Below are 65,011 nucleotides of genomic sequence, written 5' to 3' on the forward strand. Positions count from 1 at the left end.
AATAACGGTATTCTTCCCCTGTAACTCTAATACCTGCCATTAATACTTAATAGGGTGCATTTTGTGTTCCACATCACTGGGTGAGGAAAGCCATCCCTCTTAGAAGAATTCAAGAGAATGGATATAACCTAAAAAATTTCCTTAGAATTTTATTATTTAGACTCTACAGGAAGTTAGTGTACTCTGTGGCCAGAAATTCCTGTTCCTCATTAATAAAATTTCAAATCAAACTTTTACAATATAGCTAGCCAACTCATGCCTTTATCAGTCACGATCAAATCCCAAATTTACCAGCAATAGGCTTAAAAAAATAATAATACATACTCAAGGTGTTTTTAAAGGTTTCCTTCACAGAGGATTAACCTAAGATTAAACTGAAGGCATTTTAAAATGATACTGGTAACAACGTTCTTCAACTTTATACCAGGTTTAAGTGAAAACATTCCTATGAAAAAAGGTTTGCCATAATCTGGGAAATACTAATAGCTTATTTATGAAAATTTTTGCTTTCTAAATGTTATCAAATGAAGATACTGAACTTTCTCTTCTACAGCTTGCTACAGCCAACAATGTCGGACCTATGAAAAAAAGCTATCACTGACAGGAAACAATTAGGGATTCCAATACACACACGTTTTCTGTTGCTTGCTGTTAGTTAACAGTTGCAATTAAACAAAAGTGGGTAATTAGTAAAGGCCAATATTAAACTGCAGAAATAAACTGGCGAGGATTTTTTGTGCATGTCACATTAAGAAAATGTTAACTGCCTTTCAGAGATACACCATGAAATTTTGATATATCCCTTAAACACATTCAGACCTAAGAGTTCCAAAGAGAATTCCTATTAAGTTCTCGTTTTTCTTAAAATTAAAAATGTTTTTTGACAATAGGTAAATCCCTTACACCAAGAACCCTGAAAGATTTTGAAAAGCTGGTAGAACTAATTCTTGATATTCCATGTTATTTCCAATTTTATTATTTGATACTTAGACAGGTCTAAACATGAGCTTTTGCCATTTCTTCACCCTTAGCGTTTTAACCTCCAAAGGTTTTTAAAGACCACGAATAGCCCGATTTTTATGTAACAGGAACAAGAAATCCACCAGCACCAAAAACTTTAAAACTCAGATCTTTAGTAGCAGTCTTTAGAACACTCTAGATTAAAAATGTAATAATTTGTTAAAGCATGCAAAAAAGTGTAACAGTGAATAAAAACCACAACTGACAAAAATATTGGTTAACATTCCAAACATGTATAACCAATGAACATGGCCTAGGTTTTTTTTTATTGGTATTCACTTCAGAAACTTGAATCCACAGATATAAGCAGTATATTACCAGAAAGTTACAAGTAAACACAGATTATACATGCAAATTTCTGTTCACAAAGGTCACATGTGCAGGTATATGAATTAGAAGCGTGCGTCTAGATTATGGCCAAACTGTTTTTAAAATGCAGAAATGTAAAATTACATCTTGAAATATGAAGAGATGGTCTACACACTTCAAAAATCAAATGTTGCTTATACCAGATGTATGACAGCTACAGGATTCAAGTGACAAGCAATAAGATCTCAAGAAATTAATACTGCTCAAAGAGAACGGGAATATTTTTACATTTCACTGAAAATACATTGACTACTAGAATACGAAATCTAGCAGGAACTTAGGGGAAAAAATTACAAAAATCTAAAGCCAATTACTTAGTATTTCTTATTACCTAAACAACAGCATGACATTAAAAGAAAACTGCACCTGCTTTTTAATTGCCAATCTCATATTAATGAAGATCTCCAAATAAAAAGCAACCCAAAAAGCTTCACACTCCAAATGAAAAGTCTGCAAGGCTCAGATTAAAATGTGGAATGTTTCAGATGAAAGTAATAAAAATACAATTGGTTTTGTTCTTTATTGAATGGAATCAAAAGTTTTGACATTTCTTTGAAGCTTGGAACTAAATTTCATTTCTCTGAATGGATTCTACATCTTTTTTCTTAGTGGTGCAAGTTGTCTTAAGTAGCGAGTCAGTCTCTACAAAGTACTTCGGTCTGTTACCATTCTGATAAAACAAAAACAATTCTTCATTAACTTAACCGTATATGTATTTTTGCTGTAACACTTAACACATGAACAGACATCTATTATTTTTCCACTAAAACAAAAGAGTACAATAGTTTTCTTCTAACTATCAGTATTGTATTTAAAAAAGGTTAACATTAAAAACAAAGAACCATTATTTTCTTTGAAATCGTTAAGCTTCTTGCCCATCTTAAGCTTCCTTCTTCTGCCTGCGTTCTTCTGCCAATTTATTCAGAAATTTCTGAAAAGAAAAAAAAATTACAAGGATTAAGTCACCTAAGAAAAACTAAATGGATGAACTCCAAAATAAAATATTCTATCCAAGTTTATGAATTTGAATGTAATTTAACTGTAACATTATCAGTTGTTTGTAAAGATTCAGTTATTCTTAAGTCAGTATACAAAACTAGATCACAGTACATAAGACATAAAAAAATGGTAAAATGTGAAAAGATTATTTCAACTTAAAATTAACATTAATTTACAGAGATAAGAAAACAAAGATCATACTTGCATAGAAGAACTGCCACTGCTCCAAGAAAATTACATGCGTTAAAATAACATGTGTTTATTCAAATAGTGCATCTTCCATTAAAGTGGGGAAACATTTTCTTAAAGGTAGTAAATATTTTGTCTGTGGGCCATTCTTTATTTCAACTACTCAATTCTGTTACAGCAATAAAGGCAGCCATAAACAATACTTAAATGAATGACTACGGCTATGTTCCAAAAAAACCCCCACCTCACCTACAAAAGCAGTGACCCCTGTATTCCACCTGTAATTTCTAGAGTTCTTGGACATATTAAGACATTAATAAGTAACCCTCCCCCCCAAATCTAAAACACCCGAAGTTTCTTTACTTCTGGGTAGAATTTCTCAACTCTATAGTTACTCCCAATTGATGAGAGGGTTAAAAGGCATTGGAAAAAACACTCAGTAAAGTATCAAGTTATTTATCATTAGCAAAATATTATATTGCATAATACATTTTAGTGAAGTCGACAAAGTTCCTTTAAAATAGGAATAAGTAAGAGAGCCGCCTCCAATAAACAAATGAAAATTAGAATAGCTAGAAAATATTAGATAGCATATCATTTATAAAGTATCAAGCATTAAGAGACAACTTTTGTATTTCAATACTCTTCCATGTAATACACAATTTCTGCTACTAATGGAATTAAACCACCATTTTTTTTTCATATGCTAAATGCAAGATACATCTAGGTAGCAAAGAACACCTTCATTTGATTTCATCGGATTCATCTGATTTCATTTCAAACTAGTGACACAGCCAAGAACTGGCATTATTTCCTAAATTCAAGGCTATCTACCCCCCCCAGGCTATCTTTATCCATCTAAATCAACACACAGAACATGTTTGATAACGGAATACTTCAATAGCTCTCTACTATAAAACAGTGCAAAAAACCAGGTTATTTATAATTAATGAGTTAACTCCTTTCAAGTTTTTCCCTAGTTATCTGTTTTAATACTCAGTCCTTAAAGAAGTCAGTAAAATACCAAATTTCAAAATATCCAACTAGGAATTTGTTATGTTTCATTATGTTTTATTTACTCATTTATCCTTATATCCCACTGGTCATAAAACTCAAAGAATATCATTATTAATACATAATTTAATGGCAATATAAAAATCATTAAGTATGAAGGGACATGGCACTTCACAAAGTTGAAAAAGCTTCTTATTATTCCACTTGGCTTTCAGGCCTCCAGAATCTTCCAAATAAGAGAAATTATATTCCAATACCCATTTGGGAATATTTAGATAACTTTAATTATAACAGAATTTATAACATGGCTAGAAAATTATTCAATTATTTAATTAGAATGTACTATAGAAAAAGGCTCAACAGAAGTTCCTAGAATTCATTAGACTGCTTAAGGCCCATCAACAAAGAAATGAAAGTGTCAGGGGCGCCTGGGTGGCTCAGTTGTTAAGCATCTGCCTTCGGCTCAGGTCGTGATCCCAGGGCCCTGGGATTGAGCCCTGCCTCGGGCTCCCTGCTCTGAGGGAAGGCTGCTTCTCCCTCTCCCACTCCCCCTGCTTGTGTTCCCACCCTCACTGACTGTCTCTGTCAAATAAATAAAATCTTAAAAAAAAATAAAAAATAAAAATAAAAGTATCATCTCCAGGATAAGGCATTGTGATGGGTCTACAGAAGGTACCATACACATTTTACTTTGCATAAATACACACGATCTATTTTCATAAAGGGACTCTCCTCTTTCGATTCAGCCTTACCTTTAATTTCTGATAATGAGGAAGGCTGCTGCAATGAGTATTCTTTGCAACTTCTTCATTTGTATAAAAGAGTGAACACAGCTTACAGTAAAACCCTGTTTTAGGTATCACATAGTCTATACCTAGAACACAAACATACATTCTTACAAATTTAGTAAATCGAAAATTTTAATTAGTGTTCTCAAATCTTTTTTCCGTCATTATTATGTGAATGAGATAATATTTGTGAGAAGTCCAATATAACCTAAGCTAAAACAAAACAAAAACCGTATCATTAGTTAATTGTACTTAACTGATGTTTAAGGTCCCACCTAACTGTACTCTTAAAAGGCAAAAATATAAAAGATTAAAAAAAAAAAACAATGTGAAATACTCAGAAACCTTTATGTGGAGAAAGAACATATTGTGAAATGGTAACAAAAGATAATACAAAATGAGGAGAGCTGGTTAAGTGGAAAAGAAAGAATATATCAATTAAGATTTACAAATTGTTCTGCAGAGAAATAAAATTTAAAACGGTATCAGAGTTTATGTAAGACCAAGTACTAAGAACTTGGGAAGGGTGAGAGGGGAAGAACAAAGCCTTAAATCTCACCAACAGGAACATTGGGCTGATATGGTCCAATTCTATACTCATCTGGGATTGTATAGTCCTCCTTGTTTTCATCACTTTGGCCATCTGCATTTTCACTTGTATCTTTGTTGGGATCATCAGCATTCTCAGCAGGTTCACCGCCTGGTTCTGTATTTTCCTCATTTTTAATTCCATTTTCCAACGCTGCTTCGTTTTCTTGATCAAGTTCCTCGATCTTGTCCACCTTAATTTCAACCAAACCATCATCATTTTTGTCACCAGATTTAAATGCCATGCCCGATTTACGAAGTTTCTGAAGTTCCGAATCTTCCTCATCACCAACCTCATCTAGAGTGACAAAACCTTCCATACTCCCTGGGAAACGACGCTGTTAAGAAAGACAAATTTACTCTGCAACAATTATCCTGCAGCATCCCTTCCATCTGCTTTACTTGAAGGGAAAGGGATAGCATCTTTGTCTTTATTCATTCTTTCAAAATACTTTTTCCTTTCTCTCCCAAAATCACTGTCCTTTTTTTTTTTTTTAAACAGCTTTGTTTTAAAACTGTATAATTAAAAGCTTGCCTCACATGAAGAGCAGAAAATAAATAAGGACATTGTATTCTACACTTCTTAAAACTATTAGGCTGCAAGGGACTATATCAAAATGTGATTTGATAAAAGTAGTTCAATGGTATCCTTTGGAAGATAGTATCTTATGATACAACTGTTATTTAGAGAACACTCAGTCTAAAGTATGTAGTGGTTAAAAAAGGAAAAAAAAAAAAAATCAAGCTCTGGAGCATGACTGCCTATGTTTAAATTTTGACTCTGCCGCTTATAAGCAGTATGACCAAGGACAATTTACTGAACTTGTCTATGCCTAAATTTTCTCATTCATGAAACCAGGTTAAGAAAGATAGGTATCTACTGCTTACAGTTACTGCGAGGATTAAGTTTATTAGCATACACAAAGAGCTCATAAAAATGTATAGCATGTAATAAGTATCAGCTCTTAAGAGTGCAAACATATTATACGACAATCATCCACTTCAGCCAGAAAAATAACTTTAAAACCAAGTTATGTCTTGACTAGGCGCCTGGGTGGCTCAGTCGGTTAAGCGTTGGCCTTCGGCTCAGGTCACGATCCCATGGTCCTTGGATCCAGTCCTGCGTCAGGCTCCCTGCTCAGCAGGGAGCTTGATTCTCCCTCTGCCTCTGCCCTTGCCCCCTGCTCGTGCTCGCTAGCTCTCTCTTAAATAAAATCTTTAAAAAAAAAAAAGAAGAAGAAGAAGACTGTTATGTGACCAAGCCATTAAAATCTGGAGGCTAAAAATTCGTCTTCCAATAGTTGAACATTGGTTACAAAGGACCAATGGACCAGGAATACTAAGATCTCATTGAAAGAGCCATTTAACATAAGGAGCTTCAAGGGCATTTTAATGTTCTAATCCTTAACACAGATATCAGTACACCATGGTCTTTTACTATTCTTTATGCTATGTATATAATTTTATATTTGTATTCACCTTATATGCTTATCTGTGACGTGTGTTCTAAGAAAAATGTTTTAAAAGCTACTGAATTATCTAATATAGCTTATGTTTCTTTCTCAAATAGGAAAATTTAAGTTTAACAATTTTTATTTATTTTTTAAAAAGATCTTATTTTGGGGGCGCCTGGGTGGCTCAGTTGTTAAAGCGTCTGCCTTCGGCTCAGGTTGTGATTCCAGGGTCCTGGGATCGAGCCCCTTATCGGGCTCCCTGCTCCGTGGGAGGCCTGCTTCTCCTTCTCCCACTCCCCCTGCTTGTGTTCCCTCTCTCGCTTGCTCTGTCAAAATCTTTAAAAATAAATAGATAGAAAATAAATAAAAAGAAAGATCTTATTTTTAAGTAATCTCTACACCCAACCTGGGGCTCAAACCCACAACCCCAAGATAAGAGTTGCATGCTCCACTGACTGAGCCAGCCAGGTGCCCCAAGTTTAATAATTTTTAAGTGAGTGGCAAAATGTTTTAAGTATCTTGGGTCAATTAACTTATTATAAACTCGTATCTCCCATCTTTTTAAAAACAAGCTGGACTAAAAGGCTGCCTACCTGTACTTATACACTACCACTATAATACACAAATGTAGATTTAGGTCTTCCTCCTTCCTTAGTAAAAATTTCCTTCTGTGAGTTGACACTTTTTAACAACTATTATAAAAAGTCTTATTTAACCTATTTATTGCAGAGTTTACTTTTAAATATTTATATTATGGTTCATGACTGACTTTTTCTAATATAAGTGACTAATTCTCTTTAATCTGACCCTGCTAGTGTAAATAGTATGAAACTTTTATCTGATCTAGTTTTCTATCAACACAGGTCAATATACAATCTTCCTTTACCTTTTTTAGCTTTTTCTTTGCAGCTGCCGAAGCACTGGCATTTCCGTCTTTTTTCACAGCTTTGTCCGAAGGTTCCTTTTTCCCATCAGAAGCCACATCACCTAAATTAGCAAGATCTGTCTCATCTCCCACTGAACTGCCACTTTCTAGCAGTGCTGCTGCTTCTTCTTCATCTACAAGTAGCTCATCTTCAGATTCAAGAAGCATGTTAGGTTCTTGCTCAGCTTGGTCATCCTTTGTATCTTTTTCACCATCTTCACCTGATTTCTCTTCTTGTTCTTTACCTTCAGTTGTACTTTCAGTCTTCTGGGAACCATCAATCTTGGATTTCTTATCGCTTGGAGATTCTTTGCCATCTGGAGAATAAGATCTTTTCCTGAAATCAAAAGGATACCCCCTCAATTAATTCTCCTGAGTTGGAAAACAAAAGGTGAATATACCAGTATATATACACACACAAAATGAAATTACCGAGATTTATCTTTTTTCAGTAAGTCAATGCCTCTGTTGGGAATCTAAAAGACAAAATTTTGTATCAGTTAAATAAATGTATTAGAATATGCTCATGTGCAGATTATATAATTATGCAATTAATTAATAGTTGAGGAACATTCTTTATATCAACTAAGCTTATTCAATCCCAGTAACCATACCTAAGAATGTAAGTAAGCAGTTCATTACAATCAACATTTCAACAGAGCATAGAGCCAGTGGATAGTAAGTATTTTGGTAGCAGAACTCAAGTTCAAATAAAATCTTAAAATAGATAAAAGCAATAAAGGCATTTTTAACGTAACATCATTAAAAAAACAACAACAACAAACTTCTACTGAAGAATACCAGGGGAAAAAAGGTTGCTATCTTTAAATAACCAAATCCTATATTCTTAACAAATAAAAGTATTTAAGAATGTCGTGGCTTGAAATATGTGAAACAAGCTTTATAACGATGACAAATCCATTACTACATACCCTCAGTACCAATTTTTTATATTTTTCAGACAAGTCTACTTTCACACATCTCCCCTGAAACCAAAGGGCCTTTTTCAAACAGTGGTCAACCATTGCCATTGCATCTTCTCTGGTCTCCATCTCAATAAAGGCCTTAAAAAAAAAAAAAAAAAGCAATCAGCTTACAAGGTATTACTTAATACTCTAAGAAAAAATTAACTTAAAAAGTCTGGAAAGATACAAACTCAAAATGCCATATACAAGAGTTAACAACAACAAAATAAAGATGCTTTTTTACTCTGAATTTTTATTTTTATTTATTTTTTATTTTTTATTTTTTTAAAAGATTTTATTTATTTATTTGAGAGAGAGAATGAGAGAGCGAGAGAGAGCACATGAGAGGGGGGAGGGTCAGAGGGAGAAGCAGACTCCCTGCTGAGCAGGGAGCCTGATGCGGGACTCGATCCGTAGACTCCAGGATCATGACCTGAGCCGAAGGCAGTCGCTTAACCAACTGAGCCACCCAGGTGCCCACTCTTGAATTTTTAAAACGAAAAACCACAAGTGATTATAAACTGGTATTTTTTGCAGACCAATTTGGCAGTATCAAAGTAAAGAAAGTATGAGGATACAATATTCTAATTCTGAAATTTATCCTTCAATTACATGATACAAATATGTAAAAATGTATATGTTGCCAAGTCCATAGCACCAATGGTACAGTCCAAAAACCTCTAAATATCCATCAACTCAGGAAGTTAAATTTGTTAGTTTACTCAATGGAATCACATATAAAGTGGAAAGCAACAGTATAATGTAATACCACTTGAGGCAAGGAAGAAACAGTATACCTACATCCACACACGGGGAGATTTTTTTGGATGCAAACTTGGAATACCATCTTTACTTTCCAGTTTATAGTTTCTCAGTATTTACTAACTGTTTTACACACTGAGAATCTACTGTGACTTAAAAAAATATCATTTATCAGTTAGGCAAGGAAAATTTAAAATTTATCTATGAGAAGATAATTATTCTCCCTTTATTAAAAATGAAGATACACACAAAAAACCTTGAAGCACTGAGAAATAATCTTAAAAACTTTTTATTTTTATTTTTTAAGATTTTATTTATTTGAGAGGGAGAGAGTGAGAGAGAGAGAGTGAGAGAGAGAGAGAGAGAGAGCATGAGAGGGGAGAGGGTCAGAGGGAGAAGCAGACTCCCCACTGAGCGGGGAGCCCGATGTGGGACTCGATCCCGGGACTCCAGGATCATGACCTGAGCTGAAGGCAGTCGCTCAACCAACTGAGCCACCCAGGCACCCTCTTAAAAACTTTTTAAAAAATTTTATTTAAATTCAATTAACATATAGTGTATTATTAGTTTCAGAGGCAGAGTTCAGTGATTCATCAGTTGCATATAACACCTAGTGCTCATTACATCTCATGCCCTCCTTAATGCCCATTACCTAATTACCCCATCCCCCACCTCAGCAACCCTCAGTTTGTTTCCTTTAGTTAAAAGTCTTTTATGGTTTGTCTCGCTCGCTCTCTGATTTTGTCTTATTTTATTCTTCCTTCCCTTCCCCCATGATCCTCCTTAAAAACTTCTACATGTGGTATTACCTGACTTTTCATCCTCATCAGTATATAATTTTTTATTTTTCCATAAGGCTCAGCAAGCTTGAGAACTGCACTGTCAGAATAGCCAGAATGAGGTAAATTGCTGAGATGTATCACACGTCCAAGCTCCTGCTTTTGATCAAACTTCTGGTCTGGCTTCCCCTCAGGTTTCTAAATAATAAACAAGCACACAAATAAAAAAAGGCAAATCAAATGGTGACAGGTATGCTATAATTATTTGTTAATAGATAAGGTAATTCTAGTTATTAGCAACAACTTAAAGTAGCTAAAGTTAATAAATATTAAAATGATGTATTAAATGGTTTGTGGTACAAATCTGGAAAAAATCGGTAATTACCTTTATTCTTTTATACTTCTGTGATAAATGAACTCTCACTGGCTTGCCAAATACTAATGCTGGTGTGGTTGTATAATAATCCACTGCAGCTTGAGCATCCTCTGTAGTTGCCATTTCAATAAATGCCTAAAATTGGACAAAATTATCATTTCTGAAACAAAAGAACAATGCCAAGTCTTTCTAGATATATTTAATCATTAGAAAGCATTTTTAAGAGTCTAAAAACAGAACCAACATTGCTAATTTGCTATTATTTATTTATTTAATTATTATGCTATGTTAATCACCATACATTACAGTATTAGTTTTTGTAATTTGCTATTTTTTTAAAAGGTCATCTCAGATTTTACTATCTTCATGCTACTCAAGTGTCATTATGTCTACTGTATTTGAAACAATAATTTGGCACCCATTTTGGTAAAAGTTTAGAATGGCTTCTCAAATAATTATCATCCTTTATAAAAGAGCCCTTAAAATAATATAATGACAATTTTACTGCTTAAGGACCACAATTAATAAATTTACTAAATAATCCATTAGGCTGAGAAATTAATGTTATTGACATACTTCAACTCTGCTTTTTTCTCTATTAAATTCCGTATTAATGATTTAAAATTATATTGAGTTCTTTTTATAATACAAAATCATGTAATTCCTTCAGGAAATATATTAGTAATGAATAAATACTACACTTATTTCAACTCATACCTCATTAATTTTATTTAGAATCAGATGATTTGAAATGACTCCAAACGGTTCCACCAGCTGTAATAGTTGATATCTCAAGTTTTTCCCTCGCTGAAAATCCATGATGTGAACAACTCGGCTTGTTTCCTATCCATTAGGAAAAAATCAAGTCAAGAAGTCTCTTTAGAATCAAGATGAAACAAGTTATATATTAGAAGTTTCAAGTCTAAAGTTAACCACACCAGATTAAGTATTTAAAACTACTCATTAACATTCTAGAGAATTTTAAAACTACACAGGAAATCAGATTCACTGGGATATATCCCAAAGTTTCAGAAAGCCTCTGCAGTTATTTTTAAATAGAATACTGTACACATAAATGGGCAGCAAAATTTGGTACACTCAAGGTGAGATCTCTATACTATGGTTATATGAAAAAAGTCATGTAAAAGCCTGATGGTTTTTAAGCAATAGCAGTCTTTCTATAATAAAGAACTACAATACAGGTTCAATTTATAGAAATCTCGAAGTTAAATTACATTTCCCCAAAAAACAAAGTAAAAGAAAGAGCTGTATTACTGACCACTCTGCCTTTCTGCATGTGTCTTGGTCCTTGCAGGTTCCCATTTCCAGCACCTTTATGGAGAAAAAGTGGTTTTTTTAATCTTATAATAAATATACTTAACAGTTTTTTTTTTTTTTTTTTTTTTAAAGATTTTATTTATTCATTTGAGAGAGAATGAGATAGAGAGAGAGCATGAGAGGGGGGAGGGTCAGAGGGAGAAGCAGACTCCCTGCCGAGCAGGGAGCCCGATGCGGGACTCGATCCCGGAACTCCAGGATCATGACCTGAGCCGAAGGCAGTCGCTTAGCCAACTGAGCCACCCAGGCGCCCTATACTTAACAGTTTTAAGTGAAAAATGAGACATCTTCCTTTTTTAAAGATTTTACAGAGAGAGAGAGAACACACAAGAGTGGGCTGGTGGGGGGGCAGAGGAAGAGAAGCAGACTCTCTGCTGAGTGCAGAGCCTTACAAAGGGCTCCATTTCAGGACACTGAGATCATGAACTGAGCAGAAACCAAAAGTAGGGACACTTAACCAACTGAGCCACACATGCACCCCTCTTTTTCTTTTCTCTATTTAAAAGTAGGTTCTACACCCAGCCAGGAGCCCAATGCGGGGCCAGAACTCACAACCCTGAGATCAAGACCTGAGCTGAGATCAAGAGTCGGACGCTAAACCGACTGAGCCACCCAGGCGCCTCAGGAAAACAGGACATCTTTCTAACACAAATCAGAGGTTACCACAAATATAGTAAGAACCATGTCTTCTCATGTGATACGATGTTATTTTTGGATAGTTTTTCAACAAGCCTTCTTTTACCTCTAATCACTGCATTTCATTTTTATGGTAAAAGCTCTTAGGGAAAGGTAACAAATTTTATAATCACCCAGATTTCCTCTTGGTCCAACTGCTGGTCCCCCAAGATGAAATGAGGGAGGTGGAGGTCCCAGAATTCCTGGTGCTGGGTTTGTAGACTGCTGCAGCATGAATGGATCACCCCTAGTAACGTGAGACATAAAATGTAATGAATGACAAAGAGGTCCATCAGAAATAATTTAAGATTTATTGTTAAAATACCCCTTTAGTGATTATAATTCCAATCGTTGTAGGCATTTATATGTGTGAAGTAACTAGGGAAAAAGCTATAATAACAATAAAATAAAAATCACTAACATAAAAATTAGAATTCTAAAGATTCTTTTACCCACAGTGACTTATACCAAACTCTCATACTTAATGAAGATACTCAGAAAACATTTTTTGTTTATAAATTTTGAAAGTTTAACCTGAATTCCTTATAATGATCTCCTTTATAAACAAGAGCTTAAAAATTTTAACTTACATTGTGTGTCCTGTATCATTGTCAGGATTCCATTCTGGGTAGCTTTAAAGAGACCAGAAAATTAACTTTAAAATAAAACTGTCCTTTTCACAAAATAGCCTTGTTTGGCCTTTAAAACAGAGTTTATTTATTAGTGAAGTTATAGGAGAGTCTAAGTGTTAGAAATATTACAGTTTAAAACATATCATATAGATACTTCCAAAAAAACCTCCAGAACTACAAAATAATCCAAATGAACAAGAATAAACTTGTTCTGTATTGAAAATGTAGGTAATATATGTTGAAGTTTAATTTTTAAATTTATTTGGTAAGTCATAAGGAGGAAAAAGTGCTGCATGGGGAATTGGAAATGTTGAGTATACAGGGAAATAAGGACCAACCACAGATTTTCCTTCTCCAATTGTAATACCAATACCAAAAACAGAGTTGAGTTGTTGACACTAGAAAGAAAAGAAAGCCCCAACAGAGCTAGACATATGTGAAAACTGGCATTCTAGTAAACAATGGGTATGTGTGTTTAGGCAGGGAGATGCTTTATGAATTCAATTCCATTCCAGCAGCTTAAAATCAGAACCAAAGGTAACTCAAAAGCAAAAAATATATATTGACGGATTCTGCTTGACAACTTGTAATTTCTAATGACTTTTCCCCTTTTCTCTATCTTCTATATTTTTAGAGCATGTATTAACTGTTATTGAAAATGCTTGAGTCAGAATATTCTATGTATCAAAGGCCATCTTTAAGTCTATTAAAAATTCTTGCAATTTGTAGAAAAAGAGCCATTGTTTATTTGTCCTACAAGTAATATTAAATAACAAAATACCACTATCACTGAACTTAATATTCCAAAAGAGAGATTCCACATCTAAACATTTTGTTTATAATTGGTAAACTCTGGTCAGTATCAACTATGCAGTGGTAACAATGTGCATATTACAAGCAAATGATGAACTCCCCAAAACCAATCAATGGCTGTTTCTGATTCACGGTACGGATGCTTTAAAGGTATTTCAAACTCCTACATTTCAAGAAGAAGCTGGCATCGACGACTGTGACTTGCTCCATTGATATGTTGACTCCACTCCTGCAGCAAAGTAAATTAGTAGAATTAACAAAAATAAAGCTAAAATATTTTCATTTGAACCAAACTCTAGGAAGTTAATTTATATGCAGTATGACAGATGGTAGAAACACCTGACCATTCACTAGTCACAATGAATTAATTTAAAACCATTTCTCTGAATCCTTGTAGCATGATCCTGCCCTCAAATACGCCATGCACATTCTTGGAAAAACTGGATAACTTGGTTAACATACTAATAGACCTGACAGGGAAGAGATAGAGTTAATAAAGATCAAGAATAATAACTGACCTTGAGATCAGCTAGACATACTATTCTCTGCTGTGGACCAAATTGGATTATATATATTGTATCATTAGAACTGCTTTTATATAACTCTATGGTAAAATATCCATGCTTCTATTTTTCTAGAAATGTTATAAATGTAGTTAAAAATAGACTTTCATCATTTTATCCAGCTTTGAGGCATGTTCCAAGTGTACTACAGCCATGAAAAGCTAAGATTCAACAGGAATGGCTTTTCTAGAAAATGCTCCCCATTTATCAAAAAACTAAGCTCCCATTATATTTCCCAAAAGTAAAAAAGCAAATTTCAGGAATGTCTGTTCCAAATTTTAGGGAGCGGAAACACTATATTCATCGATATTTGTTCTCCTTTGTGGTTATTTTTAATTTAAGGGATTAACTTCTTCCCTATTTTATGCAAATAAGCTTTCCTTTTTAAAAAATGCACATATAAATGATCAATGTTTTAGACAACTGAAGAAAGAGGAGTTAGGAAAAGTAGGCTCTGCAGTCAGACTGCATTCCATTCCCAAGGTGCCACTTAGTAGACATGAATCCTTGGTATGTATTATTGAAATTTACTATGATTCAATACTCTCCTAGGATTTTGTGTAAAGTGAATGACTAAAGGTAAACTGCTTATCAGAACATTGCCAGGCACATAAGAAGTGCTCAAAAAAGAAAAAAAAAAAATGAACTGTCATTACACTGCTTATAAAGCTATCTCGTTTTACAATTCCTGCTTTACAAGTACCGTTGTTTTACAAATTCCCACAAAATGAGGCAAGTTTTGTCACATCCACACTACCTAATACATTGTATTTGGAATATAAAACAGGGTCAGGCAATGTTTTTAAAAGGGGGTCTCACTTAGAGCTGAACTAAAATAAGAAACCAAATTACAAGAGATACCTTCTTGAAAAGCTTCAGAATGGTATTTTATAAACCTAATTAAAAAAAAATGGATTTATATTACAACAGCTTACAAACTTCCTCTGCCCTAAAAGAATTAACTAAAATCCTGTGAAAGAACTATGGAAGCTGTATCTCAAATCTAGATTGTCTTTTAAAAATAATGGCTAATAGCTAAGGAACTTGAAATCTCTCCAGCTGGCTCCACAACCAGTTATTTGGGATATAAAAAGTTTGTACTTGCAAAGCAACAGACCACTGACTTATTGGAGGACACTTTTAAAATGGCTGTTAAGAAGAGGCGCCATAGGTAAAGTTCACAAAATTCGTTAAGAGGGATTAAACAAATATCTTAACTTAGAATTTTCTGAACTAAAAATATTCAGATTTTATTTAAAATGTCCTTGAGAAGCAGTGTGTTGGGAGAGGAGTAAAAGTTACCCTATTAGGCACGTTTCTAATTCATAGGAGATGGAAAGGGTATCTAGTTGAACAGAAAACTATTTATATCCAATCCTCTATGCTCTTTAAAGTTTCAAACTTATGGTAAAAGTGTAGCTGGTCTTTCAAAGTACTAGAAGGAAGGCCAAGATCAAAGAATTATTATGTACCTCCCAAACCAACCCATTCCTAATCTGCACTACACCACACCGGATCTTTGGTTTAAAGTGAGGATTAAGAGTCAAAAGGGTTTTTAAAAAACCTATATCCTTGATTCTACATTGAGGTAGCTTTCACATCAGATTAAGGTAAAAGGATTCACGTTTTGAATGTAGAAGTTCTATAGGAAAACTATATTCACCTTGATGTCTTTGAGATACCTAAATTATATAAAGAAAGGATAATTTTGGAGAAGCACTTCTGGAATGGCAGAATAAAGAATTTAAGGGCTTCTAGAATAATACTAAAAGGAAAAATATGAACCCAAGTGACAAGACATGAAAAGGCTGTAGCGGGCACTTTGCTTTAAAGTGAAAAGAATTTGAGGGAAGTTTGAGGTTGTGGAGAAAAGCAATTTGACATTCTAAAATGACCTAGAAAGAAATAAAAGCAACACCATCACTGAAAGTCACTTAAAATATCAAATAATGATGACAAATTAGATCACGTTTTTCACCTAAAAGTTCCTTATTTCATAGTAAGATGAAGTTTTGCTCATGTAAGCTATTTAACACTACCACTCAGTGAAAAGAACAGATTTTCCAAGTTATGCAGCAATACCAGAGAGCAGGATTAAATGTTTAAAAATTTTCATTATCTACTTTCACCACAGGAATTTTCTCTCAAGTCGTTGTTTCTCTATCAGCTATAAAATGAGAAAGGACCACAACTAAAGGTAAATAATTATTTTTTCAATAACACAGATACCCAGAAAACATGAGCTATGTTAAGGAAACTGGAATACACTGAGAATCCAAGTGCTTAAACTTCTTTAAATTGGCCCAATCTACAAATATAAATTTTGTAAATCAATCAATCAATCAAAGGGCCTCAAGTAATTCTTAAATGTTCCCAATACTGTGGCATAATACCAAAACCAGCTAGGGCTTAAGCATTTTTACAGGTTTAAAATACTTCTTGCACTAGGCAGGGTATCTTACTCTTGAATCCAAAGTTTCATCAGATATTTTAAAACTGTTCTTTTGTTAATTTAGACTCATTTAACTATAGTGATTTATTAATATTATTGTTCAGGAACTAATAGGCAGCAAAATTTGGAGAGAAAAGATTAATCACATATAATACAGAAACTTTTCTCTGATTAAAGCCCTCTTGTGGTTTCCTTTTGTGTTCCTTTAGTGTTTTTCTATGTGCAAACAAGGGTAAATACGGCTCAAAGTCAGAATAAGATTTCCAGCAACAGCTCTTGATGTATGAGGACTCCATTAGCAAAGATTTTAAGTCCCTCAGAATCACTTTCATTTGAGACACTGTAGCTATTTTGCTTGGAATTTAGAGATCCTATCTGAGAACACTGATCATATTGCCAATTCTGCAAAAAGGCAAGAACAGAAAAAACTGAGTCACCAAAGTTTTGTGGACCTTTTCATTATATCAACTCCCAGCAGAGCTAAAACTTTATCCAACATATTTGGAAAAAAGACAACACTAAAGACACCTAGTAAATAAAATTCCTTAACTTTTATGAGTTTGGGGCTACGTCTTCAATAAAAATTAATCTAGGAATTTAAATTTAGCATCCAATGTTAGTTTATTTTATTTGGATTAAAGATTAAAATATTCCTTGTTTGTGCTGTACTTAAACTATTATACACTAATTCAAAAGATTTTTATATTATAGAAACACATAAACTTGGCTAAGAATTAACTTCTTAAAGACATTTTTCAAAGTATTCTGTAAATTCAAATAAAAGAAGTCTCTTAATTATCTGAGGCAAAAATACTGACATTGAAACAGAAAAGGGAGTGACTGGTAATACTTTTAAATAGAATATTAAAAACAAAATCACTCATCATCTATGATTTAGTTTACTCAAAAAAATCAAGTCACTAAAAAATGCATTTTAAAGGGAGAGATATGAAAAAGAAATGACCCTTCCAGATGTTACCTTAAAGAAAAAACCCTGAACAGTAATCATCAAATCAATTTCATGGCAGCAACATGGTAAGTAGAATAACTGTACAGCACATCAGGAAATATGGACGGTCAGAGAGCATAGATCAAGCTATTAGAGTGCTGTTATGTTGACTTTTAAGCCAACTGCACTATATATCGAAAAAAATTCAGTGAGAACGAGTAACATTGAAAACGGAAGAGAAAGGACAATGTATTTATAAGGGCATTTTGAAAAAGCTCCCATTTTGCTAGATGTGATAATTAAAGCAAAGGAGAATTAGATATATATATATATATATATTTTTTTTTTCCTCTCAAATGACTATACCAGAAGTCTAAGCCTAGTCAGAAAAAGAATATGCTTATGAGGAACATAGAGCAGGATACTGCAGTAGTTGATTTTTCCAAGTCTCTAAAGGGACAGATGCAATATGGGATAATAAAAAGTGAGTTTTGAAGTATGTTTAAGAAAGTTGTGGAAAAGGAGAAAAAAAATGATGAAAAATTTCAGTCATAGTATGAGAGTTTGTGTTAAAGGGAAATTAAAAAAGAAGAATGAACTAATCTAAAATATGAAACATACTGAAACAAACACCAGGGCTCTACATTAACTCTTTCCCTGTAGCCACAGATAAGGAAAAAAAGAGAATTGTTCAAGAATACATCTTTACTACATACAAATCAGCAATCAAGACAGATGGAGAGCTGAAATCTAGCATCCTGAATGGCAGAGCACATTGACTGCAAAAAAAAAAAAAAAATACTTAAAACAATTCAACAAAGCAGACAAAAAACCTGCTTAAATATATGGTTAAGAAGAACATATTGATGCCAAAAACCAACAAGATAATCCCAGTGGATGACAGCTTTGTGGCTAGAAGTCATCTAGGCAGATTATATTAATGTAAAGCCCTGGTTTAATGCTCAAAAACAATTACCTTCCAAATAAAGTGTTCTCAAAAGCATAAAAATTCTTGATCAACTCAGTGTCACCAGACTACAGAATTAGAGTAAAAGATATAGGTAAATACAGAATAGTCACTACAATGTAAAAGAAATTAGAAGTATCTGTTGCATTAACTCACCTTATTAGAATGAACTGGCAAATCACATATAGAGCACAGATGGGGATAACCCTTCGGTAAGAGTCCATGGAAGTCTTCAATATTGCTACTTGGAGGAGCGCCCCTCTTTTTCTCAAAGAGAGATCTCTCTTGTAAGGGGCCAGGACCACGTCCCATTCTCTCATACTCACTGTCAAATTTATGATAGTTATGCGAGGTCTCACCAAAAAAAGAATCATCCCTACACCTTTCTCCATCTCTTAATCTGTCATCTTCATAATCCATTCTGTCATAATAACCAGATTCTTGAGAACGACTTCCATGGTCATAATCAAGCACTGGGTTGAGACTAGGACCACGATCATCAAAACTATCTCTTCTAAAGTGCCTTTTTTCTTCCCAATCATCCCTAGGTACTCTGTATGGTGGTTCCCGTGTAGCAGATCTGCCATCTCTACCATAACTCAATGTAGGGCCTTCTTCAGTTCTCCTCCTTTTAAGCTGTAGAAGGATTTGGGGCAAATTCTCAGGAGTAATCTTGTCCTCTGGATAACGACTCAGTTCATCTAAGTCTCTAGCAGACAGACCAAAGCTGGCCAAAATGTTACTGGCCTGGTCTGCATCTCCACGGTGTTGAGAAGACAAAGGGAGTGGACCTCTACTTCCAATGTTAAATATAGACTGCAAATTATGGGAAGAAGTACTAGCAGAAGACAGTGCACTATGAGCTCCTTGTTGATTCAATGAAGAACTCATTCCAAGATTCATTAAACTAGCAAGGCGTGCAGTACCCTGGTTCATCCTTCCAAGAGATGCTGGCATACTTAAAGACTGGGTAGCAGCAGCAAGAAGGCCTATTCCTGCTGCAGACAGGTCACGCCCATGACCCTGCGAATCCCTACCGAGAGATGACTGCTGGAATGACTTGGACATTGTAGAACTATCTCTTGTCTAGTTTATAGACTTAAAAAAAATTTTTTTTTAAAGAAGGCCAAAAAGAAAGCTCAAACTAGCAAACTAGGTTAACTTTGCTTCAAAAAATGGTAACGCCAAGAAAAAGGATCAATAAGGACTGTAGAATCTTCTTCAAGCTGAGAACCAGCAGACAACTCTGTAGAAAAATAAGCAATTTTAGTCATAAATCCCTTTAAGTAGATGCTGTTTTTTTAGAAAAAAAACTTATGCATCATGTTGATTTAAAAAAAAACATTTAAGATCTCAAACTTACAAGGAATTTATTACATATCTTAAACAGATTCCAGATGTATGCAGAGCCTGCATATAGATATTTAAAAAGTAGTCTTTCATGCCAAAGTTTATTAAAGGGAATTCCATACTGAATTTAAAAACATTTCAATTGAAGGATTAGATGTCTGAGTACATCAAAATTTCAATAAAAATATAGATGGGTCTCTTCTTTTGGAAGAATAAAAATACACCCTATAGTATGATGTTTAAGTTCCAGGAGAAGACTAAAAACAAACAAAAAATCAAGGTCAGCAAGTCAGATGAATCAGTTGTATTCTGCTTTAGAAAATGAGACCTATTATTACTATCAGAAAGAACCAAGTAAAATCACAAGTAAATGAAGCTTAGGACCAAGTACCTAGGTATAAGATCTAAGACCAAACACAATAGTCGAGACCTTTATGCAGCAAAATCAATTTGAGGTAAAGACAGATGTGAAGAAAAATAAGTGACTTCCTAGTTTCAGGATTTCTGCACAAATTTAAGCCATACAACTAACTGCCTTCTTACTATCCATCCTGTATCAGGCAGTGCTTATTTCATTTCTAATATTAAAAAGTAAGGAAAACTAAATATGGTCAATATAGAAATAGGAGAACGCCAAAGAAAAAACCCAGGTACAGGAAGTATAAGTGATTTAAAAGAAGTGAAACTCCCCTCTAAGTTAGCATCCATCAAAGCTCATTTAATACTCTGGGCTACAGAACCTTCTAGAGCTCAAAACAGGTAAAAATGAAAATGGTATTGTGCTTACACAGATTTCTGTAAACTTTTCACAAGATTAGCCCATTCACCTGGAAATTTTAAATTCTGAACACAATCCCCCAAGATATGTTTCTGGATGAAATTACTGTCATTGTCTTCCTTAAATTACTATTTTATCTCAAATTGTTACAGATGAATTTGAAAAGCATTTACATATGATTCTCATAAAATATCAAATGACATACATAACAAATGTTCTTGATGAAATAATTTTTTATAATCACAACTATATACCAAGGTTAAGTCTAAAGTTGTTTGCTACATAATTCAATTAAGAAGCATTGCTCTCTTAAGTTTCATACATTTGATCACCCATACACCTAAACACTCGTGGTTTAATATTATTAAACTTTATTACATTAAAAACTGGGCAATATTCAATAGTTACAAGTCTATTATGGGACCAATTCCACCAATGATCGAATAAAGCAAGGGAACACTGGACATACAGTGATAGAGAAGTATAAAAAAAAGTTGCAGGCAAGACTTAGTTAGATTTTACAAAAAGATGTAACAAAGTTAAAAAGACACAGAAATGCTATCAGAGGTGACTGGAATTACAGAAGATGTTTTTGCACACCAAGAGAGATGAAACTGAGAAAAGATACTAAAGAAACTAGTTCTAGATGAGATATACTATATAAACTACTTACGCTTTAAGAATAATAAAGACAAGAGTAAGTGGACCTTTTTGGATGACAGTTTCCTTGGTAGGTCTTATAGAAAATGCCATACAGAATGGCAGCTGAAAAACTGCAAACATTAACGGACCCTCTAAATTTTCATGTATACTTTATTTTAAAAGATCAAAACCTTTAAGAGGGTTTTCTAAAACCAGCATTTCGAAGTAGCAATATTACTATTAATGGCAGTTTTGCGCTTCATGGTACAGACAAAGCTGTGTAATACAGAAAAGCCAGTTTTTTTTTGTTGTTTTTTTTTTAAGGACTAATCCTTTCCCTTAGGGAAATTATACAATAGTATTAAGAATATGTAAAATTTTTTAAATGATCATACTTTAAGGAAATGACTCTTGGATTACAGAGATCTCAATTACTTTTCTTTATAGCACATATGAAAAGGGTGGATCTGTAAAAGGAAAGGTTAAGAGAAGTAAAGATAAAAGATAACCTTAAGACAAAACAGAAAATGGATGTCAGGAAAACTGAGAAAAAGAGCAAGACAGACAATGTAAATCCCATGACAACTTGTAATCTCGTAAGACTAACCATAATTATTTTTGAGACTCAAGAGTTTCAACTTAAATGCAGCCCCACACAAAGACATGAGAACATTATTAGTGAAAAGTGACTTAAGTCAGACTTTTGACCGGAACACAAATAACCAAAGTCTTAATTTTTTTTTCATTAAAACAAATTGAGAGAAATCAGACATGACAGCACTGTTCAAAGAGCACTTACAAAAACAGTTCCATTAGTATCTTCAGTCAGGGATAATAAAATGACAAGCCATTTTAAAAGGCTCATTTAAGCAAGACCTACTGCCTATTAAGGTTAGCACAACAGTGAGGTGTTTACTAAATTACTTTTTAAAAAAGAGTAGCTTATTGTACTGTTTTTCCCCATATTATAAAACTGCCTTCCCATAGTACACTATACTACAGGGTAAGAAAGTTCAAAAATAGTTCCTTTGAAATAACTACTCTAGAATGTAATGTCAAAATCCAATTTATCCATTAAAATCTTAATGCCCATCAATGCAAAAAAACCTTTCACTTCCAAAAAAAGCAGCATCTCCACCCTAAAATCAGGAAACATGAGACAATTCTAAGTAATTAACCTGGAACTTAAACCTAGTTCATGACATAAGTATAAATGCTACTAAAAATGTTAACTTCACGGTCAACATCTGAATAACTGTATGTATGGTTAAGAAGTAAGTTTCACTTAGTAACATTCAAGTCTCTCCATTCCATCAATAGCTTTATTGGATTTACTTTCTTCAACCAAAAGAAGTGGAATACTAAAATACTACAGAACACGATTACAGCTTAACACACCCACAAAGTTCATGGTAAAGAGAAGCAAATGGTCATTCCCCATCTAGATTTCCTATGTAAAATAAGTTTGTCTCATTATTCATTCTTCCAGAGGATTATTTAGCAGGATTACTAAAATGAGCGTAAGAGGACTTTGGTTCTTTAAAAGATTACAGAAAAAAATCCTTCAGCTTTTAAATTCAAAATTTTAAAATGCTACGTCTTAAAGTATCTAACTACTATCATATCAAACTTTAGTTATGTTCTCAATTATGTGAAATAACCGCATCCTAAAAACAACTATTTTTAATGCACGTATAATCATAAAAGTTTGTAGAGATGCTTAAGGAAAAATATCTTTATGTTGACATTTTAACCCTTCAATCTTACAAAAACTTAAAAGCAACAGCTAGAAAACTGTAGCTTATAGTATTTTTCCCCCTTCTGAATTAAAAACACAAGTGGGTGTTAAGAAATTTTCAGATTTTGGGGCACCTAGGTGGCTCAGTTGGTTGTGTCTGCTTAGTGGGGAGCCTTGCTTCTCCCTCTCTCGCTCACCCTGCTTGTACTCTCTCTTTCATAAATAAAATCCTAAAATTTTTTTTCACATTTCCCAAACGTTCTATGAAAGCCAAACACCCTTGTGATTTGTTAAATTATTCGTGTGAAAATTCGCCAGGGGCGCCTGAGTGGCTCAGTCGGTTAAGCGTCTGCCTTTGGCTCAGGTCAGGATCCCAGGGTTCTGGGATTGAGCCCCGCATCGGGCTCCCTGCTCAGCGGGGAGCCTGCTTCTCTCTCTCCCTGCCTCTCTGCCTACTTGTGCTGTCAAAAAAAAAGAAAAAAAGAAAATACGCCAAGTATGTTTAAGGTAGCAACCAACAATACCAATATAGCAAAAAAAATTCTAATCGTCACCAATAGACAGGAGGGAAAGTTCACTATTAGTAATTTCAAAGAAGCATCATTTCGGAAGGTAGCTGCTTAATTTTTGTCATCAATCACACAAAAGCATAGATTCCTGTGGTCAGAATTTGTAAACCAAGCACCTGATTCATTTCCAACTACAGTAAAGGGTTAGGTTAATTATTCCTTAAAGTTTCACACTTTTAATTAATTTAAAATGGTCTCACAATTCAACATAGTTTCCAACTTAAAGTTAGTAAATTTTTATTTTAATGTTAGTTCACGTCACTATCTTTTCTTAATAGATTTTGTAACATATATCTTGTCTTAAGAGTTTGGTTTTTAAAAATGGATTTACTATCTGAGGAATTACTCAATCTTTTATATAGAGAGCTTAAACCACTTTGAAACCTTATACTTTAATCTGTGGTTCTTCAGTGCCATAATCTCATTTTAGAATGGCATACCTTTGAGTGACTTAAAAGGTTTTTTTCATAATAAAATGAACTACTCATAGTTCACAAACCTCTTAGGAAATAAAGTCCCAGCTCTATTCATTTCAGTTTTGTATAAAGCAATACGCATCTCATCACACCTGAGGAAAAAAACATTGTCAAAAGTAGTGCTGAGAAGGCTGAAAAAGTCCTTTACGATTATCATTCTTAATCCATTTTACAGACCTGGATTCAACTTCTAGCCCACTTCTTGATCCTTAGGCTAATGATATAAGAGTGTTTGTTGCAAAATGCCTTCAGCTGCTAAAACAGAAAACATTAATCAGGAGGGATTCCTATTCAGGCTTGGAATATTTTTCTTCTTCCTACACTTAAATTTTTTCTTAGCAACTTTCAATTAGACATTAAAAATTTTTAGATTAAAGCAATGCAGGATGGAAAGTTATTCCATTTACCCGACACTTGTGACTCGATTTGATTTTGATACTAGCTTGTCTTACTTTCTTCTCAGAATTAGTGGTTTTCCTCAAGGTGCCATTGTGCACCCCTGAGACATTTCCTTCCACTTTATATTCAACTCTCAGTTCCCACAAAAATTTGTACAACTCTTTTAATTTGGTATATATGGAGATTTTTTTTACCAAATACCTTGATGTGAATGCTAGTTCTACTATAAAATAGCTGATTAAGCAAATCATTTAACATTTGTGTTTTGTTTTTTCACTTGTAAAATGGGCAAGAAAATACCCATTTCATAAGACTGTAAACATTTAATAAATTAGTCCACATAAAACACTTAGAATGGTTTTGGACACGTGGTCAGGACTGTAGTAATCACCTACTTTTATGTAGATGACCCTAAAATCCAATGCAATCTGATCCTAACAACCAATGAGAAAAACCTTAGATGCAGAAGGACTGACCCGGAGACACACAATAAAGAGCTTATAAACCTTTCACTTGCACTGTACTCCCCATTTCATATGTCAACTTTAGTGCCTCATTCATTTCCTTTCAAAGCTGGAATTCATATTTGAATTTTGCTACTGAACCACAAGTAAGCTTTAAAAGACATCAGATTTAAAGGCTGGTAGTGACCAAGAACACTGAAGAAAAGCAGAGGCTAGGGCAACTGGACAAATTAAACCTCTTCCTTTATTCTCCATTACCAATCTACCTTTAAATTATCTTCTCATCCTTCAAAAAGAAGTCCTTACTTCCCTGACTCCCTGCCATAATCTTACTGGAGATAGCCAGTCCTCCTGCCTTTTCAGTTGGCCTCTTTGCATCCGTGTTTACAGCTTCCAATACAAACCTCCCAAAACATCACTATTTTATATACTCCCCTGCTAAAAAACACATTACTCCCTACTACTTACCACATGAAAAGCACACCATGGTATTCAATGCCTTTCACATTCTAGTTGCATCCTACTTCTCGAAATCTATTTTCCACCATAAGCCAACACCTTATGCAAAATATTTTAGAAGCAGTCACAGGGACTGCTCAGTACTTGTGTAAATATATTTGCTGGACTATCTCCCCTCTTCATTTAATACTAGTAATTCTCTCAAGGCCCAGCACTGCCCCCCCCTTGTATCATGCCAGTTTATATACAAACCACAGTGTATACAACACCAAAGTTTAGAAAGGGAACGCTAACAACATCTTAGATACCATTTACCTACCAATTTCCAATGCCTTCATCTTCCCTTTCTGCAGTCCCTTGTTTTTAAGTTTTATCACTTAATATATACATCTTTAAAAAGGTGTTAATTCTGCATTTATGAATCTTATGCAAATTGACTTTTAGTATGTATGGACTGTTCTTACCTACTTCTAAAAAACTGATTCATACATGCATTAAACCTACATTTCACTGCAATATACATAACCACATGGCACATACACTTATTTATTCTGCAGATAATGAACATTTAGGGTGTTTCCAGTTTCCTGCCATTACCAAGAATGTTGGTATGAATATTTCTTGGTGTCTCCGGCAGTTTCAAGTTTTAAACTCCTTCCTCTGTGGTTCTCTTTCAGAATACTATAGCCCATACAAGGATACTCAGTTAAGCACTGTAAGTGTTCTGCTGTTCCACATTTTCTTGCATCAAGAATTTTTAAGTACAAATGTTTGTAATTCTTTGATACTCAACAGGGGCTCAAACACTTGATTTTAAATTTTCACATATGGAATAGGTTCTTATAAAAGTTACCATACCAAAGGGAGATATTTAATATCTTAGTAATTGCCACAAAGGGGAAAAAAACAACCATACAAATAATCTCGAAAGATCAGAAACTTACCTTCATTAGCAATCAATGATACTGCAAACCTAAGATCCTATTTAGAACCTAACATCAACTGATTATTTTGCATACTTGCTACATTTATTGCTGCCCAAAAGGACATCTACCATAGGTATCATCCTTTGCTCTTATCCAGCAGCAGTAGCTGGGATTACCTCACCCTCCCTTCATTCACCTTGTTTTCCTAAGAACTTGTTTGTATTTTAAAATAGGCACCAACATCCACAAGCTATTGGGACTGTAGATCAAAGAGAAATGTCAGATCTGATATTTTAAAAACTTTCCGAAAAAAGCAAGCTCTTTATATCAATTAACCTTTGAACCTGGAAAAGCTTTTTAAACTAAAACAAAATTTTTTATTTTTAAAAATTTAACCTTAAGATTTCATTGCTATTTGGGGCACCTGGGTGGCTCAGTTGGTTAAGCGACTGTCTTCGGCTCAGGTCGTGATCCTGGGGTCCCAGGATGGGGTCCCATATCGCGCTCCCTGTTCAGGAGGGAGTCTGCTTCTCCCTCTAACCCTCCCCCCTCTCATTCTCAATCTCACATAAAATAAAGTCTTAAAAAAAAAAAATTCATTGCTATTTCATGTAAATTTTAATTTCAAAGTCTTGAGCCTTATATATGCAGAGAACATTGAAGTCTGATACACAGCTGGAAATTATATGGAAGCTGCATCATATCAAAGGCACTCCATCTACTCAGACCTGCCACAGTAATTATATTTGTCAGGCAAGATAACAGCACTTTATCATGTAACTCTTATTGTATTACATGTTTGTATTTAAGCTTATGATAGACACAGGCTGCAGTAAGTCAAAAGCTAAAGAAGCAAACTTTAAAAACCACTTACAAATATCTTTTAAAGCTACATATATACAATTCTCTCAAACCACTGGCTTTTCTCTCTGCTCATTTTAACTATCCAATAAAATTTTGTACATGTAAACTTTTTTTTAAAATCAAGAATTTCAGAGCTCTCAATCCCAATGATCCAATGAGAAGGCCCAATACGTAGCTAAGAACTATAAATTACAGAGCTTCATTTCCTTGCAATAACCACGTGTATACATATACATATATAAAACTGTGAAACTACACGGTCTACAACCCTTCCACCGCACCCTCAAAGAACTCAGTATTGTCCATCCCAAAGTCAAGTCCACTCAGAATCTGCAGCCACAAGTGTGGGACAGTTTTAATGCAACTCTAAAAGAATATATTTAAAAAACAAAGAATTTTTTTTAAAAGTACCTTTTAAGATGTGCTATGAATAACACTTTAACAAACCATTACCCCATTCTTTGATTTTGATCATTCTTAAAATAGTTTAATGGCTGCACTTCACACTGTAACCTAATTACCATCAGTCCCCATAATGGTAAATTAAATATTCTTACATAAGGATGTCTTCGGATTCCTCCATTTGTCTACATGTAATAACCAGGGTATCTTACATAATAAACACTACTTTCTGCCACTTCTGAATACTCTGCACTTCAGACTTAAAGAAACTGGCTCCCTTTTATCTCAATTCCCCTCAAAAATACACACGGGCCTAAAGAAACAAAACAACATGATAAGCAGTCTAGCATGTATAAAAAATGTTTCATCGCCCTCCACCTACAAAAATAAATGTAACTTCTCGTGGAAGTGTCACAAAAACACAAGGAAAGAAATATAAATCACCCGTAATGCCAACGCCAACATCCAGAGCTAAGAAAAATATTTGGTACATCTCCATTTTTATGCTTATTCACAAAGTTCCTTTAAAAACCAACAAAAAAGGCATCAAATCTGGGATCAGCAGAGTTTTACTATTTCCTTTCCAAGTAATACTATATTCCATTATTTTCCCCATCATTACTCTCCTCTTAAAACATTGTTTTAAAGAGCTATATAGATTTCCATCACATGGCCACACTATAATTAGCAAATCTCTAAGTGTTAAATCTTTCAGACTTTTAGCAAGCTTGATAACTGAGATTACAATGATGTACACAAATCTTTTGTATACTGTTCCCTTAGAATAAACTCCTTTAAGTATATTCCATTTTTAAGCCTATTTATTATAACATGAGTCTGAATCAAGTACCCAATCAAGACGCAAACATTTTAGAACACACCCGCAGCACTGCCACTGTTTATATTGCCACCACCTCCTTGGGCTTTAATCTTTTCTTCTATGAAACTAGGAATTTGAATGACATTTATTTCTGAAGTCACGTAAGACAATTTACTTGCTTTCCTCATGCTAACATTTGTTTACCTATCATTAACTCACTTGTTATATTATTTAACATTTACAATACCCTAAAAACATTAATGAAATTATGTTTAAAGACTCCTTTACCATACATGATCAGATCAAGAGTGATTAAATCCTTTAGCATTAGTTCAAAATGGTATGTAAAGGCAGCTTCACTTAAACATAGCTGAGAAGGGAGTTGTGTGAAAACCTCCTCTGTGGGTAAAATATACGTTAATGTTATAACCATATAAATGTTAAGTGCAAGGGAAAAATTGTAAATTTAAAGCACTTCACCACAAACATCTGGCTAAAGATCTCTTTTCCCAGTCGTACATAACAAACCAGAACAATCTTCATTTAGTACTTCAATTGTGTTCAATTTCAAGTTTGCAAAAACATTCTGGTTAAGTACAAAAGGCATACACAGCGTTTCTGCAACAAAAATCTTTGCCCACCTTCCATTTCTAAAACATTACTGTTGAAAAATTATGACGACAGACTGCGCAGATGACCGAGCCACTTAGTTTTCAAAAGGAAATTTTATTTTCAACCTTTATGAAAATAGCCTAAAATAGAATTTTTGCCCGTCGAGTACAACTGTTTTAATTTATCTGGGAGAAAACTGTATTTTATCGACTACTTAAAAATCTTAAGCCAAGCTCTATTCAAAAGAACGCAGCATAAAGACAAAAATCTCATGACTAAGACCTGGGAAATAAACGACTCTCGCATTATTCCAGCGCGCTTCAAAGACTAGAAATTTCGGAATCGCCATAAGCGTTCTAGAAATATCTGTCTGGAAAACTGTAACTGATCCAATAGGAATATTCCACAGTATAGGGCCACAGAGCAGGAAAAACATCTAGGAGAATTCTTCCACGGCAAACGGAAAGAGTCCCTGTAAAACACCGAACATGGCACAAGGCTAGCAATGAAAAGAACAACGAACGATGCGCCGACTACACCACGGTACTCCAAGCCCTTTGTCTGGAAACCGGAAGGTCCCACAACACACGATCCTCTTTAGAGGAACGCAGACTGATAATATCTTAATAAAGAGAAAAGGAATAGGAGGTGACTCTCTAAACAAGTCTCTTGGCTCGCAGCCTACTGCAGAAGGCTTTCTCCACGACGCAATACGAAAAACAAGCGTTAACGTTTCATTTTTCGGCCATTTTTACGCGATGGGGGTGGGGAGGAATTGTTTCTGAGGTCCGGCTAAAATCCCGCGCGGATGTGTGTGGGCGGCGGATAGGGGAGTCTTAGGGGGCGCTATGAAGCTATCGGCCAAAAGCAGAGCGAAGGCCGTGACACCAAGAGAAGAAAGAAACGCTGCTCAAACGGCTAAGCTTTCAGAGTCTGCGAAATCCTCCATTTTGCGGCACAATTTAAAGGGGCAAAGAGAAAAAAAAAAAAAAGCAAACACCTATCTGGGGCTGGCGCTATTCCAAGACTTCGCTGCTTTAACTATTCTCCCCAAACGGCAGGCCCCCTATGGATAGCCAGTCCCTCAGGCCTCGAGCGCTCCTCCCTTCGCCTCAGAGCTGCAGCCCGCGTGTAACGGGCTCGTCGTCCCGCCCCCGCCCACAGCAAGCCCAGGACGCGGGAAGCTCTGCCGATCGGCTGCCCTCGGCGCCCCCCGACTCTCCCGCCGCACCCCGGGCCCTTGGCTGGCCGCGTGTCTCCCTCCGGGACCGCTCACCTCCGCCACCCGAGGAGGCTGGTTGCGCCGCCACTGCGCTCCTAACATGGCGGCCGCCGATGAGGCGGCTCACATACGCAACGAGGAGGGAGGCAGAGCGGGCGAGCGGGAGCGAGCAAGAAAGGCGCGCCGCCGGCTCCCCGCGGCCCCTGTCGCCGTCCCTGCCTCCTCCCGGCGGACGCGGAGAGCCCCCGGCCACCCCACCCCGATTCTTACCCGCTTCACGCCTACCTTAAGGAAAGGGAGAGGGAAAAGGAGAGGTAGCTCTCTCCTAGCGAGCGGGACGCGGAGACTCCCACAATCCCCCGCAGCAACGGCGCTGGTAAGAGGTGGCAGCGGCGGCTGCAGCCCAAGAACAAACCCGCTCTCGCGAGAGAGTACACCCACCCCACCTCCTCTCGGGTCCTGTTTCTGCGCGCGCCAGGCCCCTCCCCCTACTCAGGGCGCGCACACCATCCGCGCCTTCGACGACGGTCGTTGTTCTCTAATCCTGGAGCCCGCCTGTGGCGGGAAATGGATAGAGCGCTATAGTTTACGAGTTCGAGTCCCATTCCGCAAAAAAGCTTTTTTCCAACCCTTAACTTCATGGTGCAAAATTTAAATAGGGTATGCGTTAGAAGCGAGTCGCGGGAGTCAGTAGCTTAGACCCGATTTCTATTCTGATTATTCTCAGTATTTGCCAAGCGCCAGACGGGGAAACCTATACCATTTTAGCCGGCTTTTAATCTCAGTAATTCCGTGGAGGGTCATGGAGACGGAAGATAGAGAATCCAGCCCATTCAAAGAAAGACCACCGCCGCCACTACTGAATTTGACTGAATGTAAAACGCTCCTGAGACTGATAGAGGTTCCCGAATTACACATGTGAAAACCCTGAGGTAGACTTTGAGAAACTGCAGTAGGGCTCCAGGAAAGGGCCATTTCCCTGGGTTTTCAAATTTAAATGCAGAGGGACCAGCAGTCACCTGAAGCCTGAAGTAAATTAGTGAATACAAATACTAATAGCACTCAAATTTTTAAAATCTTGACTGCTGAATCAGACTCGCCATCTTTGAAAAATCGTTCAGGGTCCTCTGTGAAGATAGTGGAGAGGGCAAAGATGGAGAAGACCAGAGACCAGTAGAGAATTGAAGAGATCGTCTAGTTCAGAACTTAACTCTTGTTAATTTGACTGGATACTGAAGATGAGGAAGGGAAGGGTCATGAATGAATGACAACTCAATGGTTAGCAGTGCTATTAAGTGGCACTGGCAGAGTAGCAGGAGGGGAAACCATAGGGCAAGATGTTTGGCATCAATTTTAAAGTAAGGAGCGGTATTTATGGGTCTTGAGCTCAGGGTAAAAAGATGTAGGTTAGTGGCACATTTGAGTTAATGACATAAATGAAGCAATGGGATTTCAAAGTTAAGCTGGAGATAGTACAGTGAAAAGAGAGGACTTAGGACCTTGAGAAAAGAATCAGGTAGAGCTGAGTGGCAGTGGAGACCAAGTGAGTACAGAGGTGAGGGGGGGGGAAGCAAAAAGGTTTGGGAAGAGCAGGGAGGCACACAAATTGTACTGCCTTGACAGCCAAAATAGTTAGAAGTCAAAGTGATCAACAGGGTCAGATGCTATCTACAGGGAAGACTAGGACTAAAAACATCTACAAAAGATTTAGCAACATGGACATCATCCTTAACATTATGGACTTGCTTCCAATAAAGTGAGAAAGGCAGTCAGACAAGAGGTGTATTGAAACAGAAAGATGGAAACTACCCAATGCAGGAAAGGTTTGGCTGGAGAAAGCAGGGTTGAGTTTTTCATTTTACTCTGAGAGTTTTGTGGGTTTTTTAAAAAAGATTATTTTATTTTAGAGAGCATGAGCAAGAGGAGCAGAGGGAGAGAAAGAATCTCAAGTGGACTCCACACTGGGCAGAGCCCGAAGTGGGGCTCCATCCCAGGACCCCAAGATCATGACCTGAGTCTGACGCTCAACTGCCTGTGCCACCCAGGCACCCCTTAACTACAGGAGTTTTGAGCACAATTAAAATGTTGGCAGGAAGGGTATTTTAGGAAAGGATTGGTTGAAGAGAAAACAAGTTAAAGGAGGGGCAATTTGTAATGGACACTAAAATAGGATCCAGAGAAAGGAGACATGACTTTAACAGGAGGCATTGGAGAGGATGGTGTAGAGTTTTCATTGGGTTTGGTTGAAGCCTTGGGAATTATATTCAGGTGACTTCAATTTTGTGACTAAGTCATCCTTGAGGGCTAGAGTTGAAGAAGGGACAATTTTTTTAAAAAAATTTTATTTATTCATTAGAGACAGAGAGGGGGAAGCAGAGGCAGACTCCCCGTGGAGCAGGGAGCCCGATGTGGGACTCAATCCCAGGACTCTGGGATCAGGACCCGAGCCAAAGGCAGACGCTTAACTGACTGAACCACCCAGGTGCCCCTAAGGGACAATTTTTAAATAGCCATAGTGAAGAGTGGAACTGCAATCCCATATCTCCATGTATGTTGTATAACCATCAAGAACTGAAGTTCCTCTGATAAGTGATGTTTAAAGCCTACTGGTTAGCTCTGTAATGAAACTTTGGGGGATCCTAATTCCTCTGTGAATCTTGAATCCTCCATTCAAAACCGTATCTGCTTTCCACTTGGTGAGCCTTTGATTCCAAGTAATCTTGGCTAAGACTTCCCTTTATGTTGTTTCCAGCACTTAGATGAAACAAGAGGCTCGTTCCTCATTTAGAAACATGAATGCATCTTAGAACTAAGATATGCACTTACCCGTGCTTTTGTATAAGGCTGTAATGCCATCTGGTGATCATACAAAGAAGAAAAGTCAAACTTTATCATTGAGTAATTATTTATTTAGTGGCTCATCAGCAAAAAGACACACTGCAAACCAAACTTAATACAAGATTTCAGTCATCAAATGCCTATTTCATTAAGGACACAGTACAAGGGTAGGGATTCAATGACCAATTGCCAGCTCTTAAGGATCATAGTCTGATGGCGAATGGACAAGGAGTCTGGCCTCAAGGTGGGCCTGGCTGTGAGTAGAGATGAATCAAGAGCTCTATGTTGGTTTAGGTTACTTGGGAGTGGGTGAGGTGTGCACCAGGGATGGTAAAGAATGAGGCTACAAAGCAAGAATTTCTGCTAAGACTTTGAAAGGTCTAAGTGACAAGCTCGATACAGCTATGTTATGTAAGACTTTAAACACCAGGAAAGAATCTGGATTTGCGCTGATAATGAAGACCTTTTACAGTTTTGCACAGGAGACATATTGAGGACATGTATTTGATACCACACAATCACTAAGCAGCTGATAACACTTTCTAATTATTATCATAATTTTTGAGGGTAAAGTACCATTATTCCTGTTTTATATAAGAGATTAAGAAGCTTGCAGGTGATGCAGCTAAATAGTGACAAAAGCCAGGATCTGAACCCAGTTCTATATCAATCCAAACACAGAGCTTGAGCATTACATATTGCCTTCACCAGAGCTGTAGTCTCAATCTCTTGACAGTCCACCATCTACTTATTTTTTTAACAGATTTAATGCCCTGAAACCAGGTCATTCCTATACTTTAAGCTATTTAAAAATAGAGAACTATTAACCAGTGGCTCTTTTAGCAGTGGCAGGGGGGGGGGGGGGAGGACAGGCAAGAGAAGGTTTAAGAAGTAATTTTTGAACAAGTAATACATATAATAAAATTCAAAGAACACAAGTTTTCCCCAACTTGGGTTCCCCTACATAAAGGCAACCCACTTACCAATCATTTCTTGTGTATTCTAAGGATTTTCTATAAAGAAACACTTTGTATGTATATACATATACGTGTATATGCTTGTGGTTTACTAAAGATGACCACAAATTATTTGCCATTCTTCTCATAGTGGAATCAATTTCTACTCTACCTGCATCTGGAAGGGCCCTATAAATGGCTTTCACCAACAGAATGCAGAAGTGACTTTTTTTCAGAAGAGACAAAATTTTAAGATCTTTTTGCATCCACTTGGAACCCAGTTGCCATGTGAAATCCCAACCACTGTGAAGAGGCCACATCAAAAGAACCAAAGCACTTCAAGTCTACAGCTCCAGCTGAATGAAGCCTCCAAATGGCTAGCTCCAGCCAAGTCCATGTAGAACACAACCACCCAGCTGAGCCCTATCAACCCGAAGAATTTTAATACTTGTTTGAACCATTAAGTTTTAAGGTGGTTTGTTATGTCATGATACACTAAATGGAGATTTATTTACTTTTTAAATTATTTATTTATTTATTTTAAAGATTTTTATTTATTTGACAGAGAGAAACACAGCGAGAGAGGGAACACAAGCAGGGGGAGTGAGAGAGGGAGAACCTTGGGATCATGACCTGAGCCGAAGGCAGACGCTTTAATGACTGAGCCACCCAGGCGCCCTATTTACTTTTTTAAATACTTGAATAGTAACCTCTATGCCCAGTATGGGGCCTGAACTCATGAGCCTGAAATCGAGTTGCATGCTCTACTGATGGAGCCAGCCAAGTGCCCCTCCATACAGAATTTTAAAAATCTAGTCACGTAATTCATTCCTTTTAAGTACTCTTCGTTTTGTTTTTTTAACTCAGAAGGCAAAGGGATACTACACGATTTTTTTTTTTTTTTAAAGATTTTATTTATTTATTTGACAGAGAGAGACATAGCGAGAGAGCGAGCATAAGCAGGGGGAGTGGGAGAGGGAGAAGCAGGCTTCCCGCTGAGCAGGGAGCCCGATGCAGGGCTCGATCCCAAGACCCGGGGATCATGACCTGAGCCGAAGGCAGACGCTTAACGACTGAGCCACCCAGGCGCCCCAAGGGATACTACACGATTAAAGGAAAAACCATGCTTTCTTATTGTACTTTCTAAATTTAATTCAGAGTCTATTTCTGGACTTCCTTTTATCTGTTCTATTCATTGAGTAAGCTAGTCAGGTGCCAGTATCAACATTTTACTTTTTGTAACATTTTAATATCTGGTAGGTCTAGTTATCCTGTATGATTCTACTTTTTCACATTATGGTTATTCTTATTTTTCCATATGAATGTTACAATCAACTTGTGTAGTTACAAAAAAAATCCTGTTATTTTTATTGGAATTTTTATAAACTTACATTTTTCTTTAGGAGATTTATCTTTGGGGCACCTGGCTGGCTCAGTTGTTAAGTGTCTGCCTTTGGCTCGGGTCATGATCCCAGGGTCCTGGGATCGAGTCCCGCATCGGGCTCCCTGCTCAGCGGGAAGCCTGCTTCTCCCTCTCCCACTCCCCCTGCTTGTGCTTGCTCTCTCGCTGTGTCTCTGTCAAATAAATAAATAAAATCTTTAAAAAAAAAAGGGAGATTTATCTTTATGTTGAAATTTCTTAGACATGGTATGATTTACCCTTTAAGGTCTCATTTGTGTCTGTCAGTATTTTAATGTTTTCCTCATCTGTAACATCTGTACATCTATCTAATTATTCCCATATTTATTTTCCTTCCAATTTATCTTCAAACCTATTACCTGTTACTTCAATGAACCACTTTCAATGGACACCCATAGATATATTTCCAAGTAAACTTACCATCTATGAGTGATTTTTACTTCTTTCCCCATTTTTTTTTCTAATTATGTTTGACAGTAACCTTGAAAAAAGCTCTTTTTTAAAAAAATAGGATCATTTCTAGGGTTTCCTCATTAAGCATCACACAGCCTTTGGAGTAAGACGCTTTTAACAGGTTAGGAATGTTGACCCTCAGCAGTTTTAGCAAATGCTGTTTTAGCATGTAGGGAGATTATTCTCTTTTCTTTTTTTAAAGATTTTATTTATTTATTTGACAGGGAGAGAGACAGCGAGAGAGGGAACACAAGCTGGGGCGGGGGGAGTGGGAGAGGGAGAAGCAAGCCTCCCGCCGAGCGGGAGCCCAATGCAGGGCTAGATCCCAGGACCCTGGGGTCATGACCTGAGCTGAAGGCAGAGGCTTAACAACTGAGCCACCCAGGCGCCCCTAGGGAGATTATTCTTGATATATTGTTGAAATAATCTCAGAATGACTTTTCTGTGTTGTATTATTATTTAACTGTTTATTACATGTATCTATAACATCTTTATGTCCCTAATTTAGCAGTTGTACTACTATATATGTAAAACTAAAATGGGAACCCTACTCTACTCCATCCTTTAATAAAGTAAATCTTTGAGGCACCTGGCTGGATCAGTCGGTTGAGCGTCCAACTCTTGATTTTCACTGAAGTCATGATCTCAGAGTTGTGAGATGGGACCCAGCATCGGGCTCTGTAGGGGCCTAGAGCCTGCTTAAGATTCTCTCCCTCTCCGCCCTGCATTCTCTTTCTCTAAAAAAAAAAAAAAAAAAAAAAAAAAAAAAGGTAAATCTTTGAGGAATTTTTTAATGTCTCAATTTTCTTCTTCTGACCCTCACTGAACCCATAGTTTAGTAGGGCTAGCACTGAATAATTTTAATAAAATGTGACAAACACTATCAGAGGGCAAGCCTGGGTGTGGGAATGTGTGACCCATTGAGGCCTTCCAGAGGGACATTTTAAAAAAACCTAAGAGGGGTGCCTGGGTGGCTCAGTCGTTAAGCGTCTGCCTTTGGCTCAGGTCATGATCCCAGGGTCCTGGGATCGAGCCCTGCATCGGGCTCCCTGCTCCGCGGGAAGCCTGCTTCTCCCTCTCCCACTCCCCCTGCTTGTGTTCCCTCTCTGGCTGTCTTTCTCTCTGTCAAATAAATAAAACCTTTAAAAAATAAAAATAAAAAAATAAAAAAATAAAATAAAAAACCTAAGAGATTCATAGGTGATACGACAGAAAGAATAAAGTAGATGCGTGCTAAAAGCAAGGCTAATGGGTTTGTCTGTATATGTTCTTTGTATGCCAAGAGCAAAAGGAAGCCTCTTCAAGCTTCAGCAACAGTGGCCAAGATGCTGATAGCCTGAAAGAAGGTATTTGGCATTTGGAATAGTTTTAAGAAACTAGAAAAAACTGGCATTTCAGTAGTTCATGAAAGATGTTAATCCTTAGTCTGAATGAGTTTGATGATTAAAGAAGGCAAGCAATTATTTATTAGAATTAGTTGGAAAGACCTGGGGGCACCATACTTAAAAGTTCCAAGTCAAACACTAGTTTTGGAGCTAGAATAATTGGAACACCACAGTAGTTCCTGGACCCACCGTGTGACCTTGGGCAAATAACAGCAGTACCTTGTAGGCCTGTTGAGAGGATTAAGATATGTAGAATGAGTTTACCAATTCTGGCACATCAACATGCAGTAAATGTTGTCAGTGTTGTAGAGTGCCACACGTCCTGCAGTATATTTACAGGAATATCCTAAAATGACAAAACCATAGATTCAAAGGTTATTTATTTTTATAGAGCCCCAGAGTAAGCATGTTAAAATTATCCATTTAAGTCTGGTTATAACCTACATTTAATCTGGCACCTACTTGTCAGCACAATGACCACTAGTTAGAGAGTTTTCTAGTTATAATTTACACACAAAGCTGTTTCACAAAATTTAACTATAAAGACATAGATTACTGAAAAAAGTAACAAAAGGCCACACATATATTTTAGTTAACAGATGTCTCGGGGCACCTGGGTGGCTCCGTTGTTAAGCATCTGCCTTCGGCTCAGGTCATGGTCCCAGGGTCCTGGGATCGAGCCCCGCGTTGGGCTCCCTCCTTGGCGGGAAGCCTGCTTCTCCCTCTCCCACTCCCCCTGCTTGTGTTCCCTCTCTCGCTGTGTCTCTGTCAAATAAATAAATAAAATCTTAAAACAAAAACAAAAACAAAACAAAAAACAGATGTCTCAAATTGGAACAACAAATCTGCAAATCCATTATTTTCTTTCAATACTTTCTGAAGTTAAACTTAGTTTTAAATAGTTGCACACTAGGTTACATCTTTAGAGTCCAAGAGCAAATGCTTTGGAAATCAGACACCTTTATTTTCATGATTTTGCTTCAAACCGTTAAAGAACAAAACCAGCACTGTTGATACCTTCAGTTACTGTGGTAATCTTGAAAAGCAGGATATGCCAATGGCATTACTCTATTTTGGATACATTTTGACACAAAGATATTAATATTTACCAGCTGAAGGTCTTTAGTCAGCTGTCAGCAGAATTGAGGCTGCTTGGCAGTATGGGAAATAAGTAAACCTTGAGATGCTGGTGAATAATACCTTTCAAAGGACTCTTACACAGCATCTGACTATCTAGCTCTGTAGGGAGCCATGGTGCAAAGACACATGGAATGGGTACTCAGATACTCAGGGAAGGTGGCTTCTCTGCAGAAGGGCTGTCTGAGCTAAGACCTCAAAGGAGACAAAATGGAGAAGGAAGATGGAACCAGAAAGGCAAACAGCATGTGCAGAGACCTAAGAGCAAAAGGCTTATCAAGGACTGAAAAAAACCAGTGTGGCCAGAAGGGAATCTGAGGGTGGTAAAGATGGGGAGATGAGAGGGGTAAGGGTTAGACTGTGTTAAGGCCTGACAGGCCATGTTAAGGTAAGCAGGGACTATGTCTTCTCCATCACTCACCCCAACGTCTAGCAGAGTTCACTTAATAAAGGCTATAAACTCATAAAAAGGGTGAGTTAAATGACAGTCTTCTGATAAGATGTGTGATTGGCATAGGTCATTGTCTTCCTCTAACTCAGCCCTGGAGATTACACAAACAAGAAGTAAGTCAGAGATCTGAAAAATTAAATATGAAGAGTTCTTGGAGGAACTGATCATGATTGGGTCCTACTATAGAAGGGCAAGAAATGGAAGCCTAGTGCAGAAAAGGGCAGAGTGCAATGAGAGTAGGGGTAGTAGAGGCTCGGGCAGAAGTTTTCCATTCTGCCTTTCCCCCTCCTGCTCATTGCCTTACATCTTTCATTGGCAGGGTGGCCAACATCTTGCAACCTTACGTAGCCCCTGGAGTTCTCCAGAGTATTACAACTGAGGAGAAGGAGAGAGAGTTCTACTAGCTGCCACTCTGGTCAAGTCCAGATTCTGACTCAGAAGCTTTATGCCTTTGAGGGCATCTCCACCCTCCAACCCATTCTGACACCAGAACAAAGGCTTGGCTCCTCCCTTCTACAAGATTAAAACAACAACAACAACAACAACAACAAGTCCCATCCTCCACTGTGACCTCAGAGGGTAAGAAGAATCAACTTTTGCATCCGCTATAAAAGAAAACAAGGTCAACCATTATTCTAGATGAGGGAGAATAAACGACTATAGAATAAAAGGTGTTGAATATTAAAAATGAAATGTTTACACAATACGGGGGACAGTGAAGTAAAGATCCTGGTTGTACAGTTCATTGTCCTACCAGCAGACAGGGCCTAGAAGCAATAGCACCTCAGTATCAAGATCATATCTCGTGCCCAGATCTTGTTTCGTAATGCCATTCACCAGTAAAGGAACCAGGGGTCCCTGGACAAATGTTTGACACTGAGACAGGAAAGATACAAGATGAGCATGGAGCATCTTAATAGTGCCATAAAGTGAGAAGTGCTTAAAAACCAAAACCCCACAATGATGGAGGCATACTGAAGGTATACAGTAGCCAAACAAAGAGCTCTCCCAAAGGCCAAAGCTGGAACACTGAACAAAATAAAGTATTACTGGATTACTTCCCAAAGCATAACAGAAATAGCCATGGGTTTATAGTGGTATAAATAAATTGAATGAGAGGTCAATTTATTTCTTAAGAATTCCAAGTAACCTACATAGATATTCCACCTTCAAAGAGAGCACAACTCCTGTCTTTTTAACTGTTTGTTGCACATAGTGATTTCATTCCAAAGCACACAGAATTGGGTCAGGGAGAGTAACTCTACAGTGGAGAAATTTGGCAAGACAAACCTCAGCCAGCTGATCAAGGTTAACAGCAACACTAATAAGTCATCTTGATAAAGAGAATGGAAATTTACCTCTATGGTCTTCCTCTCAAAATCCCTTAAGCCCAGGGGCGCCTGGGTGGCTCGGTCGGTTAAGCGGCTGCCTTCGGCTCAGGTCATGATCCCAGGGTCCTGGGATCGAGCCCCGCGTCGGGCTCCCTGCTCAGTGGAGAGTCTGCTTCTCCCTCTCCCTCTGCCTGCCTCTCTGCCTACTTGTGCTCTCTATCTCTCTGTCAAATAAAAAAAAAAAAAAAAAAAAAATCCCTTAAGCCCAGCTTAATCATGAGGAAAAACTCAATCCTAACTGAGGGACTCAAATTCAAGGTCATCAAAAATAAGCAAGTCTAAGAAGCTGTCATAGCTAAAAGGAACCTAAGGAGGGGCGCCTGGCTGGCTCAGTTGGTAAAGTATGTGACTTGATCTCAGAGTTTTAAGTTTGAGCCCCATGCTGGGTATAGAGGTTACTCCAGAATTAAATCTTTTTTTTTTTTTTTTTTAAAGATTTTATTTATTTATTTGACAGAGAGACACGAGAGAGGGAACACAAGCAGTGGGAGTGGGAGAGGGAGAAGCAGGCTTCCCGCGGAGCAGGGAACCTGATGCGGGGCTCGATCCCAGGGCCCTGGGATCATGACCTGAGCCGAAGGCAGCCACTTAACGATTGAGCCACCCAGGCGCCCCCCAGAATTAAATCTTAAAAAAACAAATAATAATTTTTAAAAGGAGCCCAAGGAGATATAACTAAATGTGATATCCTCAGTGAGATCTTAGAACAAAGGACATTAAGTAAAAACTAAGGAAATGTGAATAAAGTATGGACTTAGGTAATAGTAATGTATCTATATTAGCCCACTAATTATGACAAATGAACTATACCAATGTAAAATGTTATTAGAGGAAACTGGGTGTAGGGTACATGGGAATTCTTTGTACTATCTTCACAAATTTTCTGTAAATCTACAATTATTCTAAAATAAAATTTCAAGGTCCATTTTATCAGCCTTTTCTGAGGTAGTAGTTAAGTCACCCTTAACAAGTAGTACAGAATAGTCTCATACTCTAAAGGGCCTTTACTGGAGAATAAGGAGGGCCAAAGTAACAGGCTTCTTAGAGCCAGACCTTAGGATACTAAACTGACAAATATATGACCCAGCAAGCTGGCTTATTGTTTCTAAATAGCAGTAAAGAGAAAGAATTGCTAAGCAGACATTCTAAGTATTACAGTTGATTTGTTAATTCAGTGAAATTGTTTTCCAAGAGAATATTGACAGGTCCATTAACTGGAGCTGTTCATAAAGCCCTAATTAGGCAACAAGATTCAAGGAGTCATTGTCACTCTTTTAAGTACTTAATTAGTTGCTCTTAAGGGATTGTTTTCTTTTGTGTGAATTCCCAGGCAGTGATCCACCTTTGTGTCCCTTTGGGGCCTGCACAATTTATTTCTCTGGGGTTTTATTTTTATTTTCCTGATTATAATTTGAGACATGATCCACAATTTTAATGCAAAAGTCCACTGATAGCAGTTTCAACCCTGAAGGAAGGGAAGTAAATTACGGATAGGCACCAGGAATGGTCTACTCAATACTTGTGTCTCCCTACCCATCCTGCTTTAGTTTTTCCTCTTAGTATGGCATAGGACTGAGCCTTGAAACTTGAGCAGGACAATGAAGAGGGTCACTGTGTCTACTAATTGCTACCTACAATAGGAGGTGGCAGCTTGGGGCTAAATAGTTACTTTAAAATGTTTTACTTCATCTTCTTTTATTTCCTCACCAGGAGATTAAAAAAAAAAAAAATCAAGTCAACAGGGAGTAGTAGGTGACTGACTAACTTCACCTATCAACTAGGAAATCCCATTACATTATTTTAATGTGCATGATTAAGCCACTGAAATCTCCTGGGGTATTGAATACAGGTATCAATGAATCATCCTTCTTCAAGTAGCAACAAAGAAGCACCCTCCCTGCACGTGGGTAGCCTTAAGAGTAGTCAGGAAGGCAATCTGTATGCTCAGAGGAGCATACCATCTCAGATTTTAAACCAAGATGTCACGACAAAGTCTTCCTCCTTCCTTAGGGACCATTTCTATTTCACGACCTAGGGCTGAAGCTGTGATCAGACTGCTGTTCTTAGAACCTCTCCTTTGGGTATACATTAAAAATGAAGAGAACCACTATGATAAAAGTAAGCCATGCAAAGAGTATACACAACAAACTCCAAACACAAGAAAGGACCATTCTAGTACTGGATAATTTACTAAAGTCATCTTAGTCCTCTAAAAGAGGTAGAGTTTAAGGCTAGAATGGTAAAGGCTTGCTGTGAGGCAAAGGCACTGATAACATGGAATTCTTCAGAGACATGTTGGTCTTGGCCCTGAACCTGTTACTAAATGAGCTGTCAAATCTCAAGGCCTGAATTTAATTTTCTAGAACAGGGATTGGCAAACCCTAGCTCACGGGCCAATTTTGGCCTGCCAATCTGTTTTTGAAAAGCCCTCAAGCTTAGAATGATTGGGGGAAATTTTTCAGTTATAACACTGAAAACTTTACAAAATTCCAATTTCAGTGTCCATTAATAAAGTTTTATTGGAACACAGCAATGCTCATTTGCTGACACACTGTCTATGTCTATGGCTGCTTTCATACTGCAAATGCAGAATTGAGTAGCTACAAGAGACTATATGGTGTACAAGCCTAAAATATTATCTGGCCTTTCACAGCAAGTTTGTCAACCCCTGCTCTAGAACATCAGTGTATAGTGAAACTTCCCACATTGGTCGAAATGTTCTGAGCTGTCCACTACGGTAGTCACTAAATACTGACATGGAAAACCACATTTAGTTTTTGTCAGTTGAAGTAGTGTCATGTATTGTACAACACAACTCTATGAGACTTTACTTTAAGCCTTAGACCTTAGATCAAGTATTCTCTAATATTCTCGTACTCTAACTTTTTAGAGTACTAAGTTTTAGATAGGCAGCCCTATGTGAACTCTAAGTTTTAGAACTCTAAGTTTTTCCACCTGTGAAGAAAACCTCAGTTTTTTTTTAAAAATTTCTTTCTTTTAAAGTAAGCTTTACAAACAACATGGGGCTTGAACTCAGGACCCTGAGATCAAGAGTCGCATGCTCTTAAAAAAAAAAAAGTCACATGCTCTATGGACTGAGCCAGCCAGAAGCCCCAAGAAAACTCTACTTTATATTTTTCCTTTACTCTCACACTACTACCACACTCTCACCATTTCTGACACCAGATGTGTGTGGGTTTTCCCCCACACCAAGCAAATTTGTGTCACTAGCTGTGTGTCCTACAGTTTCACTCAGTTCTGACACTATACACCTGGAGTATCATCAGACCCCACAGGTTAAGGGCACAGTCCAACAAGACTGCTCCTCCCTCACTGCAGATGCCAATCACAAGTCCAGGTTGTTACCAGTGCTTCTGACCAGTCTCTGATATAAATCAGAGGTTCCCACAAACCCCCCTCAGGTTTGATTAATTCGCTAGAGTAGTCTCAGAACTCAGGAAAATGGTTTCATTACTGTTTACCAGTTTATTTTAAAAGGATATGAGACAGGCTATAAACATCCAGATGGGAGATGCACAGGGCAAGGCTATATGGAAAGGGACATCAAGCTTCCACGCCTTCTCTGGGTGCACTACTCTCCCAGCCCCTCCAAGTGTTCACCACCTAGAAGTTCTCTCAACTCCACACTACTGGGATTTTTATGGAGGCTTCATCATGTGGGAATGATCAATTATTAACTCCATTTCCAGCCCCTTTCCCCTTTCTGAAGAATGCAGGTGGGGCTGAAACTTCTAAGCTTCTAATCATTGCTTGGCCTTTCTGGTGACCAGCCTCATTAGAACAAGACATTTCAATCACCCAGGAAATTCCTGGATTTAGGAGCTCAGTGTCAGGAATCAGAATCAAAGACCAAATATTAAAACAAAAGATGCTCCTACTGTTCTTATCACTTAGGGAATTTTAAGAGTTTTAGGAACTCTGTGCCAAGATGGGAGCAGAGGCCAATTTGTATTTTTTCTATTATTTCACACCACCCATCTGAGCTGGAACAAGTTCATGAGAACCTACACGACAAAAGGGACTATATACATTACCTATCCTGATGTCACATAGGGTTGTCAGACATCTGAGGTCCCGATGGAGGCAGATTTCTCACTCGGGTAAAGGCATCTAGGATTCAAAGAGGAAAGAAATGACAAGCTATCCGTAAGATAGGGTCCTTTCCTCAAAAAACAAACAAACAAACAAACAAACAAAACTGTTTGCACCCAGACTAGGACCAACTCCACAGGAGGAGTTACTCCACTCTCACAGGTGCAAAACGCTGCCCAAGAGTACTCAGCCACAACACCAAAACAGTGCTTGGAGCCAGACCTCAATAAAGGCCGCATTTGCTCTTCCAACAGTGTAACACCATCCAAGGCATCATACTAGCCTGGATAGCTGACAACAGCTGGGTGACTCCCAAAACAGCTTTCTTTGTTTCAGATACCCAGACACCCCAAGTAGAAGATAGGGATACAGGTATCCTCATGAATTCAATGTTGACTACAAACCAGAAGCCTGGAAGCACTGATGGCAGACTTTGCTGCCAAGCCCTTTAAACAAATAGGAAACAGGAACCCCTTTCCCAGGCCTTCAGTCATTCTGTCCAACATTCAGGGAATTCCTGCTATGTGCCAGGCACTGTGATTGGGATCTAGCAGTGAACACACAAGATACACCATCCTTGCTATCCGGGACTTTACAATCTCCTTTTACATTCCTCAGATGGAATGGTACAGATAATCTCAGAGATCCTACATGCCTTCAGACCATAACCACCAAAATCCCACTTAGCCTTTCACAGCTCAGAGGCTAAACTTGTTTGGGCGGGGGGGGGGGGGGGGGCAAAAAAGGTGATTTTGCCTCCCCACTGCTTCCTGATGGATACCAACCAGCAAACAGGCCTGCCACACAGGAGGCAGTCACTGTTGGAATGAATAGGGACATTTACCTGAGAATGCCATTACAGACTGTTGACCAGCCACTAATTTTCTCTCTTTAGGAGGACCCAGGATGCCCCACTTTCAAGTCATCCTGAAAAAGAAAAAGATTTCATCGTTCAACACCCCAGACTAAAACAGTAGCTCCTGAAGCTGCTTTTCTGTAGAAATGGAAACAATGCTGTCTGCCATTTATGATTTACTCTATTTTCAATACCCTCCAGAATTATTTTATTTCCCATTGTCTTTTTCTTGCCTATAATTACCATTAAAGCTAACCGTTTCCCCAAACCCTCTAGATTGCGTGACTCCTAAGACGCCATATGTAAAAGGCTATTTACAATGAACATCTGAGGTATTCACACAAAGCACTCAACATTTAGCTAAGTGAACCCTTTTCAGGGAAAGCCAATTGACATAACAAAGCTGGCTTTTATAAATAACTCCCATGCCTCCTAACATCCTCACCAGTTCCTCCTGTGGAATCTAGGCTGTCACTTCACAGAAGCAACTAAGAAGCAGAAACTAAGTCAGCCCTATTGGACCATCTCCAGCATCACCCTGAGTGATAGGTGTTTGCCTAGAACTGAGAAGCATCTCTTCTCAGAAAATTAGCAATCCAAAACAAAATCACTACAAAAAGGGACCCAGTATTTACTGCTCCAAAGGGGCAACAACTCTGTTCACTCCTGAAAATCAGTAAGAAACCAACAAAAATATAGTGTCAGCCTAAAGCAGAAATTGGTATGGTTGTAGCTAAGCCTACTGCCTAGAGCTTCTCAATCTATTGGTTATTTTTATATTTTATTAAAGACCTAGAGAAGAATGCCCTAATTTTAAAGCAAATTCACATCAACATTTCCCTAATCAGGCGTTCCTATAGGTAACTGCATCTATGAAACCCCCTACAAAGGGATCAGCATGACTAGCTTTCTATGGTGCAGGAATGGGGGCCAGGCACTTTGATTTCAGTGAAAAATTGCAAAAATCCCATTGACTCTTTGGAGCACTTGGTAGGCACTCAAAAAATAAAAAGGTGACTTTCTCCCTCTACTACATTCCTCATGGCTCGATTACCTTTGTTCTGTTTCCAAGGTATGATTCAAGTAACTTCATACTAGCCAAACCTGTTGAACAAGAACCACTCAAAAAGATTTGGATTTTTAGGTTTCTCCCTGCAAAGTCATGCCCTTACAGATTTAACCTTAATGAATAAACAATTATGCTGGCATCCTGGTATAGTTAACAACAGAGTTGGCATGAACCAGGCCCAGAATGCCAACCAGCTATCGGCTGCTGTTCTCCCAGCAGTGTAACACTTGCCTAGGTACACAGCAACCTAGGCAGCTGCCTACAGCTGGGGCCGAAGGCAGGCTAATGAAGTTGCACTCACCTGGGGCTGCCTCTGTCCAAAGCCCACGGCTGTCCCCTCTGCAATCAAAGCACTCCAGGTTAGAGTCAGCCAACAGTAGTGAACACTAACGTGAAGTTCAAGACCTCTGCCCGCAAAAACCCCATAAATTATTTCTGAGTCATAGAAATAGACAATAAAACAAAAACCTTTTCCTTGGGTAGCTTTATTTTCTCATGTCAGAAGTTAGCCATGGGCCACAGCGACTCAACCGGAGCATTTTTTTTTAACATTTTATTTCTAAGTAATTTACACCCAACATGGGGCTCGCACTTACAATCCTGAGATCAAGAGTTGCATGCTCCAGCGACTGAGCCAGCCAGGGGCCCCTCAACAGCGGCATATTAATGATCTAGTCAACAAGTAGAAGGACGCTTGGCTCTATCACTTAACAGCTAAGTAACAGTGAACAAGTAACCTCTCCGCACCTCTCAGTCTCATTTGTAAAATGGGAATGTTATCAATAGTACTCTGTACACGAGCTGGTTGTTAGACCAAAAAATAATACAAATTAAGCCCAAGAATATCTGGTGTAAAGTATGTGGTCAATAAACACTTCCTGTTATCAAGAGCTACATTCCAGGCAAGGAGATGATGAATAGGGGGAATAGAAGTGGGAAAGTTACCTTGGGAGAGCAATGGGCAGTGAAAATCGGAAAGGCTGGTTAAAACTAGATTGGAGAGGATGTGGATTATGAGACCTTCTGAAGAACAATAAAGCAGTACTTCAGAGAAATCCGATGTGATAATGGTATGAAAGGAACTGGAAACAAGCTGCCATTCCTGCCAACGACCTCAACTATTGGTTGAAAGCAGTAACCAAAATGTTTGCAAGAATGTTAATAAATATTCCTACCCATTCACCGTTGTAATTTACCTTATTTATGTAAGATTAGGGTATCTAAGACAATACCTTTTTCCAGCCATGCTCTAATTTCACTCTTAACAAACTCCAAATAATTGAGAGAAAAAGTAAAATAGAGGGGGCCCATTGTTGAGGTCTAAAAACGAAATCTTAAGAAAGCCTGCCCCTTTCAGGGGCTTGAAAGACCTGACCGAGCTCCACCCGGACACGTGCTCATCACAAATCTTCCCCAGCCCCTGGCCCCGGCGCCAGGCGCCTGGGAAACGAGACTCGCTCAGACCAGATCTAGGTGACTCTCCAGGGACAAGAGGGATGGTAGAAAACAGGGGGCGACTCTAGGGCTACACCCTCCCAGCGACTCTTCTAGATGCCCTCCAAACCCGGGGTCATGATGGAACGAACCCCAAATTCGTCCCGTGCCTCAGAAGAAGGCTCCCCACAGCTGCCTCTCTCCCCGAACTAGTAAACCCCCCAAGCTTCTCCCCACTTGGCCCTTAACTCACCCGCACGTGTCGGGAGCTCCGCCGGGTCGCTCCCGCCGGAGCAGAGGCCGCAGGGAAAAGGACAGCCCGAAACCGAGGGGAGCCCCGCCCCGGGGCGGATACGGAGCAGGCACTTAGTGGGCGGGGCCCGGAAGCCCCGCCCAGGAAAGTCCGGGTTAGAAAAATGCAGGAGCCGTGGCAGAGGTGAGCTTACTCCTTAGAGAAGCTAGCACCTCACAATAGGAAGGGCAGGAATCTGCAATTCACGTTGTAGCATTCATTCCTTTTATGACCAAATAATATTCCACTGTATGGATATCCCACATTTTATTTATCCATTTGTCAGTTAATGGACATTTGGGTTATTTCAACCTTTAATCTCTTATGAATAATGCTGCTATGAAAATCTGTGTACAAGTTTTTGTGTGGATATATTACACTTATTTGACCCCCATCCCGTTTGGTACTTACCGATGGGAGGGGGCGTTGGGTTTGGAGGTGCTAAAGACTGAACTTGGTGTGTCCTAAGGGGGGCCGTGCTTCCTGCCTGCCCACACCGAGAGCCCACCGGATGCCGGATCCTGTCGCACGAGTGGCGGCGCCTTTGGGTTCCTGCTGGTGCAGCCCACGCTTTTTCCACCTCCCGCTCAGATCTCTCAGGCTTTCTCCAGTAGGGTTGTCCCTGGGCTGATGGCTCGCCCACCCACACAGGTCACCTTAGTTTTTGGGTTCTCTCCAGAAGATTTTCGGGTAGATTATGCCTGGCACTCCTACAGCCTAACCCTGTGGGTCAGCGTCCCTGAAGCCCTGCAGTGGCATCCTTAGTTGAGTTGCAGTCGCTAAAGAATACTGGCTTTCTCTCTGCCAGAGTTGCCTTGCACGTGGCACAGTCAGCCAAAGAGGCACATCTTGAGTTTAGACAGATTGCCCACCAGGTTATCAGCATTTCTTATGAACACTAAAACTTCTTCTCCCATTAGCTAGAGTCAGTACGATTCTGTCCTGCTGAATAGTTGGTAAAGCTGGAGCCCCTCTCTTTCCTAGCCCCCACGGCAGCCTATCCTGTCTGCTCATCTATAGCACCTGGCACCTTTGCCAGGCAAGCCCCTAGGAATCAGCCACTGCCCTTGGCATCTGCCAACATGTTTTATTATCTTCCCTCAGCTGTCATAATGAAAGAAAATGTGTTTCCTGCGCACCGCATTCCTCACAGACCTCTGCTGAGAAAGGCCAGAGTGCAAAATTGATTCCGGCTAGAGACAGACACTAGGCTCTAAGGCGAGAGAGACACAGAAGTGGTAAGCACAATTCCTCCAGTTTTGATGGAGTCGGACACAGGCTGTGGTTGGAAAAAGGCTTACATAAATGCAGTAATTAAAAAAGTCACATGAGCAGTGCTGAGCCGGTAGGCAGGAGCTATGCTTTGCAGTTAAATAGGAATGTGGATGAAGACTGCTGCCATAATCAATGCCTGCATCCGGCTGTCACAGTGTGTTCATTAAAGAGGGTTATGAGAGCTATAAAACCCTGCAGATTGGGTGGGTAATTGTCCTGTGGAGCTCTGCTAAAAGCGAAATTGCATTGACATCTCACATATTTTGCTTTCTTTTCTTCTAAACACACAAAATGGAGGAGAGCTATCCTGAGGATTCAGGAAAAGGAAAGGTGAGGTTTGTGTGAATATGTGCATGTGTGCTTTCAGAGAAGAGACAGGAAGTAATTGAGGCTAGAGAAATACAGGGCCTTTGGGGAGAGAAGGACCAATGACCTGGTGACTACTGGATTCATAGATTAGTCAGGTAGGAGGCAGGATTTGTGTGGAAAGAAGGCCAACCATTATGAGTAAGGCTGAGTGGTGGGCCATGTTGTCATGTCATTGAAAATGTAAACTTTTTTAGGTATAGGGCATTCAGTGTCCTACGGAGGAAAACCTAGATTATGATTTCTGCATTTCCTAGTTAAAAAATTCTTCATAGTCAACCTTCTTAGTCTCTAACCTTTTAAATTCTGAATTCATTTTGGTGAGTTGATTGACATGGTCTTTTACCTGTAATAGCAACTACTTTTCTACTGTGTTTCTGTGTTATTCTTTTTTTTTTCCTTCCACATTTTTATTTAATGTTTCTTATTCTTGCAAAGACAAAATTGTTAGGAATAATAACAAAAAAAGAAAAGGGAAAATTTCTAGGAAAAAAAAAATGCAGCCAGATGAGAGACAAAGGATTAGGGTAGGTTCATTAGCTTTGAGTTTGACCTCATAATCGGATCTAGCCCTAAGGGACACTAGGTCCCCAAACTTCTTGCGTGCCTTTCCCTCTTTCCTCTGTCTATACTCTCCTTGCTTCCCTTCTTGAAGCCTTTTGCCCTTGAGATTGATCCCTTTCCTCTCCTCCCTGGACAGGAACCACCAGTAGAGAAATGTTCAATCATATATTCAGTCAGTCAGTCAACCAGCATTTACTGAACATCTACCATTTGCCAGACCCTGTGCAGGTGCTTCAGATAAAGTCAGAGCAATAGAGATCTCTGCTTACCTAAAGCTTACAATCTAGTGGGGGGAAAATGACAAATAGTCTAGGTATCCCTGGGCAGATGTCAGAGGACGGCTAACCTAGCTGGGGGAGTCAGGGAGAGTACTAGAGATGGCAGCATTCCCTCTGGATGATCCTAAGAGCTTAGAGTTGAAGAGGGATCCCTCCTTCATCCCTGTACTCTACTCCTCCTGCTGCTTCTCTGTAATAGCTATCCAGATTAGAGTGGGGCCCTATAGTTGTCCTTGTTATTTCTCAAAAGCATAGTTGAATTGGCAAGGATATACAGAAATTGGACTCCTCATACGCTTCTGGTGGGAATGTAAAATGGTGCAACTGCTTTGAAAAACAGTCTGGCAGTTCTTCAAATGATTAACCATAGAGTTACTTTATGATTCAGCAATTCCACTCCTAGGTATATACCCCAGGAAATGAAAATATATATCCACACAAAAACTTGTACACAGATTTTCATAGCAGCATTATTCATAAGAGATAAAAGGTTGAAATAACCCAAATGTCCATTAACTGACAAATGGATAAATAAAATGTGGGATATCCATACAGTGGAATATTATTTGGTCATAAAAGGAATGAATGCTACAACGTGAATGAACCTTGAAAATGTTACATTAAGTTAAAGAAGCCAGACCATATATTGTTTGATTCCATTCATACAGAAGTCCAGAATAGGAAAATCTGTAGAGACAGAAAATAGATTAAGGGCTGCTCAGGCCTGAAGGGGAGAGGAGTGAAAGATCAAGGTTCTAGGTTTCTTTTTGAGATGATGATGAAATATTCTAAAATTGTGATGGTTGTACATATCTGTGAATATAATAAAAGCCACTGAATTTTATACTTTAAATGGGTGAATTGTATGGTATGTGACTTCCATACCAAAAAAGCTATTAAAACAAGAATGAAAAACATATTAGGTGACCTGAAAGATATGCAGTTCTGATTAAAATTGTGGTCTGCATGGTCGTTGCCAATTTTAAGGTTTAAAAAGGACTTTTTATTCTGGGTCCTATGGCCCCTCGGAGCTCCTTTCTCACTATACAGAGAAGTTAATGCATTTGAGTGGGCAGCATGAACAGAAGCAAAGGAGTAGACTGTGCATTCCCATCCTTGCACTCCCTAACTTCCCTCCCTCATAATGATTTGGTTCAACATTTATGGTATACCTACTGTGTGTAAGACTTATGGACCTGAAAGAGACAGAGTCTCTTTATTCCTTCCAGTGGCAGAAGTTAAATCATTAATATAATGCTGTTTATATAAAGAACTCTTTAGGAGATAGGCAGTGTGACAGAAAGAATCGTTGCAAGGCATCTTGGGATTCTGGACTTCTTCTATAGCATGTAGGGAAACATCATAATGACATCAGCTAGAGCAAGACCAATTCCCAGTCCTTCTTGATGTTGAGCAAGTTCCGAGAGTTGGCTCCCTCCTCACATGCCTCCAATCACCTCTTCATTTGGTTTCTAGACTCAATTAGTCTATTTCCATACCCTTCATTTTCTCACCAACTCCACCCCCACAATGTCCAAATTGGCCCTCCAATGCTGAAACCATTTGCCAGAAATTCATTAAGCTGAACACATGGGAAATTACAGAGGAGATTTCACTTGTCACTTAGGCTCAAATATAGCAAGTAATTTTAAAAGGACAGTGGCAAGAGGCTATTTTTATCTTGCTTGTTTGTGCTGAGTTTTCTTATCTTGCTGTCTCTCAGTCTCTTCCTAGCTACCTCTCTTCTCCTTCTTTAAATTAAATGTTGGCCTTTTAAATCTTTTTCTCGGATTCTCTTATCTTGTTTTACAGAGTCTTCTCCTTCTGTCCTCATCACACATTCAGTCAACACATATTGAGTATCTACCACATGGCAGGCCCTATGGTAGGCACTAGGAGAGATGGAGTGATGAATAAGACAAACATGGTCCTTACCATTATGATTACAGTCCGATGAGGCAGGTGGACATCAGGTGGAATGAGTTCAAATTTGGTCACAGCAAAGACTTGAGGGAGTTATTTGCACTTTTATGATGTTAAGTGTACCCCCCGGTAAATGGGCATGTAAAAATCGCCAGAATCCCAGCATGTTTGTGGGGTTAGGGAATAAATCTAATATATCACAAGGAATGGAAAAAAAACAAAGATCCAGGTTTGTGTGTGATACAGTCAAGCCCCCTGGGTAGAGAGAACATGGATTTGGGAGTCATATGTTGGTGAGATTCTAACTCCACCACCTTACATGTCAGCTATTGACTTTAAGTGACCTCTGGACATCAGTACCTTCACCTATAAAATGGGAATTATAATCTCTACATTTTAGGTTGTTGTGAAGATGGAATGAGATGTCTTATATAAGGGACCAGGCAGGTGCTCAACCTATGTTACTTTCTTTCTCATGACCTCCCTACCCCACTTTGAATCACACACTTGGAAAAAAGAAAAAAAAAAAAAAAAAAGAGCCCAGTCTCCCAGCTGGTGGGAAGTGGGGTTCCTCAAATAATATTCACCAATCATATGCCCAGAGAGATGGATTATAACCATAGTGATTAGTATAAATTGCTCTATACATGCAACTTAGGACAGTCAAATCCCTCCCTTCTTCTTTGGTAAAGGAAAGGCAGTAAAAAATGAAGTTATAGGGAAAAGACTGAAATGAGATGTAACAAAGGACTTCCTAGCCATGAGGGCTGAAAGTGTGAGTGGATGCCTGAGAGACCTGCATCCTTTCCGGTTAGTGTGTGGACTGGGCTGGGGCAGGCCTACCTGGAGGTCAAGAATAAACCTGCCGACCTCTTCCTCTCCCGCTTAGCTTAGGGAGTCTTCAAGGGAGGAGCTGTAGCTCCTCTCCCTTTTCCAAGCCAGGCGTGCTGGGGGAGGTGAACGCTGCCGGGAAGGCTATTGCTCCCGAGGAAAGGAAAAATGGCAGCTGCCATTTCAGGCACTTAATAAGTACACTAAATTGAGAAGCTGCTGATTTGGTTTACCTGATTCCTCCCTGATAAAGGAGAAATCTCTTCAGTCAGAGGTTTCCTGAAGCTGAAAAGGAAGCCTGAGCTCCAACTGCGGAAATTGGCAGAGGCAACACTCAAAGGAGTAAGCTGGGCTCCGTGGGCAGCACCAGGATTCTTGGATTCCTCCCCCGCCCTCCAGCCCTGGGAAACTTCAGGTTGCCTTTGTTCTGCAGAGTTCTTTTCAACGGGGATGAGTTTAGTTGTCCTTTTCTCCCTTCACCACCATTTTTCTTTCTTCTTCCTTTTCCTTGTTCTCCCTTTCCCTCCCCCCTCTCTCTTCCCTCCTCCTTTTTCTTTTTCTCCTCCTCCTCCCTCCTGCCGATCTCCGTTTCAGCTGTTGGATCTCATTGCCCACCCCACTCGGATTTCTGTTTCAGGAACTTTAGAATTCCTTCTTGATCTAAAGTAGCAATACCATCCTGACAACACAGGCGCTGCTCTGTGTGTTTTTGTAGAGATCAAGACCAAGTTTAGTCAGGTGCTTTAGGAAAAGACCTTTCCTGCGGATTTTCAGAGCCTTTCATATGGTAATGGTTGTGAATGTCCAAAAGGAGTCATTGGATTACTGGAACCCAAATTTCCCAGATCTCTTTTTATTTCCCCCAACCCCAAAGACTATATCCTGAGACACATGACATGGCCTTTGGGAAACATTTCAGAAACATATATTATATGTTAGATTTTTAAAAATTTTTGTAACGTTCATTTATTGATTTCTACACCTACACTATAGGTAGGACAGGAGGTTATAATAATCTCACTTTACAGATGAGTAAAACTGAGGCTCAGAGAGTAATACATGCCTTTCTTATAGTAACGTAGCTAGCCAGCAAGCAACAAAGCTAGGTCTTGTTATTCATGGTTCTAGGCTCTCTGCACTGTCTTACACTGCGTTTAAATATAATATACATGTGACATCATAACTTGGCATGTGATATATGAGATGGCATCTAGGAGATATACATGCTGTAATTGATGAATTATGACAATTTCCCCCATTCAACTGAATATGTATCACACATCTGTTATGTGCATCTCTAATCACTAGTCCAGGTGCTAGGGCTAGAGCAGTGACCAAAATAGACAAAAACACAAATTATTGCCTTCATGGAATTTACATTCAAGGGGAGAGATAGAAATTATAAGATAGGGCACCTGGGTGGCTCAGTCAGTTAAGCGTCTGCCTTCAGCTCAGGTCATGATCTCAGGTCCTGGGGTCACGCCCCATATGGAGCTCCCTGCTCGGCAGGGACTCTGCTTCTCCCTCTCCCTCTGCCACTCCCCCTGCTTGTGCTCTCTCTCTCTCTCTCTCATGCTCTCTCTCTCAAATAAATAAAATCTTTTAAAAAATTATAAGATAAATATATAAAATATATTTTATTTTATATGTTATATAATCATAAGGGCTAAGGATAAAAATAGGGAAAAGAATAGGTACGTGTAGGAGCTGCAGTTCAGGTGTGCATAGGATCAAGGAAAGCTACATTGAAAAGTCTACATGTGACTACAGACCTCAAGGAGATAAGGGAGTGACTGACTGTGCAGAGATTTAGGAGTAGCTGGGAAGGGGCTCCAGGAGAGAGAAAAGCAAATTCAATGGGCCAGAGTGAAGCAGGAGTGAGCCTTGGGTGAGGCTGAGCTGGGAAGAGGGTGGGGTAGAAGGAGATGAGTTAAAAAGGGGGTAGGGTCCACATATTAGATCTTATAAGGAAATGAAGTGATATAATGCAGATGATATGCCATGATATTATAATAATAATACCATATGACAGATTTATTATGTTGCTGCATAACAAATTACCCCAAACTTTGAACATTTATCTCAGTTTCTGAGGGTAAGGAAATGGGAGTAATTCAGCTGAGCTGGCTCAGGGTCACTCATGAGTTTACAGTCAGGCTGCCTGCCAGGGCTAGAGTCATCTGAAGGCTTCCCAAGGGGATCTGCTTGAGTCTCACTCATGTGGCTATTGACAGAAGACCTTAGTTTCTTACCACAGGAGCCTCTCCATAGGGCTGCTCGCAACATGGCCACTGGCTTCCTTCAGAGTAAGTGATGAGGGAGAGAGGCAGACAGACAGAGGGAGGGAAAGAGCGACATGAAGAAGGAAGCCACAGTCTTTTATAATCTAATCTTGGAAGTTACACACCATTACTTCTGTCATATTCCACTGGCCACACAGATTAACCCTTATACTTTGTAGGAGGGGGACTATAAGTGGGTGACTTTCAGGAGATGGGGATCATTGTGGAATCACCTCAGAGGTTGACCTCCTCAGCTGGTTTGCAGGAATTTTCCTCAAGCTAACCCTCAGTTGAACAAATATCAAAAATAGGCGCCTGGCATTGGTGTGGCCCCTACACTGGAGCTCATAACCCTACCTGGGTTGAGGCCTGAAAAGGGACAACACAGCAGGAACGTCAGAAACCCGCTGAGAGTCTGAAGGTCTTATTTCAATTCAGCATGCGCATGCTTATTTCTTCAAAGCCCCACTTTCTCTAGGCCTGGCCTCATTATTTCATTCACCCAATTAATATAACTGGGAATAATCTTACTTAAACCTGCAAAGAAAAAAAAAAAGGTTTGAGGAGAGCTGTGGAACTTCAAAGGCAGGCTGGGACCTCTCTGGGCAATTTAATCTGGAGACAACACTGGACTTTGATGAAGGGCAGAGCCAACCTACCCATCCCTCCAGAACCCTGAGGTACCTTCCTGTAAAAGAGAGGCATCCTGCCTTGTCTAAGGAGAATGACGACAGGGAACAGAGCAGTTGCTCTGTCCCTGACGCCCAGTACTGGGTCTGTCCACAGACAAGGACATGGCTCTTCTGAGCCCCAGGTGGGCCCCCTTCCCAACTCCTGCCCTGATTGGCCTTGGTTGTGCAGCCAGAGTCGGCCAGTTTCCTGAATTGAGCAGCAGATGGCATCACAGCCTCAGGAGCGAGCGGCTGAAGCTGCTGGCAAGAGCAGGGCGCGATTAGCTACTCAGCCTCGTGCTTGGCATCTGGGGGCTCCTGGGGGTGGGGGCTGCTTCCCCAGCTCCCAGCTCAGAGGAGTTTGTGCTGTGCCTGCAGATTGGCATAGTGTTAGGCTGGTATCTCAGAGAGCAGAGCCTGGAGCCCCCAGTGAGGAAACAGATGGTGAACACAGGGTCTTTTCTATGATCTTTTCTGAAAAAGATGAAAATCAGGGACTGCTGTTCCCAGACCAACTGCGTTTTTCCATCACTGCCTGTCCCTACTCATGAGGGTCACATGGAGTATATCCTGGCTTGGAGGCTGGCGGGTCCCTGGCAGAAGCCTCCTGGGCCAGATGGGGCCAGAGATAATTTGAGGGATCATCTAGGGAATCCCAAGAAGTCAAAACTGAATCCTTCCCAGCACTCCCCTCAGTGACCCAAATGAGAGGGGCAGGGCTCAGTCCTGCAGTCCTTTGGTCCGCCTTCGTCTCCTTCTCTGTCCGTTGTGTTTCTGACTCCTCTTCTTCCTACTCTGTGTTCACTTTTCCTCTCCTTCCTTTCTCCTCTGTTATCCCTATCCATTTATGTCTTTCCCTCTGTCGATCTCTTTCTTTCTCGGTTCCAGGGTAGAGAAAAAAGCCAGTTGCCAGACTTGCTGGATGTAGGCACTGGGCTGCAACACCATGTCCACTCTCCTCCCTCCCTCCCATTTCCCACCACTGCTGGATGGCTAGTCCCATGGAGACCTAGACAAAGGGAGGTCTAGAGGTCACCAAGAGTATATGTTCTCTTTCCACAGAGGCTGTAGTTTGTAGACAGGAAAGCCCTCAGGGGCTTCCCAGTAGGACTGAGGTCCACTGAACCTCCTGTTCACTAGGCACCCATATATGCCAATAGAATGTGAGCTTGAGGGCAGCTACCGTGTTCACTGCTGCATCCAAAGTATCTATTATATAGTAGCTATTCAACAAAAATGTGTTAAAAATAATGAGAATTAACAAATAAAAGAAGATGGATGGAAGGTGAATGCTGACCTCTGTATTAGGCACTGGAGTACATTCAAGGTGCCATCCCCATCCATCAGCAGAGAGGAACATGCAGGGAAGCAATCACCCATAATCCAGAATAGTAACCATGAGGTGGCAGTGGTAGAAATTACAGTGGGTGCCTAAGTCCACATTGTGAAGACAGGGAAGGCTTTGTTCACTCACCAATTCAACAGTTTTTCATGGAGAGCCTACCAGTACTAGACTCTGGGTTATATCTGGGAAGAAGGTAGGCTCCTAGGTGGGTGTGGGAAACATATGAGCTAACAGATAGGTAGTAACAGACCAGATAGATGCTGTCCTAGGGGAAATCATGGGCAGTGGGGGCAGAAAGCAGAGGCATCTTGCTTCATCAGGGGGGTTCTGGAAGGCTCTGTAGTGAAGTGAGTCCAAGCTGAGATCTGCCTGAAAAGTTAGTAGAAGTCAGCTGGGGGAGAAGGAGGGAAGAGAGTTCCAGCCAAGGGAGCATTACCTAGTCAAGAGAGAACAGGCAGTTTTCAAGGAACTGAGTGAAAGTGTCAGGAAATCTGGCTTGAGTACCAGTAGGGTGGTGGGCAGGGCCGGAAGACATGAAGCAAGAGAAGTGGGTGGGAGCAGGGTAGAAGAAGCACGCAAATCAGGTTGAGTTATGAGTTTACCTTCAGGGCATGGGAAACATTTGAAAGTTTTAAGAAGGGAAGTGATAAGATCAAGTTTGGATTTTAGAGAGGTTACTCTGGGTGCAGTGTGGGCACTGGATGGCGTAGGGCCAGAGAAGCATCCTAAAGGCCAGTGAGGGAACAGTCCAGACAAGAGATGAGAGCCTGAGTGATGATGACATCCCTGGGGCTGGAGATCATGTTTGAGCCAAGCCTGAGGAAAAACTTGGGATAGGAAGGATGCTGGCATTCCAGAGAGAGAAAATGCACATACAAAGATTTCAGGAATTTGGCATGTTTGAGGAAGCACATGGTTATATATTTGTAGCCTGTGAGAGGGCACAGGGGTAGGTGTGAGAGATGAGGCAGAGAGGAGCTAACCTTTGCTGAAGAGCCTTAGAAGCCCAGGGTCAGGCCAGATCCTTTTTGTTAGAGTTGGAGAGCACAGGGTGAGTAGGTAGAGCCTTTCTCTCTAGACACTCAAATTATCTGCAGAGCTTCCAGAGTGTCCCGCTCCATCCAGGCATTTTCAGAACAAATGTATCACCTAGAACCTGAAAGACAAGGACAAACCGTATATAAGGAGGTGAAGGAGGATGTAGGAACTGGAGTAAGCAAGTGGATCAGGACAGGGCATGGGGAGAATGGGAGACACTTCCTGCCAAGCAGAGAGAGCAGCAAGGCTGGGTGAGAGAGGTCCCATCAGAACCTGGAAATCCCAGTTCCAGAATAGTCTGGTTCTGTACTCGCTCTCCCCAGTTCTACCTCCTGACCTCAAAGACCTCCTTACAGGCATCTCCCCCAAAGAAGACGTTTCCCCCAAAGAAGAAATTTGCAAAAAGGTAGAGAGCAGGGACCAATTGGTGTAATGATTAAGAAATTGGGCTCTGCTTCTTCCTTAGTTTCCAACAGGAAACTGGAGTCATTTTCCTTACCTGAAGTGGGGACAATAACACCTACCTCATCAGTGCTGAAAGGTGGAAATGAGGTAATATGAACAGAAAACTAACACAGTGAAGGTTCTCAATAAATCTTTGGTGTTATTAAGATTCTAGTATGAGACAAATGGGGTGGGGTGGGGGGGCAGAGAGAAATAGGAAGGGATGTAAGTAAGGAGGGCTGAGTGAAAGGGGAGTGAGTTCCAATCTGTGCAGAATTCTTCAGTGGCTTCCATGGCCTGTGGGACAAAATCCTCCACCAGGGCTGATTCCTGCCTACCTGTCCTGCCTCATCTCCCGTGGCTCCCAACCTCACTTTATAGACTGAACCGGATCCTACCACCTGTGATTCCCAGAACAGAGCAAGCTCTTCAAGCCTTTCCATGAGCTGTTGTGGAGAAAAAAATACCCCTCAAACCTGTCTTCATACCAAATATTAGGAAGCGTGAGCTACCCGGAACAGATGTTGGGAAGGGACCCAGGATGTGTATATTGTGGGGAAGGGGTGGAGGACTAAGGGAGGGAGGAGCAGGGGAAAGTTAATATGGCTCAAATAAATGGCATTTGACCCAGTACTTAGGTGAGACAGAGGGGCAGGCAGGCCGATGTGCGTGCTTCTCTTGGTGGTGAGGCCAAGACTGGAGGAGAAGAGAGAAAGGGCAGAGGTTTAAGGGAGTCCCAGGATACGCCTGGTTTTCCACCTCCTCCCGTGTTTTCTCTCTTCTTCCTTCCTTTAGGATCTAAATTCCCTAAGAGGGAATTGCAAGCCTGAGAGTGTTGACCTGGGACTGACTTACTCCTTTTAGGAGCTAAGACCCCAGGATACAAAGATCCAGTTATAATTCAGTGTGGGAAATGTGTTATGAAGACTTGTGCTAAGGCCTATGGGGAGCCTGTGGGCTTTGCAGAGGCAGAGAACTAACTGGGCCTTGGCAAAGGAATAGATTATCAAATGGGAAAGGGTTTCCGGGAGGTGAGCACAGCATGAAGGTAAGCAGATTCTGCCTGGTGTCTGTGAGGATAAAACATATTCTTCACTTCTTCTCCTTTCCTCCATCTCCAGAGTTGAGCTCCTTTGCCTCCTCCCAGGCCACCTTTAGAATCATTGACTGTTAGAGCTGAGAGAAATCTTGGTGATCTTGCAGGTCATCCCAGTCTTTTGAATTTTATATGTGGGGAAACAAAGACCCAGAGGGAGGAAGAAACTTGTGTGAAGTCGCTTAGTGGATGAAGAACTCAGTCAGATTTCAGAGTTTCTGACTCATCTCTGCTTGCATTTCCTAGTTCTACATTGCCTCAGCGTCAACCACTTTGGCCCCCATCCTCCAGGGGCTGGGTTTTGTTTTGTTTTGTTTTTGTCTGGGTGAGGATAGGGAAGGGATTTTTACCTACCCCCCTGTTATCAAAAAATAATAATTACAACTATCCCTTATCAAACATTTACTGTGTGTCAGGCACAGTTCTAGGTGCAAGGGACATACACTAAACGAAGTTTCTCCTTGCATGCAGCTCACATTCTAGGGTGGAGACAGAAGTTAAATAAACAAACATATCATGTGGTGTCACCTGATAGGTGCTATGAAGAAAATTGAGGTTAGAAAGGGGGGTTGAAGGGCGCCTGGGTGGCTCAGTTGGTTAAGCGACTGCCTTCGGCTCAGGTCATGATCCTGGAGTCCCGGGATCGAGCCCCGCATCGGGCTACCTGCTCAGCAGGGAGTCTGCTTCTCCCTCTCCCACTCCCCCCTCTTGTGCTCTCTCTCTCTCTCTCAAATAAATAAATAAAATTAAAAAAAAAAGAAAAAAAAAGAAAGGGGGGTTGAGTGTGACTAGAAGGAGGCTATTTTAGATAGTTTACTCTAAAACTCAGAGGCCTAAAACAGCAATAAATTATTGCTTCACAGTTTCTGAGGTGACCCTCAGAATTCAGAAGTGGCTTAGCTGGGTCATTCTGGCTCAGGGTCTTTCTTGATGTTGCGGTCCAAATGTCAGACAGGACTGCAGTTGCCTGAAACCTTGACTGGGGCTGGAGAATTCTCTTCCAGGATGGTTCGCTCACATGGCTGTTGGCTGGACACCTCCGTCACTTACCACATAGGTAGCCCTCCCCATAGGGCTGTTTGAGTATCCTCATGACATGGCAGCGTGCGCATGGTCTAAGAAAGAAAGCAAGGAGGAAGACACAATGCCTTTTTTTAAAAAAACTTTTTATTTAGGAATAATTTTAGATTTACAGACAAGTTACAAAAATAGTACAAAGAGTTCCTTACAAACTTCACTCGGCTTCCTCTAACATTGATATCTTACATAACCATGGTACATTTCTCAAAGTCAAGAGATTAATACTGAGACACTACTATTAACTAAACTACAGACTTTATTCAGATTTCCCCAGTTTTTCCATTAATGTCTTTTCTGTTCCATGATCCAGGCCCGGAGATCACATTGTGTTTAGTCATCATGTTTCCTTAGTCTTCTTTGATCGACAGTAGTTTCCTACTCTTTCTTGTTTTTCATAAACTTTTTTTAAAGTTTTTATTGTAATTCTAGTTAGTTAACATATAGTGTAATCTTAGTCTCAGGTGTATAATACAGTGATTCAACAATTCCATACATCATCGGGTGCTCATCACAAGTGCGCTCCTTAATCCCCCCATCACCTATTTCACCCATCCCCCCACCCACCTCCCCTCTGGTAACCATCAATTTGTTCTCTAGAATTAAGAGTCTGGGGGCACCTGGGTGGCTCAGTCTCTTAAGCATCTGCTTTCGGCTCAGGTCATGATCCTAGGGTCCTGGGATTGAGTCCTCCATCGGGATCCTTGCTCAGCGGGGAGTCTACTTCTTTCTCTCCCAATGCCTGCCACTCCCCCTGCTTGTGCTCTCTGTCAAATAAATAAATAAAACCTTAAAAAAAATAGAATTAAGAATCTGTTTTTTTGGTTTGTGTCTCTCTCCCTCTTTTTTCCCCCTTCGCTTGTTTTGTTTCTTAAATTCCACATTCAAGTGAAATGTGGGAATACCCATTCATATGGTATTTGTCTTTCTCTGATGGACTTACTTTGCTTAGCATTATACTCTCTAGCTCCATCCCCATTTTTGCAAATGGCAAGATTTTATTCTTTTTTTATGGCTGAGTAATATTCCACAACACACACACACACACACACACATCTTTTTTATCCCTTCATCAATTGATGTACACTTGGGCTGCTTCCATTATTTGGGTATTATAAATAATGCTGCTATAAATATAGAGGTGCATGTATCCCTTTGAATTGGTGTTTTTGTTTTCTTTGGGTAAATACCCAGTCATGAGATTGCTGGATCCTAGGGTAGTTCTATTTTTAACTTTTTGAGGAAACTCCAGCCTGTTTTCCAGAGTGGCTACACCAGTTTGCATTCCTAACAGTGAATAGGGTTCTCCTCTCTCTACATCCTTGCCAACACCTGTTGTTTCTTGTGTTGTTGATTTTAGTCATTTTGACAGGTGTGAGGTGATAGCTCATTCTAGTTTTGATTTGCATTTCCCTGATGGTAAAAACATGGAACCCGTCATGAATTTGTGTGTCCTCCTTGTGAAGGGGCCATGCTAATCGTCTCTGTATCGTTCCAGTTTTAGTATGTGTGCTGCCAAAGCAGGCACTGTTTTTCATAATCTTGACAATTTTGAAGAGTACTGATCAGGTATTATGTAGAATGTCCCTGAATTTGCATTTGCCTGATGTGGTCTCATTACCAAACTAAGGTAATCACAAAATCTCTTGACCTTGTCTTAGAAGTCACATGCTGTTACTTTTACCGTATTCTGTTATTTAGGAGTTAGACACTAAGTCAAGCCAACACTCAAGGGGGTGGGGAGGGTTGTGTTCTACCTCTTGAAGGGAGGAGTATCAGAGATTTTGTGGGCATATTTTAAAATCACCACAGGGGGGTCAAGGAAGGTTTCTCTGACACAGTGACACTTGAACAAAACTTGAAATAAGCAAGGGAACAAGCCATGGAGAGATCAAGATAAAGCTTTGTAGGCACAGGGTACAGCCAGGAAGGGCCTGAGGCAGGAGTATACACAGCAATGTTTGAGAAGTATGTCAGGAAGCCGGTGTGGCTTACCAGAGGCAGCAAGGGGGAGCATGGTAGCATGAGGTCATTAAGTTTGTGGGCTGGGGGTTAGGGAGGTAATATAGAGCGCTGTAGAACGTAGTAAGGATTTGGATTTTATGCTGAGTGAAATGAGAGCCATTGAAGTGTTCTGAGCAGAACAGTGACATGATTTTAAAGATTTTATTTATTTATTTGACAGAGACAGAGATAGCAAGAGCAGGAACACAAGCAGGGGGAGTGGGAGAGGGAGAAGGAGGCTTCCCACTGATCAGGGAGCCCGATACGGGGCTCGATAATGACCTGAGCTGAAGGCAGACGCTTAACGACTGAGCCACCCAGGCACCCCACAGTGACATGATTTTAAAAGGATCATTCTGTCTGCTGTGTGCATACCCTGTTGATGGGAAGAGCAGAAGTTGGGTATCAGATGAGGAAGAACTCAGTGTTCTTCCAGAAAGAGGCTCTTTCCATAATCCAGGTGAGAGATAATGCTTATTGTCTCAATCCCTAACTCAAGGGCCATTCTGAAGACTAAAGAAGAAAACATCATTAGGGTGCCTGGCATACAGTAGGTGCTAAGCATATCAAAGTCTTAAGGAATAGCAGTATCCTGAGGAAGAAAACGAGTACCTTCCATTGTCTGAAAGAAAATGAAGGTCTGTACAATGTCCTTCTTTTATGTCTAGCATGTGGCCTGGCTCTAGGGATACAAAGAAAAAATTGAGTTCTTGAGTTTGAGGAGCTCAGTCTGGTGGGTTGAACATTGCTGCAAGAAATAATTCCAACTTGACTGGCCAAATGCTACAACTGATTTGGTACAGGAGGCTCTGGTGGGTCTAGGAGGAATGCCTGATTTGGGGAAAGTACCAAAGGACTCATCTGACACCCAACTTCCACCCTTGTCACCTATTATCTCTTCATACAGAAGCCAGACTCCAAACTCAAAGCTGTTTGAATCTCAAGGCCCACATTCCCAGCCACTCTGATATACTACCAACCCTGTGGAGACATGGTCTTCATACACTTATCCCATGGTCTTGCCATTTAAACCTTCAGCAGGCACTGCTATTTAATGGATTGAGGAGTTTTCAAAACCCTAAAGACAGAGGGAAAGTGAGGCTTATTATCCTCTGATTTATATTTATTGCAAGTTACATTAAATAGCACACACCATGAGAGAGGAAATAGCTCTCTGTTGGGTATTGTATGCCAGTCGTCTCAAGGCTTTGGCAAGGCTTCCCTGGATAAGGATATGGGAAGGTCAGTGCTGTGGTTCTGAGACCCCTCCCTCATAGGCCCACCAGCAGTGGTTCAAAAACCCTGTAAAAAACTCTGTCCATTTTATAGATGGAGAAAAATGCCCTCTGCAGGGGGAAGGCTTTGGTACAAGACTGGACTTCCAGCAATGAAAGTTGGCCTCTGAAATCACCAATTGCCATTTAGTTGGTTGAGCTCTCTCTCAAGAGAGGTATGGGAAAGAGAAGCAAGCTGGGAAGCAAAAAGAACAAGAATGAGAGTGAGACAGAGAACTTGAGGAGTCGAGATGATTAGCAGATGCTGAATTGATTGTGGGATGGGAAGGGGCACAAGACCTGAGGGAAGTGAAAGAAAGAAGGAAGGAAGGAAGGAAGGAAGGAAGGAAGGAAGGAAGGAAGGAAGGAAAGAAAGAAAGAAAGAAAGAAAGAAAGAAAGAAAGAAAGAA

General features: G+C 39.4%; 1 protein-coding gene, 1 long non-coding RNA gene and 2 other non-coding genes across 8 annotated transcripts; all 4 read right to left on the reverse strand.

Annotated features, from left to right (window-relative positions):
• Nucleotides 1-1,233: 1,233 nt before the first annotated feature.
• MATR3 (matrin 3) lies at nucleotides 1,234-30,764 on the reverse strand. 4 transcript variants are annotated; one of them, XM_032425036.1, is made up of 15 exons: nucleotides 30,624-30,764; nucleotides 18,774-19,863; nucleotides 13,854-13,915; nucleotides 12,832-12,873; nucleotides 12,376-12,488; nucleotides 11,508-11,560; nucleotides 10,946-11,071; nucleotides 10,238-10,363; nucleotides 9,883-10,050; nucleotides 8,279-8,410; nucleotides 7,779-7,822; nucleotides 7,308-7,683; nucleotides 4,939-5,305; nucleotides 4,344-4,465; nucleotides 1,234-2,320 (listed from the first exon to the last, which is right to left on the reverse strand). In XM_032425036.1, the coding sequence occupies exons 2-15, from the start codon at nucleotides 19,683-19,685 to the stop codon at nucleotides 2,270-2,272; spliced, it is 2,694 nt and encodes an 897-aa protein (XP_032280927.1). In that variant the 5' UTR covers nucleotides 19,686-19,863; nucleotides 30,624-30,764; the 3' UTR covers nucleotides 1,234-2,269. The 4 variants fall into 4 exon arrangements, with proteins under 4 accessions (XP_032280927.1, XP_032280931.1, XP_032280928.1 ...); XM_032425040.1 differs by having other exon boundaries at nucleotides 4,939-5,161; nucleotides 30,624-30,763; XM_032425037.1 differs by lacking the exon at nucleotides 30,624-30,764 and adding an exon at nucleotides 30,393-30,585.
• A 7,354-nt stretch (nucleotides 30,765-38,118) lies between these two features.
• On the reverse strand, nucleotides 38,119-48,186 carry LOC116645076. Of its 2 annotated transcripts, none has more exons than XR_004301900.1 (5): nucleotides 48,095-48,186; nucleotides 46,709-46,746; nucleotides 45,327-45,409; nucleotides 44,425-44,500; nucleotides 38,119-38,155 (listed from the first exon to the last, which is right to left on the reverse strand). It is a non-coding gene; the product is annotated as an uncharacterized LOC116645076 (long non-coding RNA). The 2 variants fall into 2 exon arrangements; XR_004301899.1 differs by lacking the exon at nucleotides 38,119-38,155 and adding an exon at nucleotides 40,494-40,533.
• Nucleotides 44,588-44,788, reverse strand: LOC116645346. The gene has a single exon (XR_004301945.1). It is a non-coding gene; the product is annotated as a small nucleolar RNA SNORA74 (small nucleolar RNA).
• Nucleotides 48,187-62,744: 14,558 nt separating the features above from the next.
• LOC116645338 lies at nucleotides 62,745-62,851 on the reverse strand. The gene has a single exon (XR_004301940.1). It is a non-coding gene; the product is annotated as a U6 spliceosomal RNA (small nuclear RNA).
• Between the last annotated feature and the right edge of the window lie 2,160 nt (nucleotides 62,852-65,011).

The sequence above is a fragment of the Phoca vitulina genome, unplaced genomic scaffold, assembly GCF_004348235.1.
Source record: "Phoca vitulina isolate PV1807 unplaced genomic scaffold, GSC_HSeal_1.0 scaffold32, whole genome shotgun sequence".
NCBI lineage: Eukaryota > Metazoa > Chordata > Mammalia > Carnivora > Phocidae > Phoca > Phoca vitulina.

What these genes read in the sequence shown, in the direction of transcription:
- MATR3 (XM_032425036.1), bottom strand. Translation starts at nt 19,685, where the DNA reads ATGTCCAAGTCATTCCAGCAGTCATCTCTCGGTAGGGATTCGCAGGGT. An exon ending in TGCCAGTTCATTCTAATAAG is followed by an intron (nt 13,916 to 18,773) that starts GTGAGTTAATGC and finishes ACTTTGCTGCAG; the next exon opens with GAGTGGAGTCAACATATCAA. An exon ending in AATGATACAGGACACACAAT is followed by an intron (nt 12,489 to 12,831) that starts GTAAGTTAAAAT and finishes TCACGTTACTAG; the next exon opens with GGGTGATCCATTCATGCTGC.